The sequence below is a fragment of the Rhineura floridana genome, chromosome 4 (genome assembly GCF_030035675.1).
Source record: "Rhineura floridana isolate rRhiFlo1 chromosome 4, rRhiFlo1.hap2, whole genome shotgun sequence".
Classification (NCBI taxonomy): domain Eukaryota; kingdom Metazoa; phylum Chordata; class Lepidosauria; order Squamata; family Rhineuridae; genus Rhineura; species Rhineura floridana.
In genome coordinates, this window is record NC_084483.1 from 96,116,992 (window position 1) to 96,189,080 (window position 72,089).

At 41.8% G+C, this 72,089-nt stretch overlaps 2 protein-coding genes across 7 annotated transcripts; one reads left to right on the top strand and one right to left on the bottom strand.

Moving 5' to 3' along the window:
* Positions 1–21,486: 21,486 nt before the first annotated feature.
* On the top strand, positions 21,487–45,163 carry HSF2 (heat shock transcription factor 2). 3 transcript variants are annotated; one of them, XM_061623726.1, is made up of 13 exons: positions 21,488–21,731; positions 32,907–33,015; positions 34,978–35,105; positions 35,840–35,964; positions 36,374–36,449; positions 37,757–37,818; positions 37,942–38,026; positions 38,836–38,984; positions 42,289–42,552; positions 43,030–43,135; positions 43,430–43,483; positions 44,141–44,225; positions 44,467–45,163. In XM_061623726.1, the coding sequence occupies exons 1-13, from the start codon at positions 21,600–21,602 to the stop codon at positions 44,751–44,753; spliced, it is 1,662 nt and encodes a 553-aa protein (XP_061479710.1). In that variant the 5' UTR covers positions 21,488–21,599; the 3' UTR covers positions 44,754–45,163. The 3 variants fall into 3 exon arrangements, with proteins under 3 accessions (XP_061479711.1, XP_061479712.1, XP_061479710.1); XM_061623727.1 differs by lacking the exon at positions 43,430–43,483 and having other exon boundaries at positions 21,487–21,731; XM_061623728.1 differs by lacking the exon at positions 42,289–42,552 and having other exon boundaries at positions 21,487–21,731.
* A 1,389-nt stretch (positions 45,164–46,552) lies between these two features.
* On the bottom strand, positions 46,553–57,999 carry SERINC1 (serine incorporator 1). Of its 4 annotated transcripts, none has more exons than XM_061623730.1 (11): positions 57,914–57,999; positions 57,445–57,820; positions 55,844–56,005; positions 54,755–54,915; positions 54,300–54,379; positions 53,091–53,228; positions 52,307–52,476; positions 52,117–52,207; positions 50,584–50,725; positions 50,250–50,480; positions 46,553–49,988 (listed from the first exon to the last, which is right to left on the bottom strand). In XM_061623730.1, exons 2-11 carry the CDS (start codon positions 57,730–57,732, stop codon positions 49,850–49,852), a joined length of 1,602 nt encoding a protein of 533 aa, XP_061479714.1. In that variant the 5' UTR covers positions 57,733–57,820; positions 57,914–57,999; the 3' UTR covers positions 46,553–49,849. The 4 variants fall into 4 exon arrangements, with proteins under 4 accessions (XP_061479714.1, XP_061479713.1, XP_061479715.1 ...); XM_061623729.1 differs by having other exon boundaries at positions 57,430–57,820; XM_061623731.1 differs by having other exon boundaries at positions 57,649–57,820; positions 57,914–57,995.
* Positions 58,000–72,089: the final 14,090 nt, after the last annotated feature.

A 72,089-nucleotide genomic window follows, 5' to 3' on the forward strand; every position in this document is an offset into this window, starting at 1 on the left:
TCCTCCAGGTGCTTACTCAGAAAGATGCCCGGAAGGCGACTACAAGAAAGAGGGCCTTCTCGGTAGCGGCCCCCGAACTATGGAACACCCTTCCTGACGAGGTACGCCTGGCACCTACTTTACTATCTTTTCGGCGCCAGGTGAAAACCTTCCTCTTTGCCCAGGCATTTTAATATTTTATTATTTTAATATCTTTTTTTAATAATTTTTAATAATTTTAGCTTTTGTATTTAATGTTGTAAAGATAGTTATATGTTCCATCTTTTTCTTTGAATTACTTTTGATTTGTATTTAATATGGGTTTATTATGTTAATCTTGCTTTTGTTATATGTTTAAATTGTTGATTTGGTGATTAGGTGGTTTTAAATTGAATGTAAATATATTTTTATTTGATGTACACCACCCAGAGAGCCTTGCTATGGGCGGTATAAAAATTGAATTAAATAAATAAATAAATAAATAAAGGCTCTCCCCTGAAATCTCAAGGTTTGGGATGCTTCTGACCTGGCAATCCTATTCCTTAGTCATTTCTAAGTATCTGTTGAGAGATCTCGTCTTCCACATTTTTCTCATCTGGCCTCATAGCTATTGGTCAACATAATAAAATTCACAAGGTGCATCTTCATTGTACATCTTTCACCTTATACAGTAAGTACATGCGTTCCTAGACATTACTTCTTTAACAGAAACATTGGTACCAGAGGTAGGAATAACATGGAAAGAATAGAGATCGATTCCTACACTCCAAGAAAGAGCAGTTCAACATATTTCAGTAAACTTTTTATTCAAAACTAACAATATGCATGTGTGAAATGAAACAACTAGTTCAGGTAAGCATTGAAGGCTTCTTCCAAAATGCATCCGGGGTGCCTGCTTTGCCTTTCTTCTTTTATCATGTAGCATCTTGCTATAGCAATCTAAACCTTTGAGCACTGGTCTCCTCTCTGTACACTGAAGCAGGCAGGAAAGGGGCAGCAGCCGCCGCCACCCTGTGCTTGGTGTGTCTCTCTTTCTCATTGCCATCCACCCCTACCATTTGAGTAGATGCGTCTGAAGCAAACAGTGCTTCTAGGGCACCGAAAGCACTGTTTACTGTGGAGGTACCTGCACCACCAGGCAAGGAGCCCCATTCAAGCCATCGGTGAGAGAGCTGGCTGCAGCAGCCACAATCCAGTAGATCAGGAGCCACATTCTATGTCACAGTGTGCACCCACCCACACACCTCACCCAAAAAAAACTTTGTTAAAAGGAGCTTCTTTCCTGGAGGGTTTCTTAACTCAGGTATTACTGTACTGAAGACCAATCTCTTTACCCTGGCCTTTGACAGCTGAGAGAGAGATATTTAAAACCTACCTTATTTTTTTACTTGTTTTTGTTTTATGTACTAGTTTTAATTACTTTTAAAATTGTATTATTAGAATTATAGAATAGTAGAGTTGGAAGGGGACTATAAGGCCATCGAATCCAACCTCCTGCTTAATGCATAGAACCACCAACACTAACAACAAAGATAAAATCAATAATCTTTTAAAACAGGTACAGGTTACTAAATTGTGCAATCACAGTTGCAAGAACAAATGCCAATGTAGCAACACCAACACACACTCACAGGTGTTTTTTTTAAAACATCATAGGAATGTAAGAAGCTGCCTTATACAGAGCCAGACCATTGGTTCAACTAGCTCAGTACTGTCTACACTGACTGGGAGTTAGAGAATCATAGAATAGTAGAGTTGGAAGGGGCCTATAAGGCCATCGAGTCAAATGCCCTGCTCAGTGCAGAAATACAACTTAAAGCATACCTGACAGGTGGCTGTCCAGCTGCCTCTGGAATGCCTCCAGTGATGGAGAACCCACCACCTCCCTAGGTAATTGGTTCCATTGTTGTACCGCTCTAACAGTTAGGACAGCCTTTCCCAACCACTGTGCCTCCAGATGTTGTTGGACCACAACTCCCATCTTTCCTGACCATTGGCAATGCTGGCTGAGGCTGATGGGAGTTGTGGTCCAACAACATCTGGAGGCACACTGGTTGGGAAATGCTGAGTTAGGAGGATTTTCCTGATGTTCAGTTGAAATCTGCCTTCCTGTAAATTGAGCCCATTATTCTGTCCTGCACTCTGAGATGATGGAGAAGAGATGCTGGCAGTCCTCTGTGTGACAACCTTTCATATACTTGAAGAGTGTGATCATATCTCTCCTCACTTTTCTCAAGGCTAAACATGCCCAGTTCTTTCAGTCTCTCCTCAGAATGCTTTGTGTCCAGTCCACTGATCATCCTCATTGCCCTCCTCTGAACCTGTTCATCTGAACCCTTCTTAAAGTGTGGTGACCAGAACTGGACACCTCAAGATGAGACCTAACCAGTGGCAAACAGTGGGAAACTAGTACTTCATGCAATTTGGAAACTATACTTCCATTAATGCAGCCTAAAATAGCATTTGCCTTTTTTGCTGCCACATCACACTGTTGGCTCATATTCAGCTTGTGATCAACAACAATCCCAAGATCCTTCTCGCATGTAGTATGGCTGAGCCAAGTATCCACATCTTATAATTGTGCATTTGGTTTCTTTTTACTAGGTGTAGAACCAGAGCTTGGAAAAGTTATTTTTTGAGCTACAACTCCCATCAGCCCCAGCCAGCATGGCCACTGGATTGGGCTGGTGGGAGTTGTAGTTCAAAAAAGTAACTTTTCCAAGCTCTGTGTAGAATTTTGCACTTATCCCTGTTAAATTTAATTGTTGTTTTCAGCACAATGTTCCAGCCTATCAAGATTCCTTTGAATTTTGTTTCAGTCTTCCAGGGTTATTAGGTATCCCTCCCAATTTTGTATCATGTGCAAATTTGATAAGCATTCCCTGCACCTCCTCATCCAAGTCATTAATAAGAATGTTGAAGAGCACTCGGCCCAGGACCAAGCCCTATGCTACCCGCCCGTTACTTCCCTCCCATTTGAGGAGCTATTGATAAGTACTCTTTGAGTGCAATTCTCTAGCCAACTGTGGATCCACTTGATAGTTGTGCCATCCAGCACACATTCAGCTAGCTTACTAATCAGAATATCATAGGGCAGTTTGTCAAAAGCTTTGCTGAAGTTGAGATATATTATGTCCACAGCATTCCCATAGTCTAACAGGGAAGTTACCTGATAAAACGAGATATAATCAGTCTGACAGGATTTGTTCTTGATAAATCCTTGTTGGCTTCTAATAATTACTGCATCGTTTTCAAGGTGCTTACAAACTGACTGCTTCATAATCTGTTTCAGAATTTTCCCAGAGATTGATGTCAGGCTGACTGGTCTGAAGTTCCCAGGTTCCTCCTTTTCGCCCTTTTCAAAGATAGGGACATTAGCCCTCCTCCAGTCATCCGGCACTTTACCCATCCTCCACAATTTTGCAAAGGCAATAAGATAGTGGTTCTGAGAGTTCTTCAGCCAGTTCCTTCAATACTCTAGGATGCAGTTCATCAGGCCCTGGTGATTTTAACTCGTTCAAGGTGATTAAGTATTCTTTGACTATTTATCTGTCAATCTCAAGCTCCAATCCTGCCCTTTCAGCTTCACATTTCCCTGGAGGGTCATAGACCCCCTTTTGGGAGAAAATTAAGCCAAAGCAGGAATTAAGCACTTATTCCTTTTCTTTGTCATCTGTTATCATGTTGCCATCCTCATTGAGTAGCTATACCACCATTTCTTTTTTCTGTCTTTTACAATGGATGCACCTGAAGAAAGTTTTTTGTTGTTTTTAGCATCTCTCGTTAACCTCAGCTCATTCTCAGCTTTAGCCTTCCTGATTCCATCCCTGCAATTCCATGATATCTGTCTGCACTCTTCCTTTGTAGCCTGCTCTTCCTTCCTGTATGTGTCCTTTTATGTTTTCAGGTCATCTCTAAGTTTTTTGTGAAGCTGCATTGGCTTCTGCTGTCTTCCACCATTTTTCCTTGTTGGAATTGTTTACCATTGTGCCTTTAGAATTTCCTGTTTTAGAAACTTCCACCTATCTTGGACTCCTTTTCTCATTAGTGTCACTTGCTATGGAACCTTATGTACCATTTTCTGAGTTTATTAAAATCGGCTTTTACTGAAGTCCAGGGTACACATATGGCTATTCTCAGCTTTTGCTTCCCTTAAAATCAAGAATGCAAGTATAGTGTGGTCACTTTTCCCCAGAGTTCCCATGACTGCCACTTCATCCACCAAATTATCTCTGTTGGTTAGAATCAAGTCAAGGATAAGTGATTGTCTAGTCGCTTCTGCCATTTTCTGTAGGAGAAAGTTATCTCCAACACAAGTTAGGAATTTCTTGGAGGGGCTGTGTTTGGCAGAATTTGTCTACCAACAGATATCAGGGTAATTGAAGTCCCCCATTACTATTTTATTTTATTTATTTATTTCATTCCATTTCTATACCGCCCTTAGCCTATGGTTCTCTGGGCGGTTCACTACTAGATCATGCTTCCCCAAAGCATTGACAATTTGCTTTTCAAAAGTTACATCCTTGACTTCTCCTTGATTGATTGGTTGGTAGTACACTCCAACCATCATGTTCCTTTCATTCCTTGCCCCATTAATTTTAATCCAGATACTCTCGGTGGAGCTACCAATCTCATCCTCCTGTATTTCTGTGCAGTGATATATATTTTTAACGTATAGCGCGACTCTGCCTCCCTTTCTATTCCTTCTGTTCTTTTTGAACAAGTTGTATCCTTCAATTGCTATATTCCATTCATGGGAGTCATCCCACCAAGTTTAAGTTATACCTATCAAGTCATATTTACCCTCCAGTATTATTCCAAGTCCTCCAAGTTCATCCTGCTTGTTTCCAACACTCTGGGCATTAGTATTATACTGTTATAACCCACCTTGGGACCTACTATTCTATGAAGGTTGGCCAGTGGTAACAATGTTGCAAGTATGTGATGACTGAAAGAACACATTCTTCTGTCTGTCTCCATTATTATTGTTATTAACAACAACAATAATATAGAGCCCCAATCAGCAAACTGTGATAAAACAATACAATTAAAAATAAAACACACAGTATTTTAAAACAATGAAAAACATCTAAAAACATGTAAACCACTGATTGATCCAGAGTTCTAGTATTATGAGACTGAACTTCCTAAATTCACCCTCTGTACAAACCATGATTTACTGATTTTACAGACCTCTCCAGTGCCCTAAGTGGGGAGCAAAACTAATGGTTTTGAAGAAAATAAGAGAGATTCAATGTTGAAAAAAGGGCAGTGGGATATTAGACCAGATGCAATTATGTCCATCTTAAAAGAAGTGGGAAGCTATCCCACCCCATCTTTCACCACTCTGAGCACTGTATCATGACCCTCTTAGTTGTCCTTTTTTCCTAACTAAAAAGCCCCAGAGTTTAATCTTGGAAGTAAGCTCCACAGAAACATATGAGACCTACCTCACGACGCTGAAGTTGGTTCCTAGTTCCCAGTTCCTTATTTGTGTGACATTTCAGTCACTAACAAAGAAGAAAAGTTGACAGCTACAGCAACGTCAAACCAAATTTAAAATGCCCCTGAACCCCAAAATAAATAATGGGGTACCCTGTATGATATATCGCTGTAATCAGGAGACTCTCCCCGTCAAGACCGACAATAAATTTATACAATCAAAATCATCAGGATTCCGATATTATCATAAATATATAATGATGTCATAAAATCATAAATCATAAGTAACTGGGGGTACACACCCCAAAATCTGCTCTGGACCAGGACAAATCATACACCCCAGGAAAGGGGAGGGTGTCCCCTACGAGATGCCACTGCTTCCCGCCCGGCCCAGAGCTTCTGCTGGGCACCAGACACTCACGAGGGCATCTATGCAAAATCAAACTGGACAAAAACACGCAGAAAAAAATAAGTAACTGGGGGTACACGCCCCAAAATCTGCTCTGGGCCAGCACAAATCATATACTCCAGGAAAGGGGAGGGTGTCCCCTACGAGACGCCACTGCGTCCCGCCTGGCCCAGAGCCTCTGCTGGGCGCAGGGCGCATGGCAGGGCATCTATCCAAAACCAAACAGACAAAAACTTACAGGAAAAAATAAGTAACTGGGGGTACACACCCCAAAATCTGTTCTGGGCCAGGACAAATCATATACCCCAGGAAAGGGGAGGGTGTCCCCTACGAGATGCCACTGCATCCCGCCCGGCCCAGAGCCTCTACTGGGCACCAGGCACTCACGATGGCATCTATGCAAAATCGAACTGGACAAAAACATGCAGAAAAAAATAAGTAACTGGGGGTACACGCCCCAAAATCTGCTCTGGGCCAGGACAAATCATATAATCCAGGAAAGGGGAGGGTGTCCCCTACGAGATGCCACTGAGTCCCATCCGGCCCAGAGCTTCTGCTGGGTGCAGGGCACATGGGAGGGCATCTATGCAAAATCGAACTGGACAAAAACTTACAGGAAAACATAAGTAACTGGGGGTACACGCCCCAAAATCTGCTCTGGGCCAGCACAAATCGTATATCCCCGGAAAGGGGAGGGTGTCCCCTACAAGATGCCACTGCGTCCCGCCCGGCCCAGAGCTTTTGCTGGGCACCAGGCACTCACGAGGGCATCTATGCAAAATCAAACTGGACAAAAACATGCAGAAAAAAATAAGTAACTGGGGGTACACGCCCCCAAATCTGCTCTGGGCCAGGACAAATCATATACTCCAGGAAAGGGGAGGGTGTCCCCTACGAGATGCCACTGAGTCCCGTCCGGCCCAGAGCTTCTGCTGGGTGCAGGGCACATGGGAGGGCATCTATCCAAAATCAAACTGGACAAAAACTTACAGGAAAAAATAAGTAACTGGGGGTACACGCCCCAAAATCTGCTCTGGGCCAGGACAAATCATATACCCCAGGAAAGGGGCAGGTGTCCCCTACAAGATTCCACTGCGTCCCGTCCGGTCCAGAGCCTCTGCTGGGCGAAGGGCACGTGGGAGGGCATCTATCCAAAAACAAAGCAGACAAAAACATACAGGAAAAAATAAGTAACTGGGGGTACACACCCCAAAATCTGCTCTGGGCCAGGACAAATCATATATCCCAGGAAAGGGAAGGGTGTCCCCTGCGAGATGCCACTGCGTCCCGCCCGGCCCAGAGCTTCTGCTGGGTGCAGGTCACATGGGAGGGCATCTATCCAAAATCAAAGTGGACAAAAACTTACAGGAAAAAATAAGTAACTGGGGGTACACGCCCCAATATCTGTTCTGGGCCAGGACATATCATATATCCCTGGAAAGGGGAGGGTGTCCCCTACAAGATTCCACTGCGTCCCGCCCGGCCCAGAGCCTCTGCTGGGTGCAGGACACATGGGAGGGCATCTATCCAAAATCAAACTGGACAAAAACTTACAGGAAAAAATAAGTAACTGGGGGTACACGCCCCAAAATCTGCTCTGGGCCAGGACAAATCGTATATCCCCGGAAAGGGGAGGGTGTCCCCTACGAGATGCCACTGCATCCCGCCCGGCCCAGAGCCTCTACTGGGCACCAGGCACTCACGATGGCATCTATGCAAAATCGAACTGGACAAAAACATGCAGAAAAAAATAAGTAACTGGGGGTACACGCCCCAAAATCTGCTCTGGGCCAGGACAAATCATATAATCCAGGAAAGGGGAGGGTGTCCCCTACGAGATGCCACTGAGTCCCGTCCGGCCCAGAGCTTCTGCTGGGTGCAGGGCACATGGGAGGGCATCTATGCAAAATCGAACTGGACAAAAACTTACAGGAAAAAATAAGTAACTGGGGGTACACGCCCCAAAATCTGCTCTGGGCCAGGACAAATCGTATATCCCCAGAAAGGTGAGGGTGTCCCCTACAGGATTCCACTGCGTCCCGCCTGGCCCAGAGCCTCTGCTGGGTGCAGGGCACATGGGAGGGAATCTATGCGAAATCGAACTGGACAAAAACAGGCAGAAAAAAATAAGTAACTGGGGGTACACTCCCCCAAATCTGCTCTGGGCCAGCACAAATCATATACTCCAGGAAAGGGGAGGGTGTCCCCTACGAGATGCCACTGTGTTCCGCCTGCCCAGAGCCTCTGCTGGGTGCACGGCACATGGGAGGGCATCTATCCAAAATCAAACTGGACAAAAACTTACAGGAAAAAATAAGTAACTGGGGGTACACGCCCCAAAATCTGCTCTGGGCCAGGACAAATCTTATACCCCAGGAAAGGGGAGGGTGTCCCCTACGAGATTCCACTGAGTCCCATCCGGCCCAGAGCTTCTGCTGGGCACCAGACACTCACGAGGGCATCTGGGACAGCACAAATCGTATACCCCAGGAAAGGGGAGGGAGTCCCCTATGAGATGCCACTGCGTCCCACCTGGCCCAGAGCTTCTGCTGGACACAGGTCACATGGGAGGGCATCTATCCAAAACCAAAGCAGACAAAAACATACAGGAAAAAATAAGTAACTGGGGGTACATGCCCCAAAAACCGCTCTGGGCCAGGACAAATCATATACCCCAGGAAAAAAGATGGTGTACTCTATGACATGCATGTCTTTCCCAGCTAAAATAATGAAGAGTAAATATGGCAAAACTGGTACGGAATGGGGCGGCGCGCCTGATTAAAGGCAGCTGCTGGTGAGATCATATCACTCCAGTGCTAAAAGAGCTGCACTGGTTACCAGTTGCTTACCAGGCCCAATTCAAGGTGTTAGTTTTGACCTTTAAAACCCTATACGGTTTCGGCCCAGTCTATCTAAAGGAGCGCCTCCAGCAACATCAGCTATGCCGCCTAACAAGATCAGCCTCAAAAGACCTTCTCTCCATCCCATCAGTCAAAACAGCCAAACTGGTGAGAATGAGAGAGAGGGCTTTTTCAATTGTGGCCCCCACCCTGTGGAACTCCCTCCCAAATGATCTCCGCCATGTCCCTTCTGTGATGAGCTTCTGCTGGGCCTTGAAGACCGGGCTCTTCAGGCAGGCTTTTGGGGTGGGCTAGATTTTATCTTCATTGTTTTTAGATTTTCAATGTCTAGGTATTATATGCCTATGTTGTACATCACCCAGAGTGGCTGGACAGCCAGCCAGATGGGCGACTAATAAATTCTATAAATAAATAAATAAATAAATAATTTGTGGTGACCACTACAAAATCTTCTGTGGGCTATGAAAAATCATTCACTTGAGCAAAGTGAATAGTGTCCTCCGCGAGATGCCACTGCATCCTGCCTGGCATGGTTTGTGGTCATACGGAACAGGTATCGACATCTATGCACAACAACAATAATCAAGCTATGTAAAAAATACATAAGGAACTGTGGGATTACACCATCAAACATGCTTTGGGCACTGCAGGTCATACACCCATGCATTCTGGAGAGGGTTCCCACCCAATTCAGAATTTCTTGTATCTGTATGGCACAGACAAGGGCATATATGTATTAGAAAATATAGCAAATATGTACAGGAAAAGAATAAGGAAATGAGGTGCCCATCACAAAAGATGGTTTGGGGCACCATAAAACATACTACATTGCACCTGGAAGAGTATCTTCTCTGAGATGCCATCCATGAATGCTTTTTAGTGTCAATTATGAAATTACATCTTCAAGAAATCATTGTTGTTTAACCTGCCACGTTTCCTTCTGTCGCCAATACCAATGGCTTTTTGAAATAATAACATTTGAGCTGTAACAAGGTGAGTAAGAGGGTAGACCGATACAAAAATTAAACATAAGAAAATCCCATCTTTCAACAACCCTTTTAAGGAGAGACCTTGTCCCAGTGTGCATCTGTATTGGAATTATATTCAAGATGTTTTCAACAATGTTTTGTAATTTTCAAAAGGTGTTTTTCAATGTTTTGTATTTGATTTTGTAAAGATCTTTTGTTTTTAAGATGTTTTTAAAAGACTTGGGGGGGGTATCACTTTTTTGCCACCCTGGGCAAATGTGGTGATGTTTGTGCAACAAATGAGTTGTTCCAAGACTTCACAAAGAAAAATAGTACTCCAAGACATATTGTAGCAACGAGGCTATAAAGGACCAAACAATAACGATGATGTGCAATGTGCAGTTTAGAAGGTCCTCTTCTAAATCTACTACTATTTCAGAGATGTTTGAAAACCAGGAGATTATTTCGAATGGGTGAAATTGTTTAATTCCAGCCCATGTGAAATGGTGTTGATTTTGTAAACTGCAAAAATGTTCTAATATATTTCTAAGCAAAATGTTTTTTACCGTTTTACCAGTTCTGATAAATGTGACTTCCTTATTTGTTTTTTAAATTAAGTCTGCACTTGTTTATATGTTCATTTGTATACTTGGTTCTTACCTGTTGGAGAAATATAATATATATGTGTAGTAATTTATTTAGAGATATAATAAATCAAATGCACAACAATTCTTCTCACAGTATGACTCTATGTTATCTGGTGCCATGGCAGATGGAAACTTGGCCGGATTACCAGACAACGATTCACTCAAGAAGCATAAAGATGTAATTTCATAGATGAGACTCTAAACTATGCATGGATGGCATCTAATAGAAGACAGTATCCCTGATGTGTGGAACTATGATTCGTGGTGCCCCAAATCATAATTTGGAATGGGCATCCAAGTTTCTTATAATGTTTCCTATAGATTTTGGCTATTCTTCAGAATATTTATACATAAATTAATGTTGTTGGTGTTGTTTAGATTTATTCCCTGCAGTTAACTAAAACGTTTCAGGCGGATCACAAAAGTTATAAAATGCATAATTAAATACAGTTCAAAACACTCTAAAATCAGAAATGATAAATGACCTTGTCTGAGCTATAACTGAACAAAAAGCTCTGACCTGGGTTGGAACCGATGCCATCTTGTAGAGGACCCTGTCCTGTATGAATATGTGTATGGATCATCACCTTGCAGTGGTGAGTGGGCTTGCGTGTTCCAATGAAACCTGTGAGTGATGCCGTCGGGAGTCATGTACTCCCAGCGGGGTCATCCATGGCGGTAAGGTCAAGGGAGAGGAACCAGACAAAGAACAATCAAAGAAAGTCCTCAACGGCAGAACAAGCGGAGGATAACAATGTGTATGTTACAACGGCTGTGAAGGCGGATGAAGGCTGCAGCAGATAAAAGACTTCCAATCAACGTGGTATCCATGCCATTGGATCAAAGCCTTTTTCTATCAAGATTGTGTGTTGATCGTCATGCACTGATCTCCCCACATAAAACAAATTCACGCACAGGCGTCTTCCAACCAAACCAAACCAAAAGTCACATGGCGATTGGCAGATGGCAACGGGGGCAGGACTGTGAAATCCAGAAGCCGCTAGTCATGGACCGGCACATGGGCAGTGGATACAGACTCAGTAGTCCTGGCTCAAGGACCGAGGCAGTTGAGTTGTTTGGCAGCTGTATCCATGACTGAGCATTCCTATTCAGGATCCACTCTGCTCACCCCTTATGGGGAAGGTGCTAGAAAAGGTGCCCTAAATATAGTCTGCCTCATCTCTCTCCCTGACTGGATTACCACGTCCAGTGGGGTCACCACTTAGCAGTCGCAAAAGACAAATGAACTTTGGAACGTGGAATATACGGACATTGCTGGACAATACAGATAGTGAATGTCCTGAACGCAGAACTGCCATCATTGAGAGGGAGTTGAGATGTTTTGGTATTGACATAGCAGCACTCCAAGAAACTCGAAGAGCAGGAGAGGGACAACTGAAGGAAGAAAAAGGTGGTTACACCTTCTTCTGGAAAGGACTGCCTGAACACGAACGACAAATACATGGAGTAGGCTTTGCTATTAAAAATGATCTTGTGAAGCTCTTGTCAGAAGTTCCTACTGGCATTAATGAACAACTCTCAACTCTCTAATTAAAACCTGCCAAAAACCAGCAGTCAACTATTGTAAGTGCTTATGCACCAACATTAGATGCTGATGAAGACATCAAGGAAAATTTTTATACCCAGCTGGACACCATCTTATCAGAGATACATAAGGAGGACAAAATTATCCTCCTGGGCGATTTCAATGCAAGAGTTGGGCGTGATTTTGATTTATGGCCAGAAATCTTTGGGAAAGAAGGAGTTGGCAATAGCAACCTGAATGGAACTCTACTTCTGAGTTAATGTTCAGAGCATAATCTTGTTATCACAAACACACTCTTTCGACAGAAATATAAATTTAAAGCATCATGGAAGCACCCTCGGTCGAAGCACTGGCATCTCCTGGATTACATAATTGTCCGTGCCAGAGATCGTCGTGATGTACTCCTCACCAGGGCCATAATGAGCGCCGATGACTGCTGGACAGATCACCAATTAATTCAATCCACTATGGCCATTAATATTGTTCCTCAACGTAGGCTCCAAGGAAGAAAACCAAGGCATAAAATGAACACCCATGCCCTTCAAGATCCTATTAAGTGAGCTTGCTTTCAAACAACTCTCAAGAAACATCTACTGATGGAACTCCCTGAAAATGTCGAGGAACACTGGATTAAACTGAAGACATCCATTATTGCAGCATGTGAACAAACTATTGGATACCAAACTAAGAAACATCAGGACTGGTTTGATGAGAATGATAGTGAGATTGAACATATCATTGACAAGAAAAGGAAAGCCAGATATGGCAAAAAGACATTAACTGTGCTGATAAGAAAAAAATCTATGCTAGTGCAAAGGCTGAGGTCCAAAGAAGAACTCGAGAAGAACGCCCAGTGGATAAAGAAAGCTCAAGAAATCCAACATTTTGCAGATGCTCATGATGCACAGGGCTTTTTTAATGCCACAAAGGCCATCTACGGACCAACAAATTATGGTACAAATCCCTTACGTTCAATAGATGGTACCAAACTTCTAAAGGACAAAGAGTCTATTGCACTGCATTGGAAAGAGCATTACCACAATCTCCTTAATCGTAACTCTATTGTGGCTGATGAGGTCTTTTCGCAAATCCCGCAACAACAAATTAGAGATGAGCTTGCAGTATCCCCTAATTTGGATGAAGTCAGTAAAGCCATTAATCAAATGAAAAATAACAAAGCTAGTGGACCTGATGGGATTCCTGCTGAAGTCTTTAAAAAAGGTGGGCCTGAACTTACACAACAACTGAATAAGCTCATCGAAAAAATCTGGATGAGGGAGGAGATCCCGGAAGACTTTAGGGATGCCATAATTATCACTCTTTTCAAGAAGAGTGATAGAACAGATTGTGGGAACTACCGAGGTATCTCTCTTCTTGCTACCGCAGGAAAAATCCTTGCAAGGATCCTTGCAAATCGCCTCCTACCTATTTCAGAAGACATTCTCCCTGAATCCCAAAATGGTTTCCACCCTTCCAGGCGGACAGTGGACATGATCTTCACTGCACAACAGCTTCAAGAAAAATGCAGGGAGCAAAACCGACCTCTGTATATGGCATTTATTGATCTGACTAAGGCCTTTGATACTGTAAATCGAACTGCCCTCTGGACCATTCTTCTGAAAATTGGATGCCCTGATAAATTTGTGAATGTTTTGCGACTCCTCCATGACGACACGAGGGAAACAATTTTGGATAACAGTGGCTCTCAAAGTGATCCATTCAAAGTGGGATCAGGCGTCAAACAGGGATGTGTCATTGCTCGGACCTTATTTGCTATTTTTATCGCCATGATTCTACACCTTGTTGAGGGGAAACTTCCCACTGTCATGGAAATCACATATCGAACAGATGGAAAGCTTTTTAATCTCAGTAGGCTGAAAGCAAAAAGTAAGGTAATTACAACCTCTGTCATAGACCTTCAATATGCCGATGATAATGTAGTCTCCACACATTCAGAGGAAGATCTTCAAACTATCCTAAATGTCTTTGCAGAAGCATATGAAAAGCTTGGCCTCTCGCTTAACATAAAAAACCCCAAAGTGCTTCATCAGCAAGTGCGAACCAATTCCTCTGTAGCACCGTCAATCCAGTTTAATGGTGCAATGCTGGAGAATGTCGATCAATTTTCTTATCTTGGCAGCCATCTCTCTGTAAAAGCTGACATCGATGCTGAAATTCAGCATCATCTGAGTTCTGCAAGTGCCGCATTCTCCCGAATGAAACGTAGAGTGTATGAGGATTGGGATATTCGCAGGGAGACCAAAATGCTTATTTACAAAGCCATTGTACTACTGACCTTACCGTACGCCTGTGAAACATGAACCATCTATAAACGCCACTCCCAACTTCTTGAAAGATTCCACCAATGCTGCCTCCAGAAAATTCTGCAAATTACTTGGGAAGATAGGCAGACTAATGTTAGCGTATTGGAAGAAGCAAAGACCACCCATGTTGAAGCAATGATCCTTCAACCCCAACTTCGCTGGACCAGCCATGTGGTTCGAATGCCTGATCGCTGTCTTCCAAAGCAGGTACTTTGCTCCCAACTTAAGGATGGAAAAAGGAATATCAGTGGACAGCAAAAGAGATTTAAAGATGTTATCAAAGCTAATCTTGAAAGATGTAACATGCATTAAGAACTAGGGAAGCCTTGGCCCATGAATGTCCCAAATGGAGGTCAGCCATTATCAAAGGTGCTATGGACTTTGAAGAAGCACGAGTAGAGGGCAAAAGGGACAAGCGAGCTAAGCGGAAGGCACGCCAAGCAAATCCTCATCGTGACCATCTTCCATCTGGAAACCTATGTCCTCACTGTGGGAGGCTGTGTGGATCCAGAATTGGCCTCTACAGTCACTTATGAACCCACCGCTAAAGACCTTACAGTCTTACTCGGCCACGAGTGATCGCCAATGAATGAATGAATGAAATGAATGAATGAATTATATATAATACTTCAAATAAAGTTTTGGGGTGGGCACCACCAGATCCTTTTTTCCCCTACCTCATTTAAACATTTGGATGTGTATAGTTGCTCAGATCCACTCCTTCTGCACACAAGAAATTCTGGGCAAGTCAGGAAGCCATGGATTCTTGTAGAGAATGTTTCTGTCCATTTTAGTTATGAGTACATGCCATCATACACGCCCTGCGGCCTCCACAACCTCTGGGCTAAGCAGAACGCACTGGAATGTTATAGAGGACACCCTCCGCTTTCCTGGAGTGTATGATTTGTCCTGGCCCAGAGCAGATTTTGGGGCGTGTACCCCCAGTTACTTATCTTTTCCTGTATATTTTTGTCTGCTTTGGTTTTGGATAGATGCCCTCTCATGTACCCTGCGCCCAGCAGAACCTCTGGGCCAGGCGGGACGCAGTGGCATCTCATAGGGGACACCCTCCCCTTTCCTGGGGTGTATGATTTGTCCTGGCCCAGAGCAGATTTTGGGGCGTGTACCCCCAGTTACTTATGTTTTCCTGTAAGTTTTTGTCCAGTTTGATTTTGGATAGATGCCCTCCCATGTGCCCTGCACCCAGCAGAGGCTCTGGGCCAGATGGGACGCAGTGGAATCTTGTAGGGGACACCCTCCCCTTTCCGGGGGTATATGATTTGTCCTGGCCCAGAGCAGATTTTGGGGTGTGTACCCCCAGTTACTTATTTTTTTCTGCGTTCTTTTGTCCAGTTTGATTTTGCATAGATGCCCTCGTGAGTGCCTGGTGACCAGCAGAGGCTCTGGGCCGGGCGGGACGCAGTGGCATCTCGTAGGGGACACCCTCCCCTTTCCTGGGGTGTATGATTTGTCCTGGCCCAGAGCAGATTTTGGGGCGTGTACCCCCAGTTACTTATTTTTTCCTGTATGTTTTTGTCCAGTTCAATTTTGCATAGATGCCCTCGTGAGTGTCTGGTGCCCAGCAGAAGCTCTGGGCCGGATGGGACTCAGTGTCATCTCGTAGGGGACACCCTCCCCTTTCCTGGGGATTTGTCCTGGCCCAGAGCAGACTTTGGGGCGTGTACCCCCAGTTACTTATTTTTTTCTGCGTGTTTTTGTCCAGTTTGATTTTGCATAGATGCCCTCGTGAGTGTCTGGTGCCCAGCAGAAGCTCTGGGCCGGACGGGACTCAGTGGAATCTCGTAGGGGACACCCTCCCCTTTCCTGGGGTATACGATTTGTCCTGGCCCAGAGCAGATTTTAGGGCGTGTACCCCCAGTTACTTATTTTTTCCTGTAAGTTTTTGTCCAGTTTGATTTTGGATAGATGCCCTCCCATGTACCCTGCACCCAGCAGAGGCTCTGGGCCAGGCGGAACACAGTGGCATCTCGTAGGGGACACCCTCCCCTTTCCTGGAGTATATGATTTGTGCTGGCCCAGAGCAGATTTGGGGGAGTGTACCCCCAGTTACTTATTTTTTTCTGCCTGTTTTTGTCCAGTTCGATTTCGCATAGATTCTCTCCCATGTGCCCTGCACCCAGCAGAGGCTCTGGGCCAGGCGGGACGCAGTGGCATCCTGTAGGGGACACCCTCCCCTTTCCTGGGGTATACGATTTGTCCTGGCCCAGAGCAGATTTTGGGGCGTGTACCCCCAGTTACTTATGTTTTCCTGTAAGATTTTGTCCAGTTTGATTTTGGATAGATGCCCTCCCATGTGCCCTGCACCCAGCAGAAGCTCTGGGCCGGATGGGACTCAGTGGCATCTCGTAGGGGACACCCTCCCCTTTCCTGGAGTATATGATTTGTCCTGGCCCAGAGCAGAGTTTGGGGTGTGTACCCCCAGTTACTTATTTTTTTCTGCATGTTTTTGTCCAGTTTGATTTTGCATAGATGCCCTCGTGAGTGCCTGGTGCCCAGCAGAAGCTCTGGGCCGGGCGGGATGCAGTGGCATCTTGTAGGGGACACCCTCCCCTTTCCTGGGGTGTATGATTTGTCCTGGCCCAGAGCAGATTTTGGGGCGTGTACCCCCAGTTACTTATTTTTTCCTGTTTTTGTCCAGTTCGATTTTGCATAGATGCCCTCATGAGTGTCTGGTGCCCAGGAGAAGCTCTGGGCTGGACAGGACTCAGTGGCATCTTGTAGGGGACACCCTCCCCTTTCCGGGGATATACGATTTGTCCTGGCCCAGAGCAGATATTGGGGCGTGTACCCCCAGTTACTTATTTTTTCCTGTAAGTTTTTGTCCAGTTTGATTTTGGATAGATGCCCTCCCATGTGCCCTGCACCCAGGAGAGGCTCTGTGCCAGGCGGGACACAGTGGCATCTCGTAGGGGACACCCTCCCCTTTCCTGGAGTATATGATTTGTCCTGGCCCAGAGCAGATTTTGGGGCATGTACCCCCAGTTACTTATTTTTTTCTGCGTGTTTTTGTCCAGTTCGATTTCGCATAGATTCCCTCCCATGTGCCCTGCACCCAGCAGAAGCTCTGGGCCGGGCGGAACGCAGTGGCATCTCGTAGGGGACACCCTCCCCTTTCCTGGGATATATGATTTGTCCTGGCCCAGAGCAGATTTTGGGGTGTGTACCCCCAGTTACTTATTTTTTCCTGTAAGTTTTTGTCTGCTTTGTTTTTGGATAGATGCCCTCCCACGTGCCCTTCGCCCAGCAGAGGCTCTGGGCTGGACGGGACGCAGTGGAATCTTGTAGGGGACACCCACCCCTTTCCTTTTACAATAATTTTTATTCAAATTTTCATAAAACATAGAAAACAAAATCATAAAACATTCAAAGACAAAAAACAAAACAAAACAAAAATGATTAAACAAAAAAAATAAAATGTTGACTTCCCATTTGTCACATATCAAATCAGTTATAGGTCTACAATATATAACAATCCTGTCTCTTAAATCATATTATAAAATCACTTTCCTCCAGTAGTTATCTTAATTAATCATCAAATCTCATAAACATTACTTTATTCTTTCCACAAAAAGTCAAAGAGAGGTTTCAATTCTTTAAGAAATATATCTATCAATTTTTCTCCAAATAAACATGTCAATTAATCCATCTCGTTAATAATTATAATAATCTTATTGTCATAACCATAGTCCAGATAAACATTTCGATTAATCCATCTCATCAGAATCTGTTAGGTCCAATAATTTCAATAGCCATTATTCCATTATCCCTATTAGTTCCATCTTCCATCTTCAATAGTCCTGTTAAGTCCAGTAATTTCAGTGTCCAATCTTCCATTATCAGTATTCCATAATAATCTTGCTGTTGTAGCCATAGTCATATAATAAGAGTCTGATGGGAATTTCCTCTATCCCAAATATTTTCTTGCCATCCATTCTGAATAAGTTGCTGAAATACTGTTGTAAAGTCATATCTGTGTTCTTCTTTTTTACAAAATGCACTGGCTCATCTCTTAAGAGTTTTTCCATTGTCACATGGCTGCAGTTAATTCCATAGATTTTCTCTATATCAAGCTCCATCACATCATTCCAGTCCAGAAGATTATCCAAGCCATTGATAACTTTATCTCTAATATCTTCATTAATTTCTTCAGAGATAACGTTAAATTCCAAACAGTAGATTTTATTTCTAAAATCCATAAACTCCAGATCTTTTTCCAATTCCACATTTGTTCCAATCTCCAGGGCTTGTATCTTCCCTTTATTTTTTCTTTTCTCATCTCTGATCTCATTCTCCTCTCTCACAGGATCCCCTATTTCTTTAAGCTCCTGCGTCATTTTGCTCAGTTCAATTTTCAGCTCCTTACTACCCTGTCGCAGGGTTTGTTTCGTTATCTCAATCTCATCCATTATTTTCTGAAACATAGTTACTTCCAGATTCTCAGCCACTTTCTTGATTGCCATTTTTAAAACCACGAAAGCAAAGCAAAACAAAAATAAAGAAGAACCACTTCTTATTTCAGCAACAATTGGGTTAATATTCCAGGCTTGATGACATCACAGTATAAACAGAGCAACCTGCCTTATCTCTCTATGTTCAAGAATGCAAAACAAATTTAGTTCCCAGCATCAAAACAGTTAGTGGCATCGTGAAGAAGCAGATTTGTCAAAATAAAATAGACCAAAAAGAGAATAGTCCCAGACAATATAATATTCCTCGGAATAGAAATCAGGAATAGAAATCCCTCTTCTGTTTATATCTTTAGAATGCACTTCCAGGACAGCTTTTTGCGACAGAAACAGAGATAAGCTGTTGATTTCGTGAATAACAGAGAAGAGTTATAGCTCACCCAGAAGTTGTCCAAAGCCGATTGATCTGACAAATCTCCTTTTGCTGCAACAATTTAAACCAAGTAAAAAAATAATAATAGAAAGAAGGGTGCTTGCCTGTTAGTCCGTTCTCTCTTTAAAGAAAAGATAAACGTATCGCTTAAACAGATAGAGCTTGTTCGGAAGTCCGTCCGGCATTGTTGGCTGGACCTTATCTCATAAATTAATGAAATCCAGTCCTCCCAACAAAAACAGGCTTTTGAGGTTGATCTCTACGTTTCTCCCTGCCCGGGAGAAATTTCATCAGTCAAAAAAAAAATGTTCTGACTGATTTATATCTGAATAAGCTTCTTTTGAGGCGGGAGCCCGTCCCAAAAGCAGGCACAAGCAAAGTCACCCTTCCCGGAAGTCCGACACCCTCCCCTTTCCTGGGGTATATGTTTTGTCCTGGCCCAGAGCAGATTTTGGGGCGTGTACCCCCAGTTACTTATTTTTTTCTGCATGTTTTTGTCCAGTTTGATTTTGCATAGATGCCCTCGTGAGTGTCTGGTGCCCAGCAGAGGCTCTGGGCCAGGCGGGACGCAGTGGCATCTCGTAGGGGACACCCTCCCCTTTCCTGGAGTATATGATTTGTCCTAGCCCAGAGCAGAGTTTGGGGCATGTACCCCCAGTTACTTATTTTTTTCTGCGTGTTTTTGTCCAGTTTGATTTTGCATAGATGCCCTCGTGAGTGCCTGGTCCCCAGTAGAGGCTCTGGGCCGGGCGGGACGCAGTGGCATCTCGTAGGGGACACCCTCCCCTTTCCTGGGATATATGATTTGTCCTGGCCCAGAGCAGAGTTTGGGGTGTGTACCCCCAGTTACTTATTTTTTTCTGCGTGTTTTTGTCTGTTTGATTTTGCATAGATGCCCTCGTGAGTGTCTGGTGCCCAGCAGAAGCTCTGGGCCGGGCGGGACGCAGTGGCATCTCGTAGGGGACACCCTCCCCTTTCCTGGGGTGTATGATTTGTGCTGGCCCAGAGCAGATTTTGGGGCATGTACCCCCAGTTACTTATGATTTATGATTTTATGACATCATTATGTATTTATGATAATATCGGAATCCTGATGATTTTGATTGTATAAATTTATTGTCGGTCTTGACGGGGAGAATCTCCTGATTACAGCGGTATATCATACAGGGTACCCCATTATTTATTTTGGGGTTCAGGGGCATTTTAAATTTGGCTTGACGTTGCTGTAGCTGTCAACTTTTCTTCTTTGTTAGTGACTGAAATGTCACACAAATAAGGGACTGGGAACTAGGAACCAACTTCAGCGTCGTACCTACCTCTAGGTAAACACGCATTAGATTGTATGATAAACTCATTTTCCTTTTCCTCATAGCACAAACCCACAACTCCCTCCCTCCACATGCACACACTGAAAGAATGTGTGAGGGGGGCTGCAGCACTGTCTGTGCTAACTCCCCCCCATGCTTGTTGTGGCCCCAGTATCTACTGTCCACGTTTTCACAGCATGTCCGAAGGGGCTCTATGCGCCTACCATATATATAGGCTGTCGGAAGGGGCTCAATGTATATATATGCAAAGAACCCCTTCTGGCATCAGCCTGTACAGAGAACCTTGCCCACATGGCCAGCGAGGGGGTGTGGCCCCTGAAGCCCCAAGATTAACCTTTACATTGTATTTATCTTATAATTAGCACCAAAGTGCCTTTGCATCTGTATTTTAAACTGAAGAGTCTAACTGTTTTAACATCATAATGTTAAAGTGGCCATTTTTTAAATAGCTCCACAAGATCATTTGCCTTCTTCATATAGAACGACGTTTTACAGTGCCAAAGGAGGAAGAAGCCCGCTTCTGACTACAAGAGCACTTTCGCGGATAAAGTCCAGAGGAAATCAGATGGGAAAATAGGAAATTGTCGAGTCACATCATTAGTCATTGAAGAACAGTATTGTCTACAGTCCAATGGCAACGGCCCTCCAGGATTTTAGGCAGTTTTTCTCAGCTCCGTACCTGGAGATAACCAAAATTGAGTACAAGTCTCTCGACATAAAAAGCACCGGCTGCTTTCGCCGAGCTAAAGCTCTTTTCTATATACGCAAAAAAGTATTGCAACCTCAATTATTACCAGCGCAGATTTAAAAGGAAAGATAAACTTCCATGCCATGCCACTACATTTTCTCCCAGTCCGCAGTCATCCTTATCTCGCGTAATCAGCAACCCGGCTCTTTCACGGCCTCCTATTCTTATTAGGAGACTCTTTCCCTGATTGGCTTAGCAGGTTTGGCTATTTTGCATCCCACGTCGGTGGAAATTTCCGTCTCCCCCTTTTGCGCCCGGCCAATGGTCCCCCTGCAAGCCCCTCCACGGGTCCTCCAATGAAAACGAAGAGTTCGCGCTGTTGTGGCACGTGAGGGCCGCGCACGTGGACCCGTTATGTAAAAGGCGGGGCGAAGAGCTCGGGGCCCCGCCGCGTGCCGTCAGCTGCGCACGCGCGGGGAGGGGAGCTGAAGGGGTGGCAGCGACTGCGGCCCAGTCTGCCTTACTCAGCACACCTTAGCGGGCGACGATGAAGCAGCAGCAGCAACCGGTCGCGTCGGTGGCGAATACGGGCGCCAGTACTGCAGTCCCGGCCTTTCTCAGTAAACTCTGGGCGCTGGTTGGCGACGCGCCGAGTAACCAGCTGATTACCTGGAGTCAGGTAGGCGCTCCTGGGGGAGGCCGAGCTGAGGCGAGCCTTTCTCGCTCTGTAAGCGACGGGAGGGGGCAGGAGAGGGGCTGAGAGCAAGTCGGCCTTCTCGCTGTTCCCCTCTGCGCTTCGGGGATTCCGCGCGCTCTTTCTTCCTCTTTCTTATCTTCCACTTCGCCTCCCATCTTTTTCCGCATCTTTGTTGCCTCTACTCTTTAGTCGTGCCAAAGGCCTAGAGGAAGAAACGGAAAAGAATTGCAATGTGGGAGAAGGAGGAAGGGGGCGTGGTCAGGCGTTGTTTAGCCTTTTATCTTCTAACAGTGAGGGGGACATGAGGAGCTCACGCTTCGTCGGCCCTGTCCGCGAAAGACACGAGGCCTCCGACTGCACAGCTCGCTCCTCTCCTCGACCCCCCCCCCGCACACCGTCGCCCGAGCACCTGGGAGTGAGGGCTTGGGAAGGCCTAAACAGTCCTATGTCCACCAAACAGGAATCCAAGGCTGCGCTACTCGCTTTATGGAAAGGCTTTCAGCAAGTACAGATAAAGGAGATGACAGACAAATAAATAAATAAATAAACTGTGGATGTAACGTGCTCCCTCCAGACTTGACTTGGCCATGAGTACGCATGATATAGCGGGTGGTCTGAGCAAATGGAGCACAGGTGAATCAAAACAAACCTGCCTACTCGTTTTCTTAAACTGAAGTTGTTACCGTTTAAAATAAATGGTGTGTATGGAAACAGACTACACCCAGAGTGTGAGTAGTGATCCTGCGTGTGGTGTGCACACACAAAGAAACAAAAAGTGCAGGCTAAGACCTGGTTTGGGGAAGTAGCTGGGGTGTCCCTGGTTAATGCATATTCCCTGTAAGACATGGATTTGGTCAGTGGTTCTAGCTAGACAAGCCATTATTTTCTTGCCTATAATCTCTACAATATGGAATCATACAGGATTTAAAGCGCAAATCCTCAACCAAGGGGCTGGATCACCTCCTCCCCCCAGTAAATTTTTCTGACCTCAGGGAGTCTGCTAATTTTTCGGGAAAGAAATATGTAACACTGGGGTGGGCAGAGAGGCTTAAACTTTCCCACACAGCTCAGCACTCTGATGGGATGCCAATTTTCTCTATCCCTATTCATAAGATTGAGCAGGAAGGGGGTGATGACCCTCCCCCATCTGCTCTGTATGTATGTGGGCACATGTGAGTTTGGGATGGCTTCTTTTGGCCATATCTGCTGCTGACCTGTGGGTAAGGGTGAAGGTTGTCCTTGGGTTAACAAAGGTTAGTCACCTTTCTTCCAAAGCTCTAGATACCTAGCCATGTTGATCTGTTGCAGCAAAACAGCAGGCTTTTATCTTAAATAAAGATCAGTGCATTTATTGTGGCATAAGCTTTTGTGCACTAGAGCCCACTTCATTACATGTTGTGTTGTGTTTCTGAGATAATTAAATGTGGGCCATTTTGAACACACTAAGGTGATATTTAACTGCTAAATACTTTTGTTTTAGGTCTGATTCTATAATAACACTCTGGAAATAGGCTTGCACTGAGAGGAAGCGGTAGCTCCATAGACGGTTTGACCTGAAAAAGGATTACACAGAATAAGTAGTTACGTTACTACTTTTGCTCCCAGGAATATATTTATAAGCCACTTCTCTGTTTTCCACAAAATAGTAGCATGGGAATACATTGGAAGGGTTTACACCTGTTTCCATTGAGTCGAACCACTATGTTGAGAAGCCAAGAGCTGTGATATAATGTTTGTTAGATCTTTCACTAGCTGAGTCTAAGTATTCTTGTTACAGGAATACAGATGTGCTCCCATAAACAAAATAGTGTGGGTTATAAAATCACTTTCATAAAGTTGCCTTGGTTATACCACTTTCATTCTGCTTTATTTGTAACAGTGTAGAAAAGGTCCTTGTTTATTGGCATAATGATTGTCTTGGAACTTGTACAAATTGGAACAGCAGGGTAGGAAAGCTATGGCGATCAGTTTTCACACTTGTCTTTGTAGGACTAAAGCAAACAGTGACCAGATCCTAGGTGGCACTCATTTTTTGCATAGTTGTTGTGTCACGTTTCCTATCCTGCTAACAGTGACAACTTATTTTTAGCATATGATGATTTGGGTACATAATTCTTTTTCTTGTGCCCAATTATTGGTTCTGAGCTTATGGTCTAACTGATATGTAAAAATAGGCTGTTAGTCACCTTAATATAGGAAAAAGGTTTACAGCACATTCCTGTCCTCACTTAAGCCCACTAGGATTGCTCCTAAATCCCAAGGCTGGCAGAACACGAGAGATGTTGATGTAGTCAATGTACATAAGTGCTGCGTTATGTCTGCAGTGGAGGTAAGCTTCTGCCAGTGGAACCCTTATGCTGGCAGAACTTTGCTAGTATAAGCAGGCAAACTGGGTAGAGTTGGAAACATGTTAGGGTTGTGTGGAAAAATGTTTAATTTTGTATTGTGTATCCATTTCAGTTCACCCAAAGAGAAAGGGCACACTCTTTATAACAAACCAGTTGCAGGGATTTGTGGAACCCTCAATGCCAGTTTGGCAAAGAAACAAAAGCCAGGGTGTTATGGGTAGATGGAAGGGGCAAGCAATATAGAAGGGGCAGTGGTGGCATCAAAGGCTAAAAATGCTGCAGGAGTGCTTGTCCTAGAAATCCCTCATCTTTCTTTGCAGCAAGCATTTTTCATGGAGAGCTGCAGCAATGGCAGTGTTGTTCTAGTCTTTCCCTAAGAATGGTGCTGTAGTCATTGGTGCTGCCAGTAGAGACTGCAAAGACTACTGGATCACAGTGCAGTTCATTTTGTAAAAATAGTTTTTAAAAGTGGCACTGCCTCCAAATTGCTGGTAATCTGAGGGGGGAGGGCAATACTAGGAAAAATGGTTGGGTACCGGCTGCACGTTAACCAACACTGCTTTATGGTATGAACTTATCCTTTCAGTTCTTGCTTTATTGTAGATGACTATTCAGAATAACATGATATCCTAAATTATTTTGTTCTTTTTTTTAGCAGCCTAATGAGATAACTTAGGTTATTAGTTATATGCACCTGAAATGGAATTTCATTCTTCTATTATTATACTACCTAGCAATGTCCTTTCTGTATGTGTTTTCTAATGTACACATGAAATTTCTGTATGAGTAGACTTTCTCACTGGTTCTGATAGAGATGCAAGTTTGAAGGATAAGTCTATTAGGCTGCTCCCCTTATTGTAGGAAGCCCTTCTGCAAATGAGATTTATGCATTCCTTGATTAGGAGAAATACGATCATAGTAAATGTTATTTGAACATATTCTCAAAACAATTCCAGTCACCTTTGTGACCTTCCACTTAGCAGCATTGATACAATGCTTGCTAATTGGGTGTATGGCCTGCCTCATTCACATTTGAACTGACCTTGGGGAGTTGTGGAAATTAGCTCATAAATGTTTCTTTTTGGTTTGTCTCAATTTTAATGAGCATACAGGTAAAATTTTTGAAATGTGTTAAGAGAAGGGTGAACATTATTAGGAGTGAGTGTATCTGAGCATCTGGGTGCTTGCTGCTTGCTCCTTTCGGTTGCTGTCTTTTGAGACAGCTGAAGTCCCTGGTAAGTGCTGCAAGGACTGGGACCCCCTGCTTGACCCTGGCTCTAGAGCAGCCTTTCCCAACCAGTGTGCCTCCAGATGTTGTTGGACCACAATTCCCATCTTTCCTGATCGTTGGCAATGCTGGCTGAGGCTGATGGGAGTTGTGGTCCAACAACATCTGGAGGCACACTGGTTGGGAAAGGCTGCTCTAGAGAGAGGTTGTAGTTAATCGTGCAGCCTCTTGCATAAGGTCCTAGCTGGGTCAGGAGGCATAAAAGCCCAGCTGCCCTTTGGGTCCTTGGGAACAGCTGCAGCACTGGGGGGGACTGAAGAAGACCTGCCCTGGGAGTGAGTATCTGAGCATCTGGGTGCTTGCTGCTTGCTCCTTTCGGTTGCTGTCTTTTCAGACAGCTGAAGTCTCTGGTAAGTGCTGCAAGGACTGGAACCCCTGCCTGACCCTGGCTCCAGAGAGAGGCTGCAGTTAATCGTGCAGCCTCTTGCATCAGCTGCTGGCTGGGCTGGGAGGCATAAAAGCCCAGCTGCCCTTGGGTGGCAGGTCTGCCACTGAAGGGGTCACCACCAAAGGGGTTACACCAAAGGGAGCTGCCCCTTGCGGAGTCCCGAGGGCAAGGGTGCTACCCTCTTCTATTTCTTTTTTTCTTTTGGTCTTCTAACCAATCTGGAGGAGTTTGGGTAGTGGGGAGGGTGTGTGACTTGTTAGTTCCTGCGCAGGGTGAGACCCTGTGCAGTGAGCTGAACAATAGGAGAAAGTTGCCAGAAGCCTTCAGAGTGAGAGTCTGTAACTGGCATATGGCTGGCCCTCCCTGGGTATGCGACGGGGGGGGGGAGTAGATGTGCCCTGTATCAAAAATGTTGAGTGGGTCTTACTGTTCCTAATTCTCACAGAGGCCTACTGGGATAATTGGCTCAGGTAGGTTTTGTTGGTGGGCTGTTGTTGGGTCCATATCAGGTGTTTAGGAGGAGTCTTAGTAAGGCCGGACATGTGTGATGCCACCCCAGTTTCGGTGATCACGGGTAGAGGGAAGTATAGCCATGGGGAGGTGGTGAATTACCATAGAAGATGAGGGCAAGGCTATCTACACCTTGTTCTCTAATGGATGCCACTCCTCTCATGGATGTGTTCCTTGTTGCTCATCTGCAGTGCCCACTGGCCTGTGTGTGTTGTTGTTTAATCCCAGATCGGTACACAACAAGACTACACTCATCCATGATTTGGTGTGCATTACTGAGACCTGGGTGGGTGAGCTGGGAGGAGTTGATCTTGCCCACCTGGATACTTGGTGCAACACCAGCACAGCCTACCGGGGGGGGAGTTGCTGTGATATACAGAACTTCCATCTCTGTCACAAGGAACCCACTCTGTCTTGGAGCTGACTGTGAGGGCCTGCACCTGGTGTCAGGCCAAGGAGACAGTAAACTAGGGTTGCTGCTGGTGTACCGTCGACCGTGCTGCCCGGCAACTTCTCTGACTGAGCTGGCAGAGGCCATCTTGACTGTGGTATTGGAGGAGCCCAGAACGATAGTCCTGGGTGCTTTAAATGTTCACATTTAGGCTGCTTCTAGTGTTCTGTCTCGGGACTTCATGGCCTCCGTGACAACCATGGGGCTGTCTGAAGTTGTCACCGGCCCGGTGCATAGGGCAGGGCACACCCTCCACTTGGTTTTTGTTCCAAATGGAGGAAGGGGTGGTCTGGAGATGGGGGTGGTGGATGTCATGGTCAGACCACTTCCTAGTGAAGTTTAGTCTTATGGCTCCAATCCTTCCCTGCAGAGGGGGTGAACAGATTAAGATGGTCCACCCCTGGAGACAAATGCCCTGGTAGAGTTCCCAGTAGATAGAGCCGGTGACCCTATTGAAGCCCTTGTCACACTGTTGAACAGCAAGGTGTGTCGTCTCGACCTTTGCCCTTCTTGGCTTATTAAAGATGGCTGGTTTGACTGAGTGGATCCAGGGTGTGGTCAATGCATCATTGTGGGAGGGAGTGGTTCCAGCTGCCTTGAAGGAGGCGGTGATCTGACTGCTCCTGAAAAACCCCACCCTGGATCCGTTGGTCTGTGACGATTACCGACTGGTTGCAAATACTCCCTTAGGGAAGGTGATTGAGAGGGTTATGGTGCAGCAGTTGCAAGTACTCTTAGATGAAACAGATTATCTTGACCCATTCCAGTCTGGGTTCAGGCCTGGTTATGGGACTGAATTAGTCTTGGTTGCCCTGATGGATGACTTTTATTGGTAGAAGGATAGGGGGAGAGTGACCCTGTTACTCTTACTTAACCTCTCAGTGGCTTTTGATACCATTGGCCATGGTATCCTTCTGGGCCGAATTGGTGAGATGGGTATTGGAGGCACTGTTTTACAGTGGTTCTGATCCTATCTCCAAGGTCGTTTTCAGAGAATAGCATTGGGTGACTGTCTTTTGCCCCCCTGGCAGTTGTGCTGTGGGGTGCTGCAGGGTACCATCTTGTCCCCCATGCTGTTTAACATCTTTATGAAGTGCTTGGGAGCAGTCATCAGGAGATTTGGGGCAAGGTGTCAGCAGTACACTGATGATACCCAGCTCTATTTCTATGTAACATCTGAACTGGGAGAAGCCATGCAAACCCTGGACCGCTGCTTGGACTCGATGGTGGGCTGGATGAGGGCCAATAAACTGAGTCTGAATCCTAGCAAGATGGAGGTGCTGTAGATTGGTGGTTCCCAAGTTCAAATAATTGGTCAGTTGCCTGGTTTGGATGGGGTTGTACTCCCTCTGAAAGAAAAGGTCCGTAGTCTGGGGGTGCTCCTGGATCCATCTTTGTCGCTAGAGGCCCAGGTGACCTCAGTGGCTAGGAGTGCCTTTTACCAGCTTCAGGAGGTCCATTCTGCACAACATAGGAAATGGACCTTCAGCGTGGCAGCACCTACCCTGTGGAATTCCCTCCCCTTAAATATTAGACAGGCACCATCTGTGTTATCTTTTCAGCGCCTGTTGAAGACCTTCCTCTTTCAACAAGACTTTTAAGTTGAGACCTTATCCCAGATTGTGTCTGTGTTGGAATTGCTTTTTAATATGTCTTTAAATCTTTTTTAAAAAACAATGTTTTAACTTTTTTTAAGATGTCTTGAAAGCTTTTTAAATACGTTTTTAAAGTTGTTTTGTTTTAATGTATTTTAAAGTCTGTTCTTATGATGTTTTAAAGTGTTTTTGGTGCTTTTGTTTGCTGTTCTGGGCTCCTGCTGGGAGGATGGGCGGGATAGAAATCAAATAATTAATAAATACGTTTCACCAAAACCACTCTGCACTTAAGGTTCACTTCTCTGCTTCATTGTTAATTTGTCCCTTCTTCCTAATTGTTGCTGACTGCTCTTGCTGCACGCTGTATATTGATTCAGTACACACATAGGAAGATCAACTTAAAAACACTGAGAACTGAGATACAGTAGTTGATACCCACCTTGCATGAGTGAATATTTGCTCCTGCAGTGATATTTTACTCTTCCTGCAATGCCCCCCCCCCCAAAAAAAATCAATTCCGAAATCACAAGGCCACCACCTTACTGAAACTATGCAGGTTTTTTTGATCTGGTTAGTGCCTGGGTGGGTGACCACATGGAAACCATATGTACACTGCCCTCGTGTCCATGATGGAAGAAAGGCAGGATAGAAATCCAAGCATAACCTCTGGAGGATTGCCTAACCTTCTCAAACTGTCATTCACTTCAGACTATTCATTTACTTAGATATTCACTGCTAGTCTTACTCAGAGTAGATCTATTGAAGTTTATACGTATGACTAATTTAAGTTCATTACTTTCAGTGCATCTGCTCTGAATAGTACTTAAATACATGAGTTTCTAACCAGCTGTAGAGATACTCTTTTATTGTGAATTTTGAAGCCATGGAGAAAAGTTTCTTCTCAGGAAAAAAGGAAATTAGAAAATTAAAAATGTTACATATTTACTCTTATGAAACCTAAACTTATTTTACTGCTTTAATACCAAGTACATCATCTATAACTTAGCAAATAAAATTGTGTTTTGAATATTTATGCATTTTTCAGAGCAATCCTATGCATGTTTACACAGAAGACCCACCCTGTTTAGTGGCACTGACTCCTAGATAAGCATGCATTGGATTGCTGCCCCCAAAGTAGAAATATCTTAAGGTTTATACAAGCAAAATTGCAAATATACTCGACTGGAGAGAGCTGCAAACTTCAGCAGACTGTGCTACCTAAGCACGTATAACTTAGTTTTAACTGTCTGAGAAGCAGGGAAAAATACAAGTTGAGATGAAACTGCACATTTTGTAGTAAATAAAAGTACTATTTGTATAGAGATGGCTTCATACAAACTTGTTATTAAGGTCTAGCAGCATATTTGATAGCAACTTTACCTTTTAAACAGCATTGAAAACCCTTCAATTGTGTTTTTTCTTATATACACATTTGATTACGGCATACTAACGGTGGAGAATTAGTCACATTAAACATACATTTCCTTAAATGCTAGCCCCATAAATCTCTAATCAGAATAAGCTTCTGAAAGGTTGTTAATTTATGGTTCTGCCTTCATTGTATCTTCATAGACTTGAGAAAACTTGTAGTTTGCTTGGATTGAGACAAGCTTCTCTGTTTTGTGTTAGCTTATTACTTGATTTGGTCTATTTCCAAATATGGACCAGTTTGTTTCACATTGCTATAGAAAATGGAGGAAATTTGAGGCACGAATTAAGGAGTGAGAGGCTGTGTTGTGCACCATTATGTTGCAGGAAGGATAAGCGTGATACGGTTCCAAAAGATAGTATTTTCTTAGCATTCTCCTCCAACAGTTATTTTTTCCTGATTTTTTTTTCCTGGGCCTTCACATCTTTAACCAGTTCTGTTTTGAGATGGCTTCATTGGTATGTTAGTGGCTTTTCTCCTCAAAACTCTGCATTGACTCTGCCACAGTTCTTGTGCATTTTGATGTATCCAAAGGACACTGTATAGGACTCACTAGGAAAGGTCAGAGAAAACAATGTAGCATTAATATTAAATATCCAGGCATCGTTGTCTGACAAAATAGAGTAAATCCACTGTTCTATCTTCCTCTTTGCAACAAGTTAGATGCCTTTTTAAATCAGTGCATAATGGCTTAGAACATGGTGTGAAGGCATGATATTTAGCAACCTTACTTAAGTTAAGCAGGTCTGGATGCGGTCAGTGCCAGGATGGGAGACTGCCTGGGAATTGTGTATCCTGCCTTGACCTCCCTGGAGGGAAAGCATGATTTAAATGTAATAAACTTTCACAAACAACCTGGATTTTAAGTTTATTTTTGTGAATGTCAGTTATGCAGTTCTCAAGTAAGATGCATAAACAGTAATGGGATTTGCAAGACTCACTGGGCATGTACAGTGCCTTGCAAATGTAGTCAGACCCCTGACCAATACTCTCATATTACTGAATTGCAGATGTACATCGTAATTTCATTCTGTATGGTATTTTATTTTGAAACACTGAAACTCAAAATCAATTATTGCAAGTTTTATGTTGGGAAACGTTTGTAAGAAACATAAAATATTGCTTGCATAAGTATTCAACACACACACACCCCACACACATTAATATTTGGTAGAGCCACCTTTCACTGCAATAACAGCTTGAAGTCTTTTGGGGTAGGTATGTACCAGCTTTGCACACAGTGTCGGAGGGATTTTAGCCCATTCTTTTGGTAGATTTGCTCCAAGTCGTTCAGGTTGGTTGAGCATCACTTGTGGACTGCAATTTTCAAAGAGCGCCTCAGAGTCTCAGTGGGATTGAGAAGGGAACTTTGACTGGGCCACTGTAGGCCATTCACCTTTTTGTTCTTGAGCCACTCCAATGTTACTTTGGCCTTGAGCTTGAGATCAGTGTCCTAGTGAAAAGTGAATTTCCTTCCAAGCTTCAGTTTTTTGGTGGACTGAAGCAGGTTCTCTTGCAGTATTTCCTTGTATTTTGCTCCATCCATTCTTTCTTCCATTTTAACAAGATGCCCAGTCCCTGCTGAGAAGCATCTCCACAGCATGATGCTGCCACCACCATACTTAACTGTAGGGTTGGTGTGTCTTGAGGCATGGGCAATGTTAGGTTTGTACCCCACGCAGAGCTTTTTGGCCAATACTGAAAGCACTATCTTGGCCTCATCTGACCACAAACCTTTTCCCACATCACAGCTGGGGCACTCTCGTGCGTTCTGGCAAACTCCAGATGTGATTTCTCATGGTACTTTTTGAGTAATGGCTTTTTTCTTGCCACCCTCCCATACACCCTCACATATCATGTGGCGCTCTTGATATGGTTGACTGGTGCACCATTACTCCACTCCCAGCCGCTGAACTCTGTAGCTCCTTCAAAGTGATTGCTGGTCTCTGTGGCTTCTCTCACAAGTCTCCTTGTTCGAGTGCTGAGTTTTGAGGGATGGCCTTTTCTTGGCAGTGCCTGGGTGGTGTGATGCAGCTTCCACTTCCTGATTATTGATCCAACTGTGCTCACTGGGATATCCAAACACTTGGATATTATTTTGTACCCTTTTCCTAATCTATGCATTTGTATTGCATTCTCTCTCACTTCTGTAGAATGCTCTTTAGTCTTAATTTTCCTTCAGATGCACAGCCTGACCAATGATCCTTCAACAGTGGGGGTTTTATCCTGACAGTGTGACAGCAACTTTAATGGTTCACTGATGGAGGCCAATGGTAAGGTAACTGTATCCTCCACAGGGCAATTTCTTTCATCTGTGTAAACTGGGAGCTTCCACAGTACAGGGGTTGAATATGCAAGCAACATGTTTTAGTTTTTTGTTTTTTACAAACATTTCCCAACATAAAACCAATGTCACCTTATAATAATTGATTTTGAGTTTGTGTTTCAAAATAAAATACAATACAGAACAAAATTACAATGTACCATTTGTAATTGAGTAATACGGGAGCATTGGTCAGGGGTCTGGCTACTTTTGCAAGGCACTATATATAAATGTTTTAAATAAATAAATAATTACATGACCTTTCAGTGATTTCTGTAGGAACATGTTTTCTTGACTCAGATTGGTCTGTTTTATTGGTTAATGTTTAAGGCTCTGTCGCAGTGTTTTCACCTTTTTTGTTTCTAACAATAGGATTGTAGTACCATTGTGGCCTGATGACTTTTATACTTCAGAAATACTATTATACTTTTCTACCTTATCAATTATATCAGTATCATTATACAAGTTAGAATTACATATATTGTTATATTATTCCAGTTATATCAACTGGGAATCTTTCAGTAAATCACTAAAAGCATTAGTAGTCTTAATGACTCCCACACAGTTCTACAAACATCTTAACTTCAGGCTATACCAAGTTGAATAAACCATGCAGTACTGGTCTCCACATTGAATTTTGTTTTTATTCAGATGTTATCTTTGTAGCCTAGTTATGAACAGTTGGGAGAAATGATTGTCTAAGGTTAAGAAACAGCTTTCCATGTCTAACAATTTTTTCAGAGGAAGAACAGGATATAACTTTAATAAATAAATGAACGGCATTATTTGGGTTTTGAGTGTGATTGTGTATGATCTTCATTTCAGAATGGGCAGAGTTTCCTGGTGTTGGATGAACAAAGATTTGCCAAAGAAATTCTTCCAAAGTACTTCAAGCATAACAACATGGCAAGCTTTGTGAGACAGCTTAACATGTGTGAGTCTTATAGCAATATGTAGTATTGAGCTTTGATCTAATTTAAAATATTGAACTCTTGATGGGATTTAGCTCCAAGATGGTTTTTACCTCTTATTGCATTAACAGATTCTACCCATATCACCAATTTAATCACCAATGATGCAAAGCAGTGCTGCAAGGCATTTAGCTGCAGTCTTTGTCTGGAATGATATACAAAGGAAGCAAGCAGAATGCATGCTGCATATTTAAGTGCATCCTATGCTAAATTCCCCAGAACAAAAAAGCAAGGGGAAGGACAGTTGATGTTGATAGAGAATTGAGAAGAAGTAAGGAGCTTCAGCCCTGCACAGGATCTGTGAATGGTATGAATGGTCAGGGCCGGTTCTAAAGGGCGGCCAGGTTGGGCACTGGCCCGAGGACCCCAGAGCTACAGGAGCCCCTGAGGGGCCCTCCGCCCCCCATGTGATCCGCAACCCCCCACGCCCCCACTTACCTGTCAGCCAGCTTTTTAGCATTCCCCTTAATGAAGATGGCGGCCGCAGCTTCCCTAAGGTACTGAAGCTGCTGCCGCCATCTTAGTTGATGGCAGAGATGTGTGTGAGTAGCAGCAGCATGTGTGCCATCAACAAAGATGGCGCTGGAGGCTTCATTCCCCTTAGGGAAGCCATGGCTGCCATCTTCATTAAGGGCAATGCTAAAACAGACCTTCATTAAGGGCAATGCTAATGCCCAGACAAGTAAGGGGGGCTGGGGTGGGGTGCGGGCGTGTGCACATGCACGCGCACACCCACCCAGGGCAAGCTGATGCCCAAGGGCCCCCGCATGCCTGGAGCCGGCCCTGTGAATGGTGTCAAGAACTTGTCTCAAATCCTTGGGGACATGTTCTTGGGGGATTCAGCAGATGCCAAATGTCTAGGGTCTAATACCAACCCTGTAAGGTAGCGCACTGCTGCCACCATACCTTATGTCCAACCAGCCTGGGCCAAGAGATGCTCTTTCCAGACCTTAAACTGGATATCCCTAAGATCCCAAAGCAGCAAGAGCTAGAAACCACTGTGCGTCCTGAGCCTTAGACCAACTAAAATTAAGCAACCAAACAGTTAGGAACTAGATTCAGTACCAAGTCTTTACCCAAGAAAACATACCAAGGCTAATTGAGGTTGATTTATTAAAATAAAGACCCATAACACCATTAAGAATATATAGTTTGAAAATACAGTTGAATTACAGCCCAGAATAAAATAACAAAGCTAATTTGTCCTAGTTCTATACATACCATAAGAGCATTTATTTATTTATTTATTTATTTATTGTGCTTTTATACCGCCCTTTAGCAATAAGCTCTCAGGGCGGTGTACAACAATAAAAACAGGTTAAAATACAAGTGAGTATAAATAAAATGCACTATAAAACATATGTGAAAACAAGATTGCAACAAAAAAAATTAAAATTAACATTAGCATTGACCCCACAGGACAAAGAACACATTGGAGTTGACAACCCAAGTGTTGCAAAGGTATCGGGCAAAAAAGTGTGGGGCCCCAGAGCCAATAAAGGAGCTAGCTTTATGCTAAAAAGTATAGCAACTAGGGTGAATCTTATGAACCAGTCAAAAGACTTCTAGGCCAGACATTTCTAGTAATTGGGCATATGTGTACCCACAGCTGAAATGACTGTTCCCAATTAGCAGGCCTCATCCTTGACCTTGGAGCTCAGCAGATCTAGATAACGCAGGTGTCTCTGCCATGAGATCATTTCCAATTACTGAGAAATAATTTCTCCCCAGAAACCAGCTCTTTCCCAGAGGGCCTGAGCAGGGAAACCAGTTTCTTAACAAGAGACCTAAACAGAAAAAACATTTTTTGACAATTGGGCAAAACTTACCTGAACAAAGACAGAGAAGTTTTACTGCCCTACTGAATAAAGAGTGTGGCCTTGAATATTCCAGTAGGCTTCTACATAATTGATTTGTTCTTTCAGATGGTTTCCGTAAGGTAGTCCATGTTGACTCCGGCATTGTCAAATTGGAAAGAGATGGTCCTGCTGAATTCCAGCACCCCTACTTCAAGCAAGGACGTGAAGACTTACTGGAACACATTAAAAGAAAGGTTAGTAAAAGGTATTGTGAAAGCACTGAACTTTCTGTAAGCGCTGACATAGATCACTGTGAGGGTTTACCAGGATCCTACACAAGCGTAAGCAGGAACAAAAATTCTGTTCTTGTCAGTCCTGGTCAGGCTTCCCCAATGAAACAGACCATCCAGAGGGGTGTTCTTTAAAATCTCATCTTCATTTAACACAACTGGAGGTAACTGTCAGATCTCACTTGCTTATCTTTCTCTTTCTTATCATTGCCTTTTTCCATATGTGAATTTTATCCCCTGAGCTTGCAAAAATTGTCTGACCTCATTGTGTCCTTGCATTATTTCTTTAACGGGTACATATGTGCTGTGGTACCTGCATAAAATGGCTTTGTAGTCTCCCTAAGATATGGAACAAGGCCACAATCTGTAACCTGTTTTCTTAAGATCCTTTCAACCATAAGCAATAAAGCTCCACAGATTCAGAGTAAAAGCTTTGATCAAGGCAGGTCCGCTTGACTAGGCCTTTATTTCTGTCTGTATATACAATGTTGTAGAAAATGTATGTTACATATCACAGACATCGCAACATTTTTGTTGTCCTTTTCTATTTGCATATAGAGCTCTTGACTTAAAGGTGATACTCCATCAATGTTCACTTTTTAAAATGACAGTTAAATATTCATTGTAATTCAGTAATTTCATATTATTTTTAAAAGAGGAAATAACATGTTAACCTACATTTGTGGTGATTTTTACAGGTTTCTTCTTCAAGGCCTGAAGAAAATAAAATTCGTCAGGAAGACCTGTCTAAAATAATAAGTAGTGCTCAGAAGGTTCAGATTAAACAAGAGACTATTGAATCCAGGCTCTCTGCTCTAAAGAGGTAAATGTGATGAGCACTTATACTCTGTAACTTGATTTTCAGGAGGAGGAATATCAAAATAGGAAAGAGATCCATTTAGTTATCTAAAACCTTGAGATAATGAAAGGCTTTTAGTTCATCTAAAACTGGTTGTTTATGTCACTTTATGAGAAACTGTTATTTATATAGTGTTGTCTTTGTGAGTGGTGCTTTACAAAGAACAGGTATGACAGGTTCCTGCTTAAAGGAATTTACAATCTAAAATAGACAAATGGCAACAACAGAGGTGAGGGGGATAAGCATGGATAGACGGGAGGAATACATGATTATTTCAATTACATGTACTTTGGCTTAGTTACAGTGAGAAATTACAATTCAAAATATTAAGTCAGTTATTAATCTGTATACTTACTGTAATATTTTGAAACAGAGAAAACGAATCACTTTGGCGGGAGGTAGCAGAACTGAGAGCAAAACATCTGCAACAGCAGCAAGTTATTCGGAAGGTAATTATGTAACTTTTCCTGTTGTGATTCATAGATAATTAAAATTGGGAGAGCAAATAACCAGGGTTCTGCAGTAAATTTTGGGTATTGTAAATTATTATTTATTAATTAAATTTATATCCCACTCTTCCTCCTAGAAGGAGCCCAGGATGGCAATAAATGGGAAAGGGTTCGAGGGCAAACTAGTAACTTAAATGGTTTAATGCTAACGCTAGATTACTTGCAAGAATTCAAACAAAGCTGGGGATCTGGAGGGTAGCTTGAAATTATCTTCTCTGGGTATAACTTGAATAGGGGATGGCAAAAAACTCAGCTTTGTTTATAATATGGTAGAATGAAATGTAAAGGACATTAATATCTTTCCAATTTAGGTAGTAATTCATATATTCACATTTGGACTGTATAATAACTAGTTGATAGATGAAAGGCTGGACTCCACACAATATAAAACTGGCAGAAGTGTGTGGTTTATATTCTGAATGTTTTTAAATCCCATGTGTATACATTCATTAGTTCTCAAATTTAATTTTGTTTTTAGAAAAATCTATTTTCTAAACATACAAAATTTAGGCTACTTATGGAATGTATTGTTACCTCTGCATTAGAAAAAAGTAGGTAGCCAAACCTAAAGCCTTATTGTTTTTAACATGACTCCAGGCCTTTGATCGTTTCAGACTTTAATCCTAGCTGCCTTGAGTGTTGGTGTGGTCCCCCAAAAGAAAATTGAACTTCAAAGTAAGAAGAAATTATTTGAAAGACTACCTACCATAAGAAACATGTTAAAAGTTGCAGTGTTCAACTTAATGTAAAACTGTTTTTTTCACTCCCTGGCCTTTTTAGAGCGTTAATAAGGGTGGCCACTCCAGTCACTGCAAGATTGGCTCCATGTAGTTACTGTGGTTTCTCCCAGCCTCTGGGAAGGGTCCAGCCAACCAAAAAGTGGCTGATTGATAGTGCAAGTCACTGTCAAGCATGACACCAACATACCAATAATAGCCAGCGTTTATGGAGATGAATAAAGAACTGGTGGACTGTACCTAACAATAAGCTTTCGGACACCCCAAACCATACACTTGCACCTCCAGGAGAGAGTACAAAATGGCACTTGATTACATTATAATATTTTCACTTAACAATTTACTGAAGAGTTGCTTGAAAATTTATTATGGTCAGTATCCTTTTATTCTTATAAAACTAAATGCCAATTTGTGCTCTTGTATAATAAGCTTACAATGCAGTCCTGTGCATGTCCAGTTAGAAGTGTGTGAATGATTTAGCTTAAGGCAATGTTCTCTCTTTCTCTGCAGATTGTTCAGTTCATTGTTACCCTTGTTCAGAATAACCAGCTTGTGAGCCTGAAACGAAAACGGTAAGTATAGTGTAGAGAATACTGCAATTATAATACAGATCTGTTGCATGAAGATAAATGATATTTCTAGAAATGTAATTGAAATCCTTGTGCTCTATTAGAAACATTTTTTTTCTGATGTAGCCCATTGCTTCTGAATACTAATGGGACGCCAAAGTCCAACATATTCCAGCAGATAGTCAAAGAACCAGCAGAAAACAAACATCACGTGAGTTAATTTTGAAACATACTTACGCAAGGTATAAAAAGATGGATAAGAAGTCACTGCCTGTTTGGACAGATAAAATGATTTTCCCAGTGGAAAAAAGAGTACAGTCATTATTGTGGAAAGTCCATACATTGACTCTCCTCCTACTTTATGTGGAGTGAAAATAGATCGGACATATAGCAGTAAGGTACTGAGAGTGTTGTTGCTGATAAAAAAGGAAGGGGTGTCAAGTGATTTTTCGCCCTAGCAGTTACACCAAAATAGTGCATTGTCTGATTGTTGTATGGAGAAAATGGAGAAAAACTTGGGTTGAAAGACCAAATGTCAATACTTTAGGAGCTGTTTTTTCCTTAAGCAAAATCTGCAAAACAAGATTACATACATCATACAGATTTTAGTCTTTCTGCATCTTTCCATGGTTCTCCCACAAATTATTTCACTATATTATGACTCTTTCAGTCATTTTGAACTCTCTGGTGCCCAAAATAATCATGAGGGTGGAAACATTTTCTCCTTTTTCAGGTCTACACACAAACGATGGCAACTAAGGTTGAGAACTGTTCATCTCCTCTCATTACAAAGTGAAGGGGTGGATGGTTTCTCCATATTCTCATTTTAAGCATTTTTTTACATTTGTCAAACAGCTCAGTTGGAAGTTGTATTTTTTTCCTTCTAACTGTGGTTTGTTTGGCATAAAGTCTGAATTTGTAATGTTTTGTAAATCCACTTCAAATCAGTTTTAGTTACATTATGGTTGATTTTGATTTTCATCACAAAACTCTTGTTTCTTCCAACTTGTAAATGTGCAGGTACCACACAGCAGGACTGATGGCTTGAAGCAGAGAGAACAGCTGTCGGATGATATTATTATTTATGATATCACTGATGATGATATTGGTGATGAAGAAAAGGCTCCAGTTACTCCAGAAACCAGTGAGGATACTACATCAGACTCAAAGTAAGAAAAAAATGTATAATTGGAACTAAATATATTTAGGCACACTGTAACCTACAGAAATGTCTGTCCATATTTTGCCTTTATATTGTTAAAGTGGTGCTCGTCTTTGATGCCTCGTTTTTACCTTTTTAATTAATATTTAATAGACTTGTTAGATGCTTGTTTCCATGAAGGTCTCCAAGCTGCTTACAACACATTTAAAAATATAAATACATTATGCCATAACAACAGAACAAAACAACTTCCCTAGCAGTTTTGGCAGCACACTAATAGCAAAACATCTTTTCAGTCTATCAAAGCCTAAGTAGATAAGTTCTTGCCTGGCACAAGAAAAATGTCAACAAAAAGGCCATGGAGACCTCGCAGGGCAGAGCAATCCACAGACAGTTACAACTGAAAGGGGTTTCTCATTTGTCACCACCTTGGGATTGGGGAGAGACCTGAAGAAGGCCCTTAAGAGAAGATCAAAAGGTCCAGATAGGTTCACATCGGGAGAGGCATTCCAGAAAATGGGGGGAGGGTGTCCTGAGGTGTAAAGAGTTTTATAGGTCAAACCCAGTACTTTGAATTGGGCTTAGAAGCATTCAGACAACCAGTGTAGTTGTAAAAGCATTGGTGTTATGATCTGTTTGCCTCAAACCTGTCAGTAGGTTAGCTGCATTCTGCATTAAATGAAACTTCTAAACCATTCTCAAAAATATTCCCACATAAAGTGCATTGCAGTAGTCCAATCTTGAGGGTACCAGAGCATAGATTGTTGTAGCCCAAGTTATTTTTGTCCTGATATGGTCACAGTTGGGCCACCAGCCTAAGATGATGGAAGGTACTCTGTGCTGCCGAGGCTACCTGTATCTCAAGTGATATTAGTGGATCCAGGAGAACCCCTAAACTAAGATCCTGCTCCTTCAGAGAGAGGGTGATCACCATCTAGAACAGGATGCACACAACTTAGCTGGTCAGGAACCACCCACCAACATCATCTCTTGTTTTGTCTAGATTAAGCTTTATTTTAATGGCCCTCATCTAGTCCATTATGGCAACCAAGCACTGATTCAGCACATCCAGTGCTTCACCTGCTGAAGATGAAAAGGAGAAATACAGCTGTATGATCCCACTCAGCATTTTCATGTAGATGTTAAGCAGTAGGTGGCAGAACCAACACCTACTGGACCCTCTGCTGGAAATCTCATAGAGCCAAGCAGTGTTCCCAAGAATCGCCTCCTGGAGCCATCCATCCAAGTAGAAATAGAACCACCACAATGCAGTGTCCCCAATATCCTACTCAGATAGTTGCCCGAAAAGACTCCATCAAATAGTTGATGGTATTGAAAGGTGTCCAGGGATCAAGAAGACTCAAGAATCACACTCTCCATCTCTCCCCCAACACATTGTACCAGGCAACCAAGGCAGTTTCTGTACCAAAATCAGGCTTGAATCCCAATTTAAATGGGTCTACAAAATGTGCGTCCTCAAAGACTCACTGGATATGGCACCACCCTCTCAAGAATCTTGAAAAAGTACAAAGTAGACATTTGCTACTGGTCTAAAATTGAGACTTTCCAGGTCTAGGGAAGGCTTCATCATGAATTGTCTGTTACCCGCACCTTCAGGTGGCCTGGGATCACTCCTCCTTGAAGTGAAGCATTAGTTGCCTCCTTAGCCCATCTAGCTGTCTCTTGTCTGCCTATTAAAGACTGAGCTATGTGAACTCAAAAGGAGAGAACCAGGATGCTTGTCAAGTCAAAAAGATAGATCCAAGATATCTGTCAACTTCTTTTAGAAAGTCTTAACGTTAACTAAAAATGGTTCTAGATAGGAAACGGAGCAAAGGTATGCTATAAGATTAAGGGAGCAATTTTAAAGCTTATGGGGCCAGTGGAAGTGGCATAAGTGTTTCTGCCTTTAGAATGACACACACACTCCTAGAGGTCACCTGGGGCAGTTGCAGAATGTTCAAGTGGCACATACGTTCTACCATTAGTGGGGGTCAAAATGGCATGTTGGAGCAAATTGGGGTGTGTGTGTAAGATTTTTTTAAAAATTAAAATAGGCTACCACCTCCTGTCATGGCCACAGTGAGTTGATAGGGCTCATCTCCCCCTCTGCAGCCATAAACCATAGAATTGCTCTGCCTGTAAAAGCTCATTAAAGTAAGATCATATTCTTTTTTTGTTTTGACATATTTTATGGTACTACTTGAAATTGTGCACCTTGTTCTTCTGGAAACTGGGTAAAGAGGATACTCTACCAATCACAGTTTTATGCTTGTCATTTCCCCTGTAACTGCCATTACGTAACTGCCTTTGAAGTGAATTGCTGTTAATAAAACACAGATTGACCAAGATTTCTCAGTATCATTACAGCTATGCTGTTTTTGTTGCACAGTGAAAAGATTCCTGTTTTTTAGTGTGTGTACACACACACACACACACACACTTGATAGGGGCAAAAATGTCTGCTAATATGTTCACTTTTTGTCAGAAGCTATGTTGATTCATACATACATGACCGGAATGATAAAACCAATTTTGTCTTGAGTGTGAAGAAAGATGTAATGCAGCACTTCTTAATTTGGGTGAGAGTCCATTGACTGTGGTGTGTCAAGGGCTGGCTGCTGTGACTATAGTACAGTCTGTGTGCATGTGTTTGTCCTGCTGAAGTGCCATCTCAGTGGTTACATTCATAAATGGTAAAAACACCATACATACATGATAATTAGCAGCAGCATGTGGGGGAAACAGAACAACAGTTGCATCTTCCTGGCATTGTATATACCAGCTCAGATCAGGTGGGTTGAGGAAATGATGAGGCTGGAGGAACTCTGGGTTGGTAGTAGTGTCATCCTGTAAGTGTGCACTCTCACAAGTATGTACCACTACTGATAGCTAGTGTAGTTTTAAAAGTGAGTTGAGAAGTTTTTAGTTGAGATCTTCTGTCAGCTGTGAAAACACTAGTTGCAAATTGCCACTCTTGGCTTTAGCTTCACATCTGTAATATTGGAGTAATAACCCTGAGTTGACTTAATAGTGGTATTATGAAAATTACTAAGGCAATGTATGGAAAGCACTTTAACACTTGAAATGCACTCTATAAATGCAGAGTCATTAAAGTCTCTAGTCCCCTCTTCTACTATACCTCCAAAAAATAATTTATTATTTTGAAAGTTTGCCCATTCAGGGAGGTGCAAAACAATAGCGCAATGTAATTCATAACATGGGAAACAGTTTAATAACTATTACCTACTTCAAGCTGACCTGAAAAGATGGTGGTTGCTTTACTTTAATCACATCTTCCTATATTACAGCTATAGTCCTGACATTGTAATAGTAGAAGATGACAATGAAGATGACTACACTCCTATAATTCAAGAAAATAAAAATTCTGAACCAGTCATAGTTCCATCCAGTGATTCTGTCAGTCCTTCCCCTGATGGTACAAATCCATTAATGTCCAGTGCTGTTCAGTTAAACAGCCAATCTACTTTAACAGCAGAAGACCCAGTCTCATTGATGGATTCAATACTCAGTGAGAATGGAGTGATTTCACAAAATATCAATCTTCTTGGAAAGTGAGTTGCTTTCTCAAATCATCTTTACTTTTAAAGTTTGTATTTGCTCTCTTCCTTTTCTGAAAATAAACTGCATGAGTATTTAAATTTGGACTTGTTCTCTTATTTGTTGCTTTCTGAAATGGACATAGCGGGTGGGATTCAAATATTTCTTGAGTATTCCAGAGTTCTAACTCTGTGGTAATGCTACAGGTAGTTTTTAGAGTAGATGTTCTGTTTGCTTTTTTAATAGCGAACAAACTCCTGCCCAGGCCCTTAGGTTCTGTAGGATCAATACATGCACGATCACATTTTCCCACATTCCTTATGAACGTCATGGATCATTTGCAGATATCTAGAACTATACCATACCTGTTGCATTCCAAATAGTCTTGGTGATTGTCCTCTTAGCTCAATCTTAATTTTTTTCTGTCCTTCGATTCATCTGTACACTATATTGTTCAGAAAATTTCATGGGGTTTTCTAACACTCTTCTAGGGTGGAACTCCTGGATTACCTTGAGAGCATTGATTGCAGTTTAGAGGATTTCCAGGCCATGCTGTCGGGACGACAGTTCAGCATAGATCCAGATCTTCTGGTTGATGTAAATACTTAACACTATTTTCTTTTGTCTTCCATTTTCTTCACAAATTTGGATTCAAAATTTTTTGTAAAAGAAAAATATTTACATTTTTAAAGTGACACATTAGAAGTCTGTATTAATATCAACTTAAGAGTTTCAGAGAAAAAGCAAAATAATTTGTACTTGAGGATTTCTGCAGAACATTTCAATTTAGAAATTTTCAAGGACAAAAGATCCATTTGTAGTTTGTAAGTCACCAAATTTATACCTAGAATGTAGAATTTTTATAATTGATGTATATTTTGTCTTGTTCAGCTTTTTTCAAGTTCTGTGCAGATGAATCCTACAGGTCATATCAATAGTATAAAAGTAAGTTTTAAATTAGCCCAGCAATGGAAAATACAGTGTTATGTCAATGCCAGTTGTCTAATTAATCCAGTTGCATAGCATGTTAGTGTTTGTGTGTATTTTAACAAGATTGAGATTGAAACATTTGATGCAGCTGTTTGCCTTTTTGTGCTTTCCAGTATCAGAATTGCATATTTTGAACAATTATACATGTGCATCTTAACGGTTTTCATGTTAAATAGCTTGGGGACAGCACATCCTGGCAGGAACATACAATTTAACATCAGTATTTTTAGAGGTCTGAAATTATATGTGGTATTAAAAAGAGAAGAAAACACAAGTTGAGAACTGGTTTTCAAGGGGGGGGGCTGCATCATTTTAAATGTCTCTACCTGAATTTAGGCATATGCTTCTAGTACTAGGAACAGTAAAATTTTAATGTGATTGGAAGGATATGGCAACTGTGTTTATTTGTAATACTTCTGTGTCCAACTGCTAGATGTGTTCCTGGACATTTGTTAGATTCAGTTTTTGGTTGCATACCCTATTTGTTTCTTCTAAACATCCATCTTGAATATTTTTGATCACCATTTCAAATTATTTTAATTGTTCAGGCTTTGTTCCTAGTGATGTTTAATACAAAGTTGTCTGATTTGTGTAACATGATTGCTTTTCCAGGTGGAGACAAAGGGAATTGAAACCATGAAGGCTAATTGTGCTCAACAATCTACACAAGATGTGCCTAATTCTAACCCCAAATCAGGTTGGTATGCGAGTTGACTGTAATTTAGCCTGCATTCATGACTCCCTCATCTATTTTAGCCATGGACCAAATAAAATGATCAACAAATACTTTCATTTCCTCTATATTTTGATAGTGAATTGTAGTTGTGCTGTAGGTTGTACAGATTTCACTTTATTCTTCAGGCTTTTCTTTAGGAATGTGTAAATAACTTTTTGCAGTTCGGTAATTATTTTGGTTTGGTTTGTTTCTTTTACTATAGATAAACAGCTCGTTCAGTATACTGCCTTTCCCCTCCTTGCATTCCTTGATGGAAATCCAGGCTCAGTGGAGAGTGCAAATCTGACACCTGAATCAGTATCTTCTGTAGATAAACCATTAGAAGTGGATGAACTCCTGGAAAGTGGTCTGGATCCTCAACCAACCCAAAGCAAACTTGTTCGCCTGGAACCATTGACAGAAGCGGAAGCCAGTGAAGCTACGCTATTTTATTTGTGTGAACTTGCTCCTGTGCCAATGGACACTGACATGCCACTGTTGAACAACTAAATATGAGAGAGATAAAGCAAACTATTTATTTAGGCTATTGTTTGGAATCTATCTTTTGTAAATGGCATTTTGTGAGAGCAGCTAATGTGGAACCTAAAACAGTTTGACTTTGTGGAAAAGCGATAGAACAGTCTCAAAGAGCAGTTCAAGCATTTATACAAACCATCACCAGTTTGTTCATACTGGGTTCATTCTAGTGCTGTCATATTTGGAATTGTATGTATTCAGAATATGCCAGGTAATTAGATACTCTAGTAAACCACTTGTGGGTTTTCATGTTCACTTTTGGTCCTAATGTATGACAGATGCAAGTAATTCTGGATGTCATAGTACTTCCCAAGTTTTATTCTTCTGTACTTTGTTTTCTATTTTTACAACTTTGTTTAAATAAAACTGTTAGGGGACCAGAACTTAATACAGTACTTCATTGAAATGACAAGAGTCCAACTTAATTTTATAGCCATACGGTTTCCATATTTTACAGCACAACTACTGTTGATTGAGTGGAGGCTTTTCTGTTACTTTTGTGGCCTGCTGTAACAGTTGTGGTTCGCTGGAGTTTACAAAATTCTCAAGGATGTCAAACTATATTTGAAGGGGAACAAATTGTCATAGTAATAAGGGAGTACCTGCAGGGCAGTGCCTCTGTGCATTTAAGTGAAAACTAAGCTCTCTTGTGAAGGATGCTACATAGGTGGGAGAGACAGAAACTGGAAGGGTTAAGTAGCTTAAGCATAGTCAGACAAATTGTGGTTTGGGAACACGTTTTAGCCTGAGGGTGTCTAATATACTTAACAGGCCTTTGCATGGCTCACAGAACTTACTGTACTAAGAATTTTGCATTGTATTTTACTAGAGCTGGTTTCTGGGCCAGTAAAGGTAGGATTTAAAGGTATGTAGGGAATTCATGTTCAGATTTTTAAAGCCAGAAGGGAACAGTTCAGGGAAGGTTCTTGTGCTTTTTATGGCTGGCCAGCCAGCCAGCCAGCCAGTCCCATGACTAGAAAGTATGCAAACTAAGGAAATGTATACTTTTTCATTCTTTATTGTTACGGTCAGTGACCAGCATGGGGAAATGTATACTTAACTGCATATCTTATTCACTGTGCAGAACATGTGTTTGAAAAACAGACTTCACAGAAATGCTATGTGCCCTTCAACATTCCAGTGGGGGAGGGGGCTCAAGTAGATCTTGCGAAGGGCTGGGTATGATCAAAGATACAGAGCTGAACAGCCCAGTAGTACAAATAGTACAACAAGATGGGGGTAATAATTTGACTGGTATTTTGGGAGGGAAAAGGCAACTAGCAAATGCCTGAGCAGTTATAAACTAAGAATCTGAAACTGCCTGCTAGTCACTCCTTTTTTTTCTGAAAAGCAAAGAAGCAAATTCACTAGCATTGCTAGCTTGATGCTAGTATACAAACCAGGATGAAAACTTAAGTCTCATGCAAGTTGGAGGGGAAATTGTTTTACTAGTCATTTTACTACCACAGAAAACTTCACAATTTGAGGTAATTTTTTTAAAGAGTTACTTTTGATGACAATAAGCACTTGTTGGATGTTTCCAGTAAGTGGCAGGTATTGGTGGAATATCAGCTTTTCTCCTAGACTGTATGTGAAAGATTAGACAGTAACAGGCTGGGGATGTATATCCAACACTATGAAGGGTTTTCTATATAGCCATATTTGATGAAATATCAAAATTAGACCAGGGACACTCAGGTTGAAGTCTTCACTTATCTTTGAACGTTTACTAAACTAATCCTATATAGGTATAGCCTAAAGAGACATCAGTATTAAAGTGCCATCTTATATGAATATTTATTAATAGTTATAGCATACACACACAAAATGGCTAAACATTAAAGCTACCTCCCAAATTGCATTCATGTCGAGCCTAAGTCACCCATTAAGTATATATTAGTGTGTGTTAAATGTAAATGTCACCGTTGATAATCAGTAAATGCACAGCAGCACTGGTACAGCTGAAATAATTTTCTCATAGCTGGACAATCCTAAGGTGAACCAAAACACAGTATTTGAAGATTTCCAACACAAAAACTATGCAAAACACTTAAGTTTCTGGATTATGTAAATATAAGATTTTTCAGGTGTAAATCCACTGCCGGCAATGGACACATAGGATTAGCAGCAGTACTAGATTACAAAAAGTAAAATAGTTCAGGTTCTCTAATGCCTCGGACCAAAGAATCAATGACATTTATGTAAAGATCAGCTATTGAAATGCAAGTGTTTAACTGAAAATGAATTATTGATATGTCATCAACCTATCCAGGAAAGTATTTCAGAAAAGATGCATAACTTCTTAATTGCAAATTAAACTAGATTATAGCCACTCGATATTTGAGCCACAGTCTATAAAAATGTAGCTGCTACTTTTCCACAAAAAAAGCTATACCTGAAATCTACTTTTGTCAGCCTGGAAAACATTTATCTAGCTAACGGCAGTGAGGGACACCAATCTATTTCACGCCATAATTCCAATTTGTTGTAATGAGCGCTACCCTTAAGTACGTTCAAGTAGTGATTAGGTTAAAAAAGAAGACCCACTCTTGCTATCAAATGACAAAAATTAGAAGTCTGTAACATGCAGTTTCACTGCACTTCAAAAAACAATCTGGTCAAAATGGTGACTTTTTTGTATCTAAAAGTCTCATGCAGTTTTTCATAATTTCAGATGCAACCTGAAACATTTACTCCTGTTCACATTCTTCTAAAGCAGGTCCTGTACTTACAGAAAACAGTCCAGAATTGTAAATGACTAGGGTTGCCAGGTTCAGGGCTTAAGACTGCTCCTGTATCTTTAGAAGAGAAAATCAGCCAAATGCAGGTGTTCTTGCAACACCGTAATGGGAAAAACCACAAGGTGACATTCTTCCTTCTCCCTGCACAACTTTTAAAGATACAGAAGACAAGGCCCAGCCTCCAAGAGGTCTTCTGTATCTTTAAAAGTTGTGCAGGGGGAAGGGAGAATTCCACCTTGTGGTTTTTCCCGTTACAATGTTGCAAGAACACCAGCACTTGGCTGACTCTTCTAAAGATACAGGATCAGTCTCAGGCCCTGAGCCTGGCAACCCTATAAAGGACTGTTTTCTTACATGCTCATACCAACTCCAATCTAGGTGGGGCTCTTTGCCCTTCAAAAAAACCACAAAATTTTATTAAAATGGCAACTGAATCAAAGGCATATTCTTGCTACCCCCCACTCCTTGTTTTGCCTCATCATCAGCTAAGGCTTAGATTTGATGTTTCTGTGCATTTGTTCAACAAACAAAAGCTGTAGCTCTATAGATCAGCTGTCACCTAAAGGTAATCAAGACTTCACACCTGATATTTGATTCTCACTTATCAGACTCTCCTACGCAACCATCCATATGTGCTTAACTGAGTATCATCAAAAGGCTAGCAGCCATCACCTGCCTCTTACTATTGCTTTATTTTCTTCAATTTGTCAGGTATGTATCACAGCTGCAAGAGATAAGACTACATTTTTAGCATTCCTTGCTAGATCACAGTTAACAGTGTACTTACAAGCAAATTGCCCTGCAACACTTAATAAACTTAAACGGCAATCAAGGCCAATAAGATTGTCAAGGACAGTCCTAGCTTACTTTTAACACTTCATGGTTTCCCATCTGATTATAACTGCAAGTGATTAGATTTCAATCTTGGCCTATTTATATGCATTGAAACGCACTTTTTGAAATGCATCTTTTCACTCAAAACAAGAGCTAGGAGTGCTTCAGCAGTAGGGCTGAGTCAAATATTTGGGGGTTACACATCTCATATGAAATGTGACATTTCATGGAGAACACATTTTCAAAGACAATACTCCCACTGTTGAGGGGAAATCACTGTGCAATTGGCAAAGTATTTGCCCTAAAGAGGCGGAGGCAATGCTTAGAAGAGTGTTGCCTTTAATGGTGTTGCAAACCCTGATCTGCCTCTGCTCACTTGAAGAGAGGAAGGATTATACTGAAAGCAGCTTTCTTCAAAGTAACAGTTGCTGCCTAAGGGAAATAAACATTTCCACCCCATCTACAATTGCCCCTCTAAAAGATCACCAAAATGGGATAACCTTTTTTTGCAAATTGTTTAATGAAAAGAACCTCCTAATTCTGACTCAGCCCTAATCTATGGTAACAAAGGCCAAAACAGACAGAACTGCAAGCATTCTTGCGCAGAAATGCTCCCATCACATAGAAAGCAACAATGGGGGGGGGGTTAATAAAAAAAATAAATACAAAAAGCACATTACGGAAACCGGAAACAGAACCACCCCATGTTTTACCTTTAGCTTCTCTCCCTTCATGCTTTTCTCTCAGCCCTGTTTCCTTCCACTATCAAGATCCCAGATGGAATAAATATGCCAGAAGAGAAGAGATGTAGGAAGAAAAGCTAAGGACAGGGAAAAGTTCTGTACTCACCTGCACACCCCTTTTCAAAAGCAGATGCCCCTATAGGCAATTGGGGAAGTTCTGTGTGTTACACATATGGAACCGCTGCCATATTTTGTTTGACCCTAGAGCCCTCTTCAAGTGCTAGTTAGGGGAAAGGAAACACATGACAAGACATTGGGATAGGCACACTAACACCCCCCACACACACATTTTTCATCACCTTCCAATTTTTGGAAGGTGACTGCATCATGCAGGAAATCTTTGTATCTATGAAGACTCCCAATCAGGGTTCTAACACCCAGAGAGCCTCCATGGATACAAAAGTCTCCCTACTTCATACAATCACTGTCCATGAACTGGAAGGTGCCAACAATAGCAACGAGGGACAGTTAGCATCCTCTTCCCTGCTCTCTATCTCCAACACACGGCTTTACTTCCCTCTAACTGCCACTTAAAAGAAGGCTTAGTATTAATCATCATCAAGCTCAACTAGACAATATCCACTGAAACAGCAAGATAACATGATCTAGAAGTATAACCATGCAGAAGACAACACGATAAACTACATAGACAACACCCACATATATTTACAAATTACATCGTGGTGCTGAATACTGTTATCTTCAAATTAGCAACAAAACCACGTAGGAGCCTTCAGATGAGATGCTTTGCTTAGTCAAATTCACGGTTTGTTAGAACAAGTGGAGCCACCAGAGTCCAGACGTAGAGGACTATACCAATCCAGCTGGAAGATACCTTCACCCAGACAGACGGCCACTTACTGGTCATTAATGCAGAGGTGGGATCAGGACTGAGAGAGGAGAGAGAAAAAGTGTTCACTGGCTTGTTTGTGGAATGGAATAACTACTTTTCTTGAGATCATCACTTAAGAATTTTCTTCAGATGGAAAAATATTTAAATAAAATTCCCACTATCACTAGTAATTTGTGATGGGTGGGAGACCTTCAATCCAACATTTGCTCTCTCCCCACTCCCAACCTTTTAGATGATCAGCACTGATAATATCAATGACATGTAGTCTTTTCCATAATTTCCTGCAACATCTACGTACCTATACCAGTTGGTTAGAGTCATCATGATGTAAAGCGAAGCAAGAAAAAGCATGAAGTGGAAGAATGAATAACTGTAAGTAACTCCATCTCTCTCATTATCAACAGCACGGTGGAAATCATCTCCTTCATCAAGGGAGCCTTCATTCCTAGGAAGTCCATCTTCTATCAGGGTTGACTCATCACTGGTTAGTGTCAGTTTATTTACCTGGCTATTATTGGATGTCCGGATGCTGCAGTTAAAGAGTGGGTGGTGTCACTAAATACCCATTTTTTAAATATATATATACACACACACAAAAAAATGGTAAAAGGCTTTCCAAAGGTTCTGCTCACCTTGAGTAAAGAACACACATTAAGAATAGGATGAGGCCAACAATTCCTTGGGCATCCCACCAATAGACATACTGACCCTTGCTTGGAGTACTTGTGGAATTATAGCCAATTATGCTCAGCAAGCTTGGATTGCATTGTCTGTCTAGATCAGTAGAGAGAAGAAATTGAAAATCAGATTATTCATCCCCAAAAATAGCTATTTCTTGCTGACAGTATAGCTGCAGACAAAATTACAAGTTACAAAACAAAAACATCTAACATAAAGAATATACACATACCTTTAAATGGCTATACTGGGTGCTAGCATTTTACACACCTTAAAGCTGCTGTGCTGGAGCTATTTGTTATGGAGCTATCTCACTGCAATGAAACACGGCTATACCTTTCCATACAAATGATATGGGAGGAACAGATCTCTCTCTCAGCATGTTCCCATGTAATGAAAGTGCCCTGGCTAGTCTTGCTGTTGTACAGGATGGGAGAGCAGGTGTTCTCTTAAGTATGACACAGCACAAGTGTGTACACTCCAAAGGGGGGGCAGGGAAAAAGGGAGTCTGTAACTTGCAGAACATGTGTGAATGGAACAGGGATCTAACAGCTAGCGCTCACCACAATTTTAAGAGATGCCTGCGACAACAGAATACTTGAATTTTAGCAGTAAAGTTTTGAACTTTCTGACATTTATCTCTGACCTTCTAAGATACAGAAAGTCACTGGTGAATGTCAACATTCTGCCATTGGCTAACCCACATGAATGTTAGGTGATAAAAATAAACATTTATATAAAAAATTAGACAAATAATAGATGCAGGTGAAGTTATTCTTTGAATTGGATCTCCCCATCTTCCTGCAAGGGATCATAGCCTCTCTCACCAAGGCTGGATTTGGCTCACACCACTAACAATAAAGTTCTTCAGAAGTGCATTACAGAAAATTCAAGGAAGAAACTAAGGTTCTTGATCAATATCCTGTTCTTCTTCCAACAACAGTCAGGAAAAAAAATCCCTTATAAAGGAGGGGAAAAGTTTGCCTCTGAATTAGTCTTGGTCATTACTGCTGTTCTCTGACCACTGGGATAGATATACCCTGCAAGAAATCTTTTGTACACTAAAGCTGCAATCCTATGCACATTGGCTTGGGAGTAGGCTTCATTCACTATGACAATAATTTAAATAATCGCAGACTCTCTGTAACAATCAAGTATTGTTACAGTGGCCCATGACTTAAAAGCAGTCTACCTAGTGCTCTGAAATAGCACAGCACATATATATATATTATACAGACATATACACAATATAAATTGTTATATTTACTTGCATGTGTTTTACTTTTGTTTAACAGTTCTTTGTCCCTAGCTCTGACTCAGCTACAAGCATTATGTCTGATATAACACATACATTTGCTCATAAATTTAAACAAAAAACATCCAAAGTAGGCACAAGAGCAATAAACAAAGGAGTTCTACCAAAAACATTTCTGGGTCATCATATTCCACATACAGAACATATTTACAAGATTATGAAATCATCTTACCTGGCTCATTTGTCATTGCTGCCCAAGTTAGATACATTGTATAAACTGTGATCACTGATGACTGCAACAACCCAGATCTTGGTTGTGATTCCTATATGCAGGCAGAAAGCAAAACAAGTAGGCATTTGACAAAATGGTTGAAGTGTTTGTCAGATTCTAACACAAACAATCATTAAATGTAACCTCATACCTGGATTTTAGGCAAAATTGACATTACAGATGCTCCAATACACAGCAACATATTGACACTGATGAATGCCTTATTTTCAGAACAGCGATCGGGTTGAGTATAATAAATATAAAAGAGGACAATTGCCACCAGAGACAGAAGATAATTTAATGCTGTGGCAGATAGCAAAGCTGTGAAGAAGAAAACAAAACTGGATTCAGGTTTTGTTAGTACTTTTGAAAGAGGTTTACTAGGGTGCTGCTTAAAAATAAATTCTAGGGCACACTGTTAGATCATAAAAGTGATCTTCTGGATTAACTCCAGTAGGATGACTAGACTACTATTGTCTTTACAACAGTGTTCTTCACCTTGGGTCCTCAGACTGACTACATTTGTATACTGCCCCATAGCCAAAGCTCTCTGGGCAGTTTACAACAAATATAAGGCAGGGGGAGGAAGAGATGAGTAAGGGCACAAGTAAGCAGACTCATTTCTCCTTTCTCCATCTCATGTGATCTGTATCAGCATGATTCCAAAAATGCCAGTTCTCTGTTAATTAGGGTAATGTCAGGGTTGGGAGAGATGCAGAAGAAAAAGAGAAGCTTGGTAAAGGTGCAATAAGGACTGATGGAATATTTCCAGATCTTCTAGAGCATCTCACACACACACCCAGTCAGCAATTAGGGTGTGAAGAGCAATACCACAGAATTCTGGCCTCATGACTCCTGTAACTGAAATTTGAGCATCACATATCCCAATTTTAATAAACAAACCCTGTCATGCTCAACAGCCACCCACTGCATACCTGCATACCAGCATCTGGAGTTTCCTTCCTCCATTTTTTCAACCCAAGATTCATTCCAAGAGTGGGCAAAATCAATAAGTAAAACCAGCTGGATAAGAATGAAGCAGAAAGCACCTGCCATGCCTACATAAAACCACACTAAGGAGAAAAAAAATGGACAATATATTAACTGGCATATATACTTTCCCCCTCAAATTCAAATTGATTGAGCCATCAACTTCAGGTTAAAGAGTTTAACAAGCAAAAAAAAGTAGACAAGTCTGTGCCACAAGAGAGCTTATAATATAAAACCAGCAGTGAGGAAAACACAAAAGGAAGGGAGGGAGAGACAAGGATAGAAGGGATAACTATCAGTACATGGGTACACATACTTAGAACAGAACTCATTGGGAATGAGAATTAAGGGGTTATCCTAGGAGTGAAGAACCTCCAGCCAGCGGGCCAAATTTGGTCTGGCACAGGTCCAAATTTGGCCTGCAATGTTCTTTTCCCCAGATTATGGCTACCTGACCCATACCTGAAATCATGCGACATCAGATGTGAGACAGTCAGAGATGCAGCTGGATCAGCTCTGCAACTGAGTTTCTCATAAGGAACTCAATAGTGCAGCCAATCCCTGCAGAAAGCAGCTTTGCCAGTCCTATGCTTTGTGCTTCCCAAACACCAAACATGGGGTTGGCAAAGCCACTTCCGCTGCACTTTCCAAGTGCCCAACAACCAGCTGGCTGTTGGACACCTGGCAAGCACTAAGTAAGATACAAAGATGTCAGATGATTGACAGTTTGTCCATCCACCTGTCAAAAGTTGGCCTGCGGGGACAGGGACAGATAAGGATCTGGCCTGTCAGGCCAAAAGGTTCTCCACCCCCAGCTCATACCAAAGGCCTACTTCTCTCCTCCAGTGTGATAATTCACAACATTGTTGTTGTTGTAATGTGCCTTCAAGTCGATTTCCACTTATGGCAACCCTATGAATCAGTGAACTTCAATAGCATCTGTTATAAGCCACCCTCGTCAGATCTTGTAAGTTCAGCTCTGTAGCTTCCTTTATGGAGTCAGGCCATCTCTTGTTTGGTCTTCCTCTTTTTCTACTCCCTTCTGTTTTTCCCAGCATTATTGTCTTTTCTAGTGAATCACTTTTAGGAATGATTAAATAAGATCTCAATACCATAGAAGAAAGCTATTGGAAACCACTTCTGTGAAATCATACCTGTTGTAAAGGGTCCTTCTGGAATAAAAAATGCTCCAACTGTAATTGCGACAGCTATGACAAATTTAAAGAACCAGAATCTGAAAAAAATCACCAAAGGACCATCAAAGTCAGGGTAATAGCAGCATTTTAAAATGCATACTTTGAAAAAATTCAAGATAAGATTCTATATGATTTCTTTCATTACATGAGGCAATAGCATTAAAATATTGTTACGCTGTGCAGAAACACAATAGCACATCACGTACATTCAGCAGATATCACTATATGTAGAATTTTGAACTTGTTGAAGTAATGTATAAGAGGTTTATATTGGTTCTTTATTGCTTGTATTTGTAAAGTTTGAATATGTAGTAACCTTCTAAATGTCAACGTTCATTTTTTGTTCTTTGCACTAGGTCTATTCATAAAAATATACAACAACATATTATACAATCCATTGTTTTTTTTCTTACCCATTGTGTACTGCTGCCCTTGGATCACTGCTGCTCTTCACTTTGATCATCAATAAGGAGAACAGGAGAAAGAACATGGCCATACCAAAGCACACCCGATACACTGCTTTATATCCTACTAAAACATCGCAGTTTACCTGGCCATCACAAAACCCAGGAATCTGTAACGAACAGCATAAAATATATTAACACATATTAACGAAGAACCCAAACTTTATTTTGTGTGAGTCCTGATTTAAACTTATCATTCAAGAGTTATTGCCCACAAAGGAGATGCCAATAAGTTTGTAGGCTGGTAGATTGTTGCTTTGATTTGTATGTTTGATTATTATTGGCTGTTATGTGAAAAGATTGATAAAAGAATGTGTAATTAAAAAGAAAGAAGAAAAAGCGAGGGTAGGTAAAGGCGCAATGATTGCATATACAGGTGTGAATGGTTGATGAAGATGGGAGATTGTGACAGTGGTCATGTGGGTAGAATGTTTGAGAGCCTGATTTATGTTTAAGTGATTCGAACAGCTATATATATATGTATGTACTTGGCATTTTTTCCCTTAAGTTGTTGAAATTGTATACTTATATAACTAGATTTTCTGAAGTAAACTGCTTCAAGGTCTATTTGATAGTAAGTGGTCTATAAAAGACATAAATAATAATATTGTAAAGGGCTAGCTATTATAGGATTATTATAACATCTCTTCATTACCTGGAATTTGTGCAGACTAAGGTCCTCACAAGTCCATGTTAAATCTGAAAACAGCACATAAAATATAGTCCCTTGCTATTTTCAAAAGCCACACATATATATAACATGTAACAACTCCTGGCTTGAAATAGCAGCTCATCAACAGTATGGGAAAAAAGCAAAATTTATTGACAACCATTATGCTTATTATTAAAAGACTACAGTAAAGGCAGTCATAATGAGAGTTCTGGTTAATAATAAGTAAAAATAAAGGGAGATGTGGATAGCATATACGAAAATATTCTAGAGCAAGCAATTCTTCTGTAGAGACAAAAAAGTAAATCCCAAATCACAGCAGCCATGTCACAACACTTCTACCAAAGTTGTCTCAAGAGTAAACTGACCTTCTTCAGCTGTTCTTCCATTCCTGGAATTAGCATCACACATGCAACACCCACACCAAGGAGCAAGAAAAGAGCATAGATCACTCTTGTTATAGTAGAGTTATTTCCACTGGGGCAGCATCGGCACAACAGACATGGGGCACTGCCACACAAACATGGTATCTGATGAAAGAAAGGAATATGACAACACAGTCAAGAGTTATACTTAATTAGTTACTTGGTGAAAATGTTTAACTACTGGTTCTAATGTCACTGACAAAAGCAGTGATTACATTGCAATACTGCTTCTCAGATTGCTTTGTGATTTATTTATTCATTTATTTTATTTATTTATTATACCTGTATACCGCCCCATAGTCGAAGCTCTCTGGGCGGTTTACAGTAACTGTAACTGATTGCCCCTTGTACAGCAAAGGCAGCCAGCAGGGTATTTACAAAAGGTTGTTAGTTATGTTTACCACAGCAATTAATGCTCAAGGTAGCATACAACATCATAGCCAAGAAAAAGCTGAAACACTGTGCGACTTTCAGTTTGGTGTAGATACACTCTTATTTTATGCTGCTTCAAGGATATATCATGAATTACAAGCTGTACTTCAATAACATCAGAGCAGTGGCAAAAAACAGGAAGCTTGCAGTTAAACCCTAAACATGTTGAGCCTGTTATGAGGTCAACTTTTTACTCAATAACACCATTACAAAAGACGGACCACAATCCAAGATGTATATATTTTTGGCAAACACATATGGCAGATTTTTTAGTACCAAGAAAATCTTACTCTAACTTAAGCAGATTTCAGCAAAACTGCAGGCTTAAATCAGCAAAAGCTTAAGCAACTTTCTATCAAGTTATCCATTCTTGCCATTGTAACTTTTCACTCCACCTTTACTATTCTACAGCAGGAATTTACCACACTGACTTTACTCCTTATGCTGACTTTACATGCATAAATTCATATTGCTCCCACATATACTGCAGTGTAAGGTGGTACAAACATTTACCAGATGTCTTGGAACAATCAAGAGAGGAAGAATCCCTACCAAAAACGCCTTTCACATCACAACAGGGCCCCACAACATTCCTAAATAGTCTTAGGAAGCAATCCACATAGATGGTAAATTAGAAAGACAAGAAAAGGGATGATACTGGTGGTTAAAAAAATCTATCTAGATAGCAATGTGGAGAAATATATCCTCATTACCTCTCTAGAAAAGCAATGAAAGAGGAATTGTCAAATTTTTAAAAGTTGATGTGAAAAGAGAGACGGCTTCATCAATCCGTTACTTTTCACAGCTAACAATTTTATTTTTGGTGCATTGCAATTTTACTACTACACAGTTGAGAGCCCCTTTTTAAGGTTTTGTAAGCAGGGTCGAGATGTAACGCAGAATAATCACGCCGCAAGTTCTAAGACATGGGCTACACCAAGGGAAAATAAAATATATCTGATTTCAACAAAGAGGACGCATCACGGGCAGGGAGGGGCTGCCTTATAGTATAAAAAGAGCAGGGCGCGATGATGCATAGTGGGGGAGCAGCCAGAGAGTCCCTCAAGAGCGCCTGCGTGTCTCAAGCTACTTCTTACAGCCATTCCCCTCACCCCGCGATGGGCCGCATGAGAGGGAAGGAAGCAGAGAAGCCGCCATCGCGAATTCGGCACATTACCCAGCTCGCCATGGAGCAGAGGCCCAGTACTGCCCCCATCTCGCTCCCCGCACGATGAGATACGCGGCAGCCCTTTAAAGATGGAGACGACGATACCGAACACGAAAAGGTTATTTACTCTCCAGTCTGTCTTACTCACTACCGTGGGCTTTGACAGCAGCTGCGCGTCACTTCCGGAGTGATGGAGGAAGAAGCGCCGCTGTCGTCTCGCCGTTCGACGCATAGATTTAATGCTTAGAGTCACACAGGCATCTAACTTCCGTGTTTCCTTAAACTGTTTTCTTTCCCCCGGGGCCGAATAGAAAAAATGTCTGTAGAAAACAATGGAGAAATCTTGAGTTTTAACGTATTCCTCCACCAAAACAAGAAGGTAGCAGCAAAGAGGAGTCTGATTTAGGTCTTACGCAGTGTAGGAAATATACAGCTAGATAGATAAAATCTCAACACGGCTACATGCAAATCAGCGGAGCACTGCACACAAGTGACTTGAATCGGAAGGAGTCTGAGGGAGAAATTTAAGTAGATCGACCTTTGCTGCAACTCAGGGCAAGCCTTGCCATTAAGCTGAGTGAGGTAGCTGTCCTGGCACCTAATTTTCGGTGTCTTGAAAGAGCAGCAACTTACAGTATTGGCTAGTTAATTTGTTATATTTTTGACTGCCAGGAGCAGGGAGACGCACTTGGGATCTATACGCCTCGAAAGGGAATAGGAGCAGCGTCATTTGCTTCTTTTCCTCTAACAGCAAAATGTTTGAGCCGGCTTGCTGCAACTTGAGGGGGGCTTTGTTGGGGAGATTTTGGTCTAGAAATCCAAACCAGCATCAGTCCCATCTCTAACGTCCAAGATTTTTTAGGGGACCTCTACACCTCTCACAGAGCTACAATTCATAAGTGTCCGCAAAAACATTTCTGGGGAGGAGGGGGCAACATCTATGCCTTTTTACTATTGGTTACCCACTCCACACAGATTATATTCAGAACCTTTGCTACAAGTGCCAGAGCTCTCTGGAAAGGGGTTGATTGTTAAACCACTCTAAATTGTACCTCTTTAAGGAGTCCCCTAACGAATCTCAGCACTCTTAACAAACCTCAGCTTCCAGCATTCTTTGGAGAAAGTCGTCACTGTTTTAAGAGCTATAATAAATAATGCTTTAAATGTATTGTGTAGGTGTTAATTTAATTGTTGAACTAAATTTATATCCTGCCCCTCAATCCAAAAGAGCACAGGGCAGGAAACATAAACAAAACAATTAAAAAAAAAAGAAAAACACTATGTCTGTATATGTGTGTGTGTGCATTCATTCATTTATGCTAAAGACCTTTTTTGCTTCTGCCTTATTTCTGAGAATGTACGCTGCTGTCCAATCACAGCAAGGTGAAAACAAATAGACTCGGGAGTGGAATCACCAAGACGTTTTGTGGCACCTTAAAGACTAACATTGGGAGTAGGCATTAGGATTTGGTTATTATGTGGAATCAAATCAAATGCCCACTATCATCTTTATTATTCAACGTATGTATTGAGATGATACCAAGTACATAAATTACGTACTGTTTTCCTTTTAAAGCAGGGTGGGGCATCTATAGTCCACAGTATGGATTTAGCCCTTTGCTGAATTGCACACGACCCATCTGAAGAGAGCTGTGACAGCTTGCCTGATGCAATAGAATCATAGAGTTCGAAGGTACTCGCTAGGTAATTGGTTCCATTGTCATACCGCTCTAACAGTTAGGAAGTTTTTCCTGATGTTCAGTCGAAATCTGGTTTTTTGTAACTTGAGCCCATTATTCCACGTCCTGCACTCTGGGACGATCAAGAAGAGATCCTGGCCCTCCTCAACATGGAAACCTTTCACGTACTTGAAAAGTGCTATCACATCTCCCCTCAGTCTTCTGTTCTCAAGACTAAACATGCCCAGTTCTTTCAGTCTCTCCTCACAGGGCTTTGTTTCCAGTCCCCTGATCATCCTTGTTGCCCTCCTCTGAACCCGCTCCACTTTCTCTGCATCTTTCGTAAAGTGTGGTATCCAGAACTGGATGCAGCACTCAAGAGGGGGCCTAACCAGTGCCGAATAGAAGGGAACCAATACTTCACGCAATTTGGAAACTACACTTCTGTTAATGCAATCTAAAATAGCATTTGCCTTTTTTGCAGCCACCACCTCACACTGTTGGCTCATATTCAGCTTGTGATCAACAACAATCCCAAGATCCTTCTCACATGTAGTATTGCTGAGCCAAGTATCCCCCATCTTATAACTGTGCATTTGGTTTCTTTTTCCTAGGTATAGAACTTTGCACTTATCCTGTTAAATTTCATTGTTTTTTTTCAGCCCAATGCTCCAGCCTATCGAGATCCCTTCGAATTTTGTTTCTCTCTTCCGTGGTATTAGCTATCCCTCCCAATTTTGTATCATCTGCAAATTTGATGTGTTCCCTGCACCTCTTCATCAAAGTCATTAATAAAAATGTTGAAGAGCACTGGACCCAAGACCAAGCTCTGCAGTACCCTACTTGTTACCTCCCCACCATTTGAGAAGGAACCATTGAAAAGCACTCTTTCAATACAACTCTGTAGCCAACTGTGGATCCACCTGATAGTTGTTCCATACAGCCCGCATTCCGCTAGCTTGCTAATCAGAATGTCATGGGTCCCTTTGTCAGAAGCTTTGCTGAAGTTGAGATATATTATGTCCACAGCATTCCCGCTCCTACCAGGAAGGTAACCTGGTCAAAAAATGAGATAAGATTAGTCTGGCAGGATTTGTTCTTGATAAATCTATGTTAGCTTCTAGTAATCACAGCATTGTTTTCGAGGTGCTTACAAATTGACTACTCTATAATCTGCTCCAGAATTTTCCCAGGGATCGATGTCATGCTGACTGGTCTGTAGTTCCCAGGTTCCTCCTTGTTGCCCTTCTTGAAGATAAGGGACAACATTAGTCCACTGGCACTTTACCCATTCTCCACAATTTCGCAAAGATAATAAAACAGCAGTTCAGAGAGTTCTCAGCCAGTTCCTTCAATACCCTAGGATGCAGTTCATTGGGCCCTGGAGATTTGAACTTGTTCAAAGTGATTAGGTATTCCTTGACCATTTGTTTATCAATTTCAAGCTGCAATTCTTCACATTTCCTTAACAATTCCCAGGAGGGTCATAGCCCCTCTTTTGGAAGAAGCCTGAGCCAAAGTAGGAATTGAGTACTTCTGCCCTTTCTTTGTCATCTGTTATCATTTTGCCATCCTCACTGGGTACCTGTATCACCATTTCTTTTCTCTGCCTTTTATTATGGATGTACCTGAAGAAAGCTTTTTTGTTGCTTTTGGCACTGCTTGCTAACCTCAGCTCATTCTCAGCTTTAGACTTCCTGACACCATCCCTGCAATTCCATGCCACCTGTCTGTACTCCTCCTTTGTGGCCTGGCCTGCCTTCCACTTCCTGTATGTGTCCTTTTTTTTGTTTTCAGGTCATCTCTAAACTTTCTGTGAAACCACATTGGCTTCTTCTGCTGTCTTCCCCCTTTTTTCCTTGGTGGAATTGTGTGCCATTGTGCCTTTAGAATTTCCTCTTTTACAATTTCCTTTCCTTCAAAGCTTTCCTTTCTGAAGATGGATCCCTTTGGAAGCACAACCCAGTCGAGTGTCATGCAGCCTGTTCTGGGCGTTCAAAGCTTTTTTCAAGCAGGAGTGGTGCTGTTTATTTGTGGAGGCATAGGATAGCCCTTTCCAGTTAAAGCACTTGTTCTCTGGAGCCAATGTGAAGGAAAACTATCTATACAAAAAAAATATACAGACATTTGAGTACAGAGAATTATTCTGCTAGTGGACGGTGAGAGGGAGCGTGAATGTAATAATGTTTAGCTTATTTTTAGCTCCTTCTTGTTAGTATTGTTCATACATTAAAATTATTTATAATTGTTTTATTGATGATATACTGATGATATTATACTAGTTGGGAGTCTCTGGCGTTGCTCAGGAATTCTAAGAAACTACCTGCAACCCTCACTGACAATTTTGAAAGATTCAGTCTGCCATCTTGATTCAAAATGGTGTCTAATGGCATCCAACATAGACAAAATCCTGCTCCTGGATCTCAGGAATCATTGTGTCAAATTCGCTTTCAATATCTAAAGAGATGTCCAAATCAGTGCAGTTCTGAAAGGGTGAGTCTCAAATTTTCTTTCAAAATGGCATCCAGGAGTCTCCAAAAATAAGACACAAACCTGCTCCGTGACCCCAGGAACCAACATATCAAATTTCATTAAGGTAACGGTTTTTCAAAATATATAGTAGATAACCTATGCTGTAATTAATGATGTTCTGCTATTTTGTTGATGCTTATTGATTGTAAGTCACTTTTGGGATTCATTTGAATTTGAATGTGGTATGTATGCGACATGATCTAGCAAATGCATTCTAGAAGCATTAAACAAGACAGGTGGAAGTGCATGTTACCTCAGCCCGTGTGTTTTCTCAAATCTACATTTGTCAAGATAACGTGAATACAGGAGTAGGGAAATTGTAACATTTCACATGTGTCAGTTCTCCGTGCTACTGCTTCCTACTTCCTCTGTTGGGCTTATTTCCAGTCTTAGAGCCCAGCTTAGAAAAAAATAGTTTAAAACAGCCTAGGAGCAGTGTTTGCAGGGGAACAAAACAATGGATATGGAAGGGATAAGTACCCTTGCTTCTTCCCCCCCTTTCCTGCCCTGCATGGCATTATGAGGCAATCACAGGGCTAAAAGCTATCTTTTCTCATTCTGTGTGATTCTGCCTTAACTCCTAGAGGTCAGTCTAAGCCAAGAAATGTATGATCCCTTTGATGATGGCCAACTCCTAACATTGTTCTCCCTGATTGGTTTAAATTGTACTTTTCCTACTCACCTTTCAAACCGAGATTTGCGTGACATCTAACAAATATTACCATCATTACCCAGAATGTATTTGTGTACTGAGTATCTCCCTTGTCATTTATTTAAATGTAAGCTGCACGTACAGCAGCATTGGTGCAGATGACTGCCAGTATTTTCAACAGTGCAGTCATTTCCATGACAACTGTCTGTGGTTTCTCAAACTAGCATTACATTGTGAGAGGAAGAAATTGATTTTTAGACTGCAATCCTGTACACCCTTTCCTATTGAAGTCAGTAAGACTTATTTGTAAGCAGACACACAAAGGATTCCATTGTCAGAAAATAAATGTTTCTTTGAAAATATAAGTGAAATCAAACATTCATTGTGTTAAACTAAACAAGATCAAACACTGTATGTTTGATCTGACCTTGAAATATATACAATATATGGGGAGCAGTATATTTCAAGAAATAACCTTGAGAATGGGAGAAGTTTATGGATTACCATGCTGGAAGGAACATTCCTTTGTCTCTGAGTGCTGAACTGCTTGGAAGAAATTGCAGTTGTACAAAATGTAAAGACTCGAATAAACACTGTGATGAGTGTTTGTTTAATAGCCATGGCAAAAGCCTTACCTTCAGAGACTTCCAGCAATGTGTCACACAAGAGCCCAGCATCCACTGTGAAGTCTTTGCAAGACTTACAGCACAATATTATACATGCATACTTGGAAGTGAATACCATTCTTCACTGTGGGGAAGGGCCTGGGTTGGGGAAGGGCTTCAGCTCTCTCATTGTAGAAGGGCTGTAGCTCAGTGGTAGAGCATCGGCGAAAGTCCCAGTTCAGTCGCTGACATCTCCAGGTAGGGCCAGGAAAGAACCCTGTCTGGAACCCTGGAGAGCCACTGCAGTCATTGTAGAGACAGTACTGAGCTAGTTGGACCAATGTGGTCTGAGCTTGGAAAAGTTACTTTTTTGAACTACAACTCCCATCAGCCCCAGCCAGCATGGCCACTGGATTGGGCTGATGGGAGTTGTAGTTCAAAAAAGTAACTTTTCCAAGCTCTGGTGCAGTAAAAGGCAACTTCCTTCCTGTTTCCTACACCCTGTGGAGCAGATGTACAGGGTGCTGCAGTAGGAAAGTACACTGAAAATAATCTCCCTGCCCCGTTCATCCTGCACAAGCAGCATTCCCAAGTACAAATATGGATTCAGTCCACTGGATATCCCCTTTTTGCCATCACAGCCCGACGAATAGGTTACACTGGAAGATAGTGTGCTGCCTGAGGCTACCTAAGCGGCTTCCTGCCTGTGATGATTTGAACAAAGGATGCTGTGGTCCAAGTTCAATACTTATTTATTTTCAGGGTATCATGCAGGATAGGCTGAGATGGTACAAGCAAAAAAAGAAAAGTAAGAACCAGAAATCTTAAATACATGGTATTGAGTGATCCTCCAGATAGTGTTGAACCAACTCCAGGAAAATAGGGTATTGAAGAGTAAATTAATACTGCCTAGAAAAGACAAAGTAATGTGTTAAAGTATGTAAGGACTTGGGGAACAATTCTTGATATACTGATATTATAGGGCCACAGTTGTGTTAAGGGAGAGTTGGCTAAATCCCATTTCACCCTTATAATGAGAAATGGGGGTGAGTACGTTATTGCCGCCCTAGGCTCCTACTGGAAGGAAGGGCAGGATATAAATTTAATAAATAAAATAATAAATAAATATTTATTTCATTAACTAATTGCTTCCCATGAGACATCCCAAAAAGACTTCCGATATCATAACGTATCAGGGGCTTCCACCCCTATGCACTTCACATGCCAGCCCCAATACCTAACCTCAGGAATGCCAACACTCACCCACACGGGCCTTGCCAAACTCCTCCTCCCCTTAGACCTGGCCATGCCTTTCCCCCCAACAATTTGCCATGTCTCTTCCCCCTCCCCTTAGATCTCCTGTGAGAAGGAGGGAAGCAGAGGAGGGAGGGGGCCAGTCAAGGCAATCTGCACAGGAACACCTGCCCTGTCGTGTCCTGAAAGTTCCTCCATGGCTCTCCCAGCTGCCGCCACCTCAGTCACTTGCCCACGACCCACCATGACCCCGCAGCATTGCTCCTGCTGCCTCGCTCACGGACCATCCCCGCTTTGTTCACTCAACCCGCTTGCCTGCCTCAATCACCCTGCTCACCTTCTGCTGCGCCCAGCCTGCCTGATGCCTAAGAAAAATATGGGAGGATAAAAAACAGTTACATATATAAAAACAATCTTAAAAAATACAAACATAAAAACAGTTTAAAAAACAACAGCACATGCCTAATATACATTCAAATCCAAGTTGGACACCAACTGGGATAAAGGTTTTAGAAGGCTTGTCAAAAGTCAAATGACCTTAGCAGGTGCTAAAAAGGTTCTTTAGCTTATGATTAGAAAATAGTTCAGTGGACTGATGCGAAACTTGACAGTGTAGGAAAGGTAGGTTTGAAGATGGTTCATACCAAATTTGGGGTAGAAATGATAACAAATGGCTTATTTTGAAAGAGTTAGGAGTGATGAAGTTGATAGGTATGTACGTTTTTGGGGGAAACGATTTCTGTATTGTGTCTTTTAAAGTGTTCTTTTAGGTCAGGGCAAATATATGCCACTATCCATGAGTTGTATAACGTTTTTGTAGTTTTTACTGAAAAGGCATTTTTGTGGTCAATGTAATTCAGTGGGATTTCATAAGAGTGTCCTCCATACATGCTGCGTATGAACCTATTGTAAGTTGAAGTTGAGCAGGAGACTGGACTCAATGGCCTTATAGGCCCCTTCCAACTCTACTGTTCTATGATTCTATGAAGTTGTGGATTGAGTGAAATGTGGAGTGAGAATGAGTGACAGGGAGAGATGGTGAATTGGAATATGAGAGTTAAGAGTGTGACTGTGTGTGGCACAGAAAAGGACAGGGGCGGGGGAGGAAATATGAGAGAGATAAAAGTCCTTACAAACTAGGTCTCAGCCTTGAAGCGTTTACAATTCAAGTAGGCCAAGAAGTAGGTTACAAGGTAGGTGTGAAAGGAAACAGGGAGAAGAAATCAGAGGAGATGACTAAAGATAGTTTGAGAGGCATGGAGGAGGGGAAAATATATAGATGGGGCATAGCTGCTGGATTTCTGATGGGCAGTTTTTGAAGGCACAGAAAAACTTCAGGAAAAAGGGAGGTTTAGCGGTCATATGTGTGCTTTATTTGCCAAATTTCCTCATTTTCTATTTTAACTTTTAAGGCTAGGCAAACCAAGTGACCTGAAAACCACCACCTGGCCTGCTCCTCCACCTTTAAGAACCATACTATATACAGAAATTAGCTGGTGTGATTGTAGGCTATGAGAACCAACATGAGCCCCTGCTAATGTCACCCAATGAACTGGTTGTTACAGGCAGAAAATAAATGGCAGCCAGTAAAAGTTTGTAACTCCATTAAAGACACAGGATCTGGTTAGGACAAAAGGTTGGCAATCCTTACTTCTAACTTTATATCACTTAATAAAGGAGCCACTTAAGAGGCATGTTACATGAGAATTCTTGCCCATCTCAACAGTGTGTAATTTATTAATGAGGTTATATCTTTCTTTCTTCTTCTATTGGGTTTTTAATTTGAAGTTTGTCTAATGAAAGAGTTGTAGAGGTAGCCTTCTTGAAGATAATCAAATTCAATTAGCAAAAATCCTTTTTACTTTTTTAACATATTATGGTAAGGGCATTCCACGTTCACTCAAGCTCCAAAATGCCAAGAAATTACAGCTGTTAAGGACCATGCTTAAATTGCCTAAATAAGGACATGTTATTTAGGCAATATTTATATGGTATCCTATTCTGTGGTTAGTTCTAACTTCACCACAAATCTGGAACTTAGGTCCACCACTTTGCCACTGACAGCCATCCAGGTCCAAGGTAGCTGTGAAGCTGGAACTAACCAAAAGTTATGATGCTATACCAATATTGCTTAATTAATACTTCCATTGTGTGGCCCTTGGCAGCTATAACTTCTCAGCATTTGGGAGCTTGAGTGAACATGGAAATCCATGTTAAATCAAAAGGTTTTGTTTTCTTAACTAACTTTATTTTCAACTGTGTCCTGTTTCCAATTGTGAAACATTGGAGGGGATCCAACTCTACAGTATTTTGCCGCCATTTATTTATTTTTATTTATTTTATTTCATTTTTAAACCGCCCATAGTGAATAGCTCTCTGGGCGGTGTACAAAAGATTAAAAGTACAGAAATACAAAATATCACAATAAATAAACTGAAACAAAGAGATTTAAAATTGTAACATTAAACGCTTTAAAATGCCTGGGAGCATAGCCAAGTCTTAACCTGGCGCCGAAAAGATAGAAGCGTCGGCGCCAGGCGTATTTCTTCGGGGAGGCTATTCCACAATTCGGGGGCCACTACAGAAAAGGCCCTAGATCGAGTAACTGTCCTCCGGGCTTCCCGATGGGTTGGTACCCGGAGGAGGGCCTTAGACGCTGAGCGAAGTGACCGGGTCGGTTCATAGCGGGAGAGGCGTTCCACAAGATACTGCGGTCCCACGCCGTGTAAGGCTTTATAGGTCAAAACCAGCACCTTGAATCTGGCTTGGAAGCAAATAGGTAGCCAGTGCAAACGGGCCAGAACAGGTGTTATATGCGCTGACCGGCTGGTCCTCGTCAGCAGTCTGGCTGCTGCGTTTTGCACTAGCTGAAGCTTCCGAACTGTCTTCAAGGGCAGCCCTACGTAGAGCGCATTACAGTAATCCAACCTAGAAGTTACCAGAGCATGAACAACTGAGGCGAGGTCATCCCTGTCCAGATAGGGGCGTAGCTGGGCTACCAACCGAAGGTGGTAGAATGCATTCCTTGCCACCGTGGCCACTTGCGCCTCCAGAGACAAGGAAGGATCGAAAAGAACCCCAAGACTACGAACCTGTTCCTTCAAGGGGAGTGTAACCCCATCTAGAACAGGGTAAGCATCCACCATCTGGGCAGGGAAGGCATTCACCAACAGTGTCTCAGTCTTGTCTGGATTGAGTCTCAGTTTATTATCTCTCATCCAGTCCATTATCGCGGTCAGGCAGTGATTCAGCACATCCACAGACTCACCTGTAGAAGATGAAAAGGAGAAATAGAGCTGCGTGTCATCAGCGTACTGGTGGCAACGCACTCCAAAACTCCTGATGACGGCACCCAGAGGCTGCATGTAGATGTTAAAAAGCATGGGGGACAAAACCGACCCCTGAGGGACTCCACAATGTAGAGTCCATGGGGCTTACTAGCCTAAAACTGTTCCTTGTCTTACATGTACTCATGCAGAAAAATGCTGGATCTTCCTCTCTTTATCTAAATTGTATCTTAATTTTGACTATCACTCCTTAAAAGAAAAAAAAAACTTGTGAGATGGATCCTGGGCTTCTTCAGACTGTCCTTACGCCTCTCCTTTCCCTTCCAGGGGATACACCAAAGTAAATGATTTTGGCTGCTCACTATGAGGAGGCAGGGGCAAGGTTAGGGGAGCTCAGCTTGGCAGTAGTGGGCCCGTGGGTGCATATGCAGAGCTGCTGCCACCAATTCAAAGTTCCCCCAAACTCATCCCCACCTCAACTTAGTGACCACATTTAGCAAGGTTCAACCCTTATTGCAACCTGTTACCCCGCAGTAAGGAAGGAAGGAACACTGAGATTTGGATGTGGCATAAAGTGAAATGTGTACATTTTCTACAATTTCACCCCTCCCTTCCCAACTCTATTCAATTAATTCACCTGGAATTTTACCAGTGACAGATCGGGAGTGGTTGAGAACATTTAAGTTAGAAAATAATGTTTGAACAGCAATTTTGTTCAGCTTTACCCAAATGTAACATTTAATATGCTTCACATGAAATCTTAATTCAGTCTGAAGGAAGGGTAAACTTGTATCCAGTGCTGGCTTGGAAAATATATTTAAAAATTTACGTGTGAAATTTAGAATAGAAAATTGTTAATCCATCATATACAATGGACCTATATGCACACTTACATCTGTAGCACTGTAAAGCAGGGATGCTTATTATGATGTACAATTCTGTAAACGTCTGAATAGCACAATACAATTGTGCTATTGGAAGCTGGCATAGCTGGATACCTATACTACTTATTTATCCCAGCAAAGAATCTAGCAGCTTGCATGTGATGACATATAACTAATCTCTTGGCATATCTTCTGTACAAACAAACCCTTTATTTGACAAAGGCATGCACCTAAAAATAGGCTGTGGAATCTGGATATTTTTGGCTATGGCTTAATAGGTCAAACTTAAACCAAGTCATTTTAATTCTATATGGCCTTGCAGTTTTGTGCCTGATATCAAAGATGAGTTTATAGACAAATATCAAGTCCAGATGGTACTTAAAATTAATCTGGTTTCTGGAATCTTTCTTTGTCCCACTTGACTAATTGATGCTTAAGACACTCTGTTTTAAAATCAGTGTTTCCAAATTCTATGCATGCCAGTTATGGACAACTGGAACAGCATTTGCACATCTCAAAGTCAATAGGCAAAGCTTTTGATTTCTGAAAATGTTACCAGCTTCCAAAAGCAGTTTGCCATGAGATAGACAGAGAATAAAAGATAAAGAACCCTCTCCTGGGCCAGTATCTGAGCAGATCTTTGTATCGTTAATTGTAAAGTATGCATGTTTGTTTAAATGCTGAAAACTGATTAATTCCAAACTTCTAGTTAAGAATGCAAGAGTTATTTATTTAGAAGATTTATCTCCCACTTTTCAATTGTATTGTTATGAGCATGGGGGTTGGAACGGATGATCCCTGTGGGTCCCCTTTCCAGCCTCTGATTTAGAATCCTGTGCCTTGGAATGAGGAACTCTCTGCTGGTCAGGTGAGTCTCTCTTTTGTTAAACAAATAGAGTGGCCAGGTTCTATCAGTTGCCCAGCAACTGGTGAATGGGCCAGGAAGACCCTTTTGTCATTGAAACTCTTCAGGAGATCCTCCCCCCCCCCGCTTCCTGGCAGCTAGCAGAAGTTTGTGCTTGGAGTGTGTGTAGAGAAGTGTCTAGAGAGAATGGCGGGGCTGGAGGCAGGCAGAGAGGCTATCCCTTTGCACCATGGCTTTAGGTTGCCTCCTGCAACCCAGATGGAAAAGCTGGATATTGGACTGCTGATGCATTGAACCCCTCCATCCTAAGCTCAGGTTGGAATGTGTGTAAATAAACAAACCATATTTCATAAAGACACCGCAGTATCCGCTGACCTTCTTCCCAAAGGAAACCAAACCCTGGATGAGTGCAGGGACCCCGGAAATCTCACCGCTCGGATATTGGGGAGGCGCGCAACACTATGATTACCTTCCAGGTTCTTTCCTACTCTGTGATCCTCAAGATGGCTTACAATAGAGGGTAATACACAAACACGCACACACATGCACACACACATCTGTTCAAAACCAAAACCTACAGAACCTGGCAGTCCTTAACCTCCTGACTTCTGGATGGGCCAAAGAGTGGTTCTTTTAAACTCATTTGTCCTATGAGAACTGGCAGTTGGAGCCAAGTGTTCTTTCTGATGGGGTGAAGCAAGCTAACTCCCGGTAGCAGCTGCTCCTTCTCTGCCTAATGGATCTTTCCACTTCTGTGCATCTGCGTTAATAGTCTCAACAGTTTCACTTCAGTGATAGTGGAGGCTAGGGGCTCATCCAAATGGAGAGGGATAATCCATGTTTTCCATATTCAGTTTGTCATCTGACAGTCCTCATTATGCCTGTTTGTTCGCTCTTTCCCGATTAAAAAAAATGCTTTTTTTGTGCCCGCACACGCAGCGGAAAAACCCGTACATTCTTTTCGCTCTTTCCCAGCCCCTCCTGTAAAACAACCCCCTATCAGCCAGTTGGTCTGCAAAATATAACATTTGCTCCTCTCCCCCTTTGCAAAGAAGCACAATAACGTGTTGTGCGATGATTTCCAGCGTATACCCAGCGCCTGGTTGTACCCGGTTGCAACCCAGTCCCAGAGAACCAGCAGATAGAGAGACACAGACCGTGATAGGTTTAAGAGTCTTTACTGACATGAAGGTACAGCCATAAAAGCAGTCTCTGGCTTCTCCCAACTTCTATCAACATCCCACACACACTTGAAGCTTTCACTTTTCAAGGATATATAGCTATCCAGCTCTGTACAGCTGCAGTCTGTGTCCTTGGACTGCCTGCACAGTTTTAACCCATAACTGGACTTTTCTGCCCTCTGTCTTTGTGGAAAACTCTACACACACATCTTAGCAGCCTACAGCTCCCACCTTTTCCATAAAGACATACAGTTTCATAACAATACACATATGATACATTTCTTTTTCAGAGTTACAACCATTACAAACTTTTATACAATCCAAAATACAGTTACACATTGTTCCAGTCAAGCACAATCTTAATACGTGTTTTCGTCATACATTTCTGTGTGTTTGTTTGTTTCTTGGCCTTTAACTGTGCCAATTCGAAACCTGTCCGGCGGTTTCCCCAAGTTAGCTCGTTCAGAGCGTCTTAATGTTACAGTTTCCTCTATGTTTCCCTCATCCACTCCAGAAACAGGTTCTTCTTCTTCTTGTTGTTTAACCTCCTGCTCTAATTCATGTACTGTGGATGTTTCATGTGAATTATTGAGATCAACATATGTGCTATGTTCCCAATCCTGCTCTTGAACCTTAACGCTTCTACTCAGCACTACCTGTCTCTGACTTGGTACCCACACATGCTAGTATGTATTCTGGAATCTGAGCACATTCCCTTTCTGCGCTCTTTGAGCCAGTTTCCCTTGTCTCTTGCCTTTGGGTATGTGCACGCAGCACCTCGCCCCAAACCTTGCAATGTGCTGAAGCCTCAGCTTCTTCCCTGTGAGCCTTTCATATGGTGACATGTTAAGTGCTCTATGAAACAGCCTGTTCTGAATGTAGGTAGCATACAGCATACATTCTCCCCAAAACGCATTTGTTAACTCAGAATCTCTTAACATGGCTCTCGTTGCCTCTTGAAGTGACCTATTTTTCCTCTCTGCAATTCCATTTTGAAATGGTGAAAATGGTGCAGTGAAATTCTGTTCTATACCTTTATTTGCCAAGTACTGCTCTAAGGATTTTCCTGTAAACTCTCCCCCTTGATTAGAGCATATTCTTTGTATTGTTACACCATGTTGCGTTTTCACCTTCTTTATAAACATTTTCAGCTTCCCCTGTGCTTCGTCTTTACTCTTAAGCAGATATATGGTGCAATATCTAGTGTAGTCATCCACAATCACCATAAAATACTTTGCACCTCCTTGTGAACTTTGAAACGGTCCTGCTAAGTCAACATGAATCATCTGGTATGGTGCATTTGTGTTACATTCTGCCTCTTTGTTTATGGGAGCAACTGTAGCTTTGGTTTGATTACACACTTCACAATCTATGTATTGATCACACTCCTTCAGTGTTACATCCACACTATTACCTGGAGTTTTCATGATTGTTCCAAAACTAGCGTGTCCTAGTTTTCTGTGCCATAAATGAACACAGCTATCATGTGACTTTCTGTTAGCACTCGCAGTAGCACAACCTGCATATTTGAACTGAATGTGAAACAGTGAATTTCTCAGAAACCCCTTCATACAGACTTTGTTTCCCTTCTGTATTTCACACATCCCTTGTTTGAATGTGACAGTGTATCCCATTTCGTTTAGCTTCTTT

Excerpts from the sequence above, each read along its gene's own strand:
- HSF2 (XM_061623726.1), top strand. The coding sequence starts at position 21,600 with ATGAAGCAGCAGCAGCAACCGGTCGCGTCGGTGGCGAATACGGGCGCC. Across the intron at positions 36,450-37,756 it reads AGCAGCAAGTTATTCGGAAG|ATTGTTCAGTTCATTGTTAC; the intron begins GTAATTATGTAA and ends CTTTCTCTGCAG. Across the intron at positions 38,985-42,288 it reads GATACTACATCAGACTCAAA|CTATAGTCCTGACATTGTAA; the intron begins GTAAGAAAAAAA and ends CCTATATTACAG.
- SERINC1 (XM_061623729.1), bottom strand. The coding sequence starts at position 57,732 with ATGCGTCGAACGGCGAGACGACAGCGGCGCTTCTTCCTCCATCACTCC. Across the intron at positions 50,726-52,116 it reads AGCAATGACAAATGAGCCAG|ACAGACAATGCAATCCAAGC; the intron begins GTAAGATGATTT and ends CTACTGATCTAG. Across the intron at positions 49,989-50,249 it reads ACTCTAACCAACTGGTATAG|TCCTGATCCCACCTCTGCAT; the intron begins GTACGTAGATGT and ends CTCCTCTCTCAG.